This window comes from Pyxicephalus adspersus, chromosome 6 (genome assembly GCF_032062135.1).
Source record: "Pyxicephalus adspersus chromosome 6, UCB_Pads_2.0, whole genome shotgun sequence".
Lineage (NCBI taxonomy): Eukaryota > Metazoa > Chordata > Amphibia > Anura > Pyxicephalidae > Pyxicephalus > Pyxicephalus adspersus.
This window is the reverse complement of record NC_092863.1, coordinates 77,662,137-77,734,225: the sequence shown is the minus strand read 5'-3', so window position 1 is coordinate 77,734,225 and position 72,089 is coordinate 77,662,137. Positions and strand designations below refer to the sequence as shown.

Genomic DNA, 72,089 nt, shown 5'->3' with positions numbered 1-72,089 from the left:
ATCTCACAGAAATCGACTAGTGGAAGTGGTTGATCCAAAAAAATGGTCAATGTGTGACAATTGTTGGTGCGGGTGATGGGTGTAGTCCAATTTAGATGGGTGAATTTCCATCCATAGGTCTGCCAACATTTCAGAGCGGAAGGTAGCCAGCAGTTTGCGAAAAGCTGTTGTTTTCTTTAAATTGTATGAAGAGATCAGAGACCTGTCTTTTATCCAACCACGGCATCAGGGTAGCATTAGTGTCACCACACATAATCAAACCTCCCTGCCTGTGTTTCTGAATTATTTGCAAACGTTGTACAAAGAAACCGTTTTGACGGTCATTTGGAGCGTAGTAAGTGACTAAGGTGAGGTAACATCGTTAAAATTACCCACTAAGATAAGGAAGCGGCCCCCAGGGTTTGCTATTTGTTTATCTAAGTTAAAATTTATGAACTTGCGGAATCCTATGAGGACTCATCTCAGCTTTGTGGAAGCAGTAGCTTGATACACCACTGGGTAGGAGCCATGAATGTACTTAGGACAGGAGGAGGAATAATGTGTCTCCTGCAGGCACAGTACATTTATTTTCTTAGAGTGAAAGTAGCAAAATGCTTGGGACGGTTTCATGGGTGAGTTCATACATTGGACATTAAGGGAAAGAACTAATACCGCCATCAATGTGCAGGGTAGGAACACAATATCTGGGCATAATTACAGATATGAGGTACTGTGGGAGCTTGGATGACCGCGGGATGGGTGGAGGGGATGGTGACAGGAAAGAAGAGACACGAGAGGAGAGCCTGAAAAAAGAAGGAAAGAGGGCACTAGCGGCCCTAGAGAAAACATTACTAAAAAGAGCAAACAATAAATGTGCATACAAGTAACTTGCAGTTTTTTAAGCATTAAACTTTGAGATAGTACAAGGATCAACCCTACTAACCCCAAAGGTCCAGGTGTTAGCCCCCGAAAAATTAGGGGCAGGGGGCAACATCTAGAGAGAGGTGGAGTGCACAGTGACTACCGAATGAGGAAGTAATTTTTACTATAGAGAAATGGATCTGGCTGCTGTAACCAGAGGGCAGAGTGCTTATATGCTTTCAGGGAGCATGTTATATGTTGCAATAAGAAAAAGAGCTGGGTCATCAAGGCTGTATGACCATTTGTACATTTGTAAGGCTGCATGAAGACAAGCACTTGAAGAAGCACTTGTTTGAAATGGCTGGCCTTATACTGAATGTGTTTTTTTTTCAACAGAAAAATATATCCATTCTGCAAGAAACAGAAAGCAAACAAAAATTGCTACTGGCAGCCAAACTTCACTCCCCTGAAGATGCAGGTATAGGTTTTGGCTTGTTTTTGTGCCGTGATCTATGACATATGATCTAACCAATTTCTGCTGAAGTTTCTGACTATACATGCACCTTATGTTAGTTATTCTTACATTTAGCATGTATTCTCAGATAAATAGTTTAAATATATTTTTGGTGACCTAATTCTGATTCTGACTATAAAGCCTAACAATATCATATGCCTAACAATTGGCTATCAATTAGCAAGGCAACATACAAGTGAGATTTTTTACTGAAACTACCTTTCTATATCATCAGAAGCCTTTTACACAGTCGCATATTGAAATCTGTCAAAGAACAGTCATGATTTGTGGTATCGTTGGTTATCAATGAGATTTCAGCACACAAAGATTGTTCAGTAAAAATGTTTACTTCAAAATACTACAGTTTAGATGTTTTGAGATCAAATATGATGTGCATTTTTGTGAAGGCAGAAAGTTAATTAAAGTTTGTGTCTATGTAGATAAATATGTTGAAGAAATGCGCCACATTCAAGAGGTGCTGAATGACATAGCCAAGCAACAGAATTATGAAAGAGATCAACTTGCAAAAAAGTACAGGTAAGTTATAGGAAATGTATGAATCAACAACCTTTAATTATCATACATACACACTTAGCAAGACTAGTATTCAAAATAAATGTAGTCTTCATCTGCAAGTGTCTGTAGTTTATATGTGTAGACATTAAAGTGGAACTAAAGTTAACTAAAGTTAAAAAATAAAAAAAATTTCCATACAGGCAGGTCCTTTATTGCAGTAGGAACAGGCGATGTGCAATAAAATAGACTTACTGGCTTGTTTTTGCAATTTATTTAACTACACTTGCATCTCCTAGCATTGACACCTGCATCTTCATCCAATACTTTTCTGGGATCAGGATCTTAAGCCACCTTGATTGGCCAGAGGGTAATGATGTAACTGCCACGCATGTGCATAGGAGTAAGGATAAGTCATGGCTGCCAGGATTTCACACAAAAGATTGCTTGATCAGTACTTGTGAAACCAAATTTTTCACTAACTGTAACCGTTTGAATCCCTAGGAATTTCGCTCACCATATCCCAGAGTCCCAGACTCATTTTACCAATGAGTATTATGCATTATTTTTGGGGGGGGTGGGAAGGGCAGATAGGGCATTCATTAATAACATATTTGAATATATATTTTTATCTCTTTGTTTTTTTTTGGAATAAATAGTAAAGAAAAATAATTGAAGAAATGCATTTTCCTGTAATTTCATCAACACAACATTTATGTAATTTGCACAACTTTATATATTTTTTGCAAAATAATAGCTGTCAAAGTCAGCAGAATAAAATGACATTACGGAAGTGGGATTTCTGAGCAATGAATCATAAAGTGAACATATGCTACCTACTTTGGGAGGACTTTGGACATGATTAGAAAGCAGTTTCCTAGCATCTCATGCTATTTCAGCATTGCACAATAGACCTCTTATTTTCATTAAATTAAACTAATAAACGAAAGCATTTGAAAATTATTGAAGCAAGCGATTATGTGCTTTTGTGATAGTGCAGAAACACAATCTGTTGCTTGTTATGATCAGGGTGCTTGTGAATCGCTTTAATAGACATTTATGGGAACATATCTTAATTGCCTGCTAATCATTTTGTAAGCAATTTTTAAGTAGTTGAAAATTTGTTTGTTTTTTAGTTTTTAGATGATTTGAAGTTCATGGTTATCAACTTTTCAAGTTAATTGTAAATCCCCATAAACATAGTGTTCTAACTAAAAAAAGCAGGAGTTAGTTGGTCAGCAGGATATGTGGGAACGTGTCCCCTCCCAAAAAAATAAGCATGTGGTATTTTATAAAGTTAGGTTTATGTCAGATAAACTTTGGTTCACTGGTGCCTGTCATTTTCTTTTCTCCACTAGGGGGTGGTGTGTTTGTTTCAATTTACATGGTACTGCATACCCTCATAAATGTATGGTAACAAAGAATGAAGAAAAGTAGGGTATTTTAAATGCAGCACTGTATTAAACATTAAATAAAGACAAAAACATATACATCACAATTGGTATATATGTTTCCTAAATTCAATAGTACCCTCTTTAGCAACCTGCTAGGGATTTTTTTTTTTGGGGGGGGGGAGCTAGACATAGACTACTAATTGAATGAGGTGGGCGCAAAGAAGTAAATGATGAAGTAGATGTCGTGTACTGACGCCTAAAGTGGCTTCTTCAGAGGCCTAATAGAATACTATTAGCCCTCTGAAGAAACCAATTTAGGTGAAACAATGTATATGTTTTTGTCTTTTTTTGATGTTTAATACACTGCTGCATTTAAAACACCTTACTTTCCTTCATTCTTTATTTGTTCCTATATAAACTTTGTCATATACTTGAATTTATTTATTAAGGAGATTAGGATTTTCAATTAGCTAAAATAAATTGATACAGGTCTATTATCACACTGCAAGGGACAGTTCAGTCACTTAGTGAATGAGATGAAGCTCTGCTGCCATAAATTTTTATTTATTGCAAGGTGAACTTTAAAATATTTACTATTTGATAAGTCAACATCCCAAACTTTAGTAAGTCAGCCCCACTGTGTTAAAATATTTTATGTCTAATTATTGTAAGCTCTTCGGGGCAGGGTCCTCTCCTCCTGTATCACTGTCTGTATTAGTCTGTCATTTGCAATCCCTATTTAATGTACAGCGCTGCGTAATATGTTGGCGCTATATAAATCCTGTTTATTAATAATAATAAAAATAATAATATTATTAATAATTGCATTTTACAGCTAATATATCTAAATTTAAATTACAAACAGTGCAGCAGGGACTGAAATGTTAAAAGACATGGTGTGCAGACATGAAAATTATAGTGGGAAAATGTTAAGGGATTGTTCAGATGAAATAACAGTTGTCTGTATAAGGACCCTTGTCATTCTAAGTAAAGCTTGCTTATTATACGTTTATAGAAATTCTGTGATCTTTTTTTTTAACCCTAATTTTTATTCTACTGCATATGTATTCCAATCAGGGCATCGGCAGATTCATTCAAACAAGGAATATTAAGAGACAGCATAGCTCAGATAGCACGCAGGCAGAAGACATTGATGCAATTAGTCCTTAATCAGAAAAAAGTTGTTTTGAAAATTACAACATATCAACAGAAGAAAAAATCAGATTCTAATGGCCAGAACTCATCTTCACAACACTGTGCTAAGTCTCCTGGAAGGAATCCAATATCTGGGTTACTTACAGATAATGAGGGGCATAATGCCAGCCCTGCTAATGGAAGCGCCATGGCAACAAAGATGCCAGCAGTGTGTGAAGTGCCAGACTCTAAATGCAACCAATTCCAAAGAATGTTTATAAAATACATTTCAAGTTCGGAGATAAGTGCAACCAGAGATGTTTCTGTCGGTGTTTTGGCAAGTGAAAGGGCAGGACCGTACTACTCCAGTATGACATTGGAAGACGATTCACTGGTAGCTGAAAATGGTTTATTAGACCCATATTTCAGGCTCACTGTCACAGATACAGTGGATGATCATTTAGAAACTGCAAGACCAAGAAACAGGTCTCCTTCTTCAAATAATGTGAATAGCACAAAAACTATTACAGACAAAAGCAAAGTAAATGTGGATTTGTTTACCTACCAGGAAACTGATAAGCAGCATCAGAATTATGATACAAGTCAGCCTTTAGAAAGCCAATACTTGGAGAAGCCCAATCAACAAGCAGATAGGCCTGTTACTGAAGGTGATGTATCCGAAAATGTCAGACCCCAGTGGAATGTCTTAGGGCACACAAGCACGAGCCAGGAGCACCGCCTCAACAATCATACTGATAAAATCCAAACAGATACAAAACTGCAGATATATGTGGACTCTGAGAGGAAGATAAGAAGGGTTCCAATGAGAAAATTAATCAGCATGGGGAAATTAAAACCAGGAAAAGATACTCTTTCATTCCAGTTACAGGTATTTGGGTCTAGAAAACAGAGTTTGCCATGCCTAATTTTATATTTAGGGCCTCAATTAAGGTCACTTCTACCCACATTTTCTGTGTTCGACAGGTACCAGAAAAGAAAATTTTCTTCAGAGGACATTCTGCTGCATTCTAAATAGAGTGTCTGCATGTTTGGAAACTGTTCTACAGGGTTGGTGGGGAAACTACTCATTTGCTAGCGACTGCTTAGTTACCCAGGTGGTCCTAGTGCAGAGGGCAGGACATTCCTTCATCAAGGAATGATGAAGCACAGTCATGTGCAATGCTATTCCTGCTCTGTGTGAAGGATGTAGCATTCCCTGGAGGTTTCCAAACTTACAGAATTTGCTGTTCCTGCAAACATGTTTGTGTGCAGGCCTCTCTATTTTCTCCTTGGGATCCTTTTTAGTGTATGTAAGCAACTCTGGCTAACTTTTACTGCTTTCACTCCACTATAGAAATATTTGATTCATGAACTGAATATGGGGTAACTCAGATATCCCCCAGAAAGCACTACACCTTACCCCAAAGCTTTAATGAAAATCAGATATTGTGGTAGCTGCATCTTAAGAGCTTGATTCTGAGCTATGCAATAGTCTCACTGATTGCACAGCAGTGGTGAGTTCCACATGTGGGTCTCCCTACCTAATAGGTTTCACTGGTTTACCTTGAGGTGGCAGATCATTTGGTTCAGAACCTCAGTTATCTTTGCATTGCTCATGGGAAGTGGCTCCCCACATATAATCTGTTGTCGCAATATTGTCCTCCTTATAACTTGAGGTTAGTGATGGTTGGCCTTAACCACTCTTGAGGGTTTCAGCCTTAGGCTACGTACACATGTGTGTACACGTACACATAATTATTGTTGGAAACCAACGACTATCGAACTATCGCCCCATAATCGTTAATGAAAAGTGAACAACGAGAGGCAACGACGATGATGAACAAGGAATGTTGCTATTGTTACTAGCCCAGCACATCTCCAGCAAATGTATTTCTGGCAACCTGCACCAAACGTCCCCCTTTTTGTTTGCATCTATTATCCTGCTCCTGCAGGTAGCATTATGGTGATGACCAGAATCTAAAGATCTCCTCTGTGTCCTACAATAAAAGCAGATAAAACAGTTTTACAGTAAGTACAAAAAATTCTATTTAAAGTACTTTTTCTAAAAGTTTTAGCAATGAAATATGCTCCAGTTATGCACTTTATAATCTAGTATTTTACTCTATGCTTATATTTACTGATACTATATTGTCTCACAACCCCTCTCCATGCCCTGTAACAGATGGCTCTGAATGGAGGTTGATTTTCTGTAAACATTTGATTGAAACGCCAGTATTAATTACTGTGATGATTAATTTTTCATTCACATTGTCCAGTTTAGCTTCCCTTTGAGACACATGTTGTAACAAAGATGAGTGAACTATTTTGCACAACAGATTATGTGTATTGCTTTGCAGACAAAGTGCTTTTAAATGGCAGTTTGAGAGTTTTCTGAGACAATCAGGGGTGCACATGCCAACATCTAATTTAGGGTTAAATAAATTAATAGTAGAATACTTCTTTTAATTTGGAATTCAGAACTCTGTATATTTCATTTATTCATTCATTTTAGATACTCATATGAGCTGAGTTCATAAGATTAACGTAAATATTCATATCAAGGCACAGCTTTGTTTTGACAGCTTTTTTTGATAGTGGGTAATAAAATTGGAGTATGTACATAACGCAACTGTAATTATATCTTGTGATGGGGTATGGAAGCAAGCACAGGATCAGTGCTTTTGTTACAAATGACCTGAGCCAGGTTTTTTTAAAGGCTCTTTAAAGAGTATGACTATTTCAGGACATTTTTTTTTTTTTTTTTTTTAGTAGACCGGAAATGTTATTTTCCCTTAGGTTTCCTTTTTCCTCTCCATTTTGTTGGTTATAATGGTTAATCTGCCTTTCACATGTTGATAAAGGATATTCATATGCCGCTGTACTATGCAATGAAAGGAACTGTATAAGTGTTTTTTTCTTTGTATGTGTTTTTTTGTATGTGTATTGTTGAAATTTTGTCAAAAATCTATAAAATTCCATTGAAATAAAGTAAAATCAACAGAAATCCTAGTCCAGCTGTAACTATACAAAGATTAGATTTACCATGTGCAGCCCCAACAGCCAACACATCATTAACAAATAAACGTACAGCTTGTATTAGGTAATGACAGTGTGGCTCCTGAATGACTGCAGATTCTGTCTAATTCCTAGGTGTGGAGCTCCTTGGTGGGGACACACCCTTTGTAGAAAAATCAGTGGCAGATTAGTTCCAAGACATGGATTCTAACAAAGTTGAGGAAAGTATGTCATCAACTATGTTGAAAGGATTCCTGTCATAATAGGCAAACTATGCATTTGCTTAACATTACTACATAGTGGCTGTACTTTCCTAAAATGATTATTTGTATCATCAAAAGCAGCCCTTAAAGTCTTAGGTAAATTGCTCTGGTTATAATTCTACAAGCCAAAAATTGCACACCAAGATTTGTATAACTCTAAGCCAATGTCTCAAGCCAGATAGTACAGTAGATGTCTCGGGTGAACAAAGATGGTGCCAAACCTTCTGGGCGAATGGTAGATAAAGATAGTATGGATGCAACCCAAGGTTTCTTTGAGGAGTAATTTAAATTTTGCAAGCATGCATATTTTTAAAAGGTATCTTGTATTTGTGTGTTCTTCTTTAAAGAAAGATTAGCTGCATACCCAAATTTTTGTCTCTGTGAAGTCCCATTCCTCAGACATTTCTGCCTCCTACATTTAGATTTGATGTCAGTCTACAGACAGGAAGTGAGTAAATCCTAAGAATAAGACATTACAGAGACAAAAAAGGGTATTTTTATGTTTTCTTCTGAATTGATGATTAGCGTCAAATCTTTTTTTGTCTCTGTGAAGTCCCATTTTTGAAATATTCCCAGTTTCTGCCTGTGGAATAACATGAATATTCTGCTATTTTGATTTTGTTTTTGTCTTTCGTTGTAGGACTACAGCCATAAAGCCACTCTTTTGCCTGATGGGCGTATTAGAGATCATTCTGGAGAAGTCCACAGAGATGTGGTTTTTTGGGTAAAGGCTGTTCTAGGAAATAACATTTCAGTGAGTTGGAAATACGTTGCAAATAAGGTATGTGTGTAGGTACATCCTAGACCGTAACCTAGAATAAATACATTTACATTGCATTTAGAATTGTCTTCCAGTAATGGTTTTCAGGTTTAAATGTGAGCATGTTGTTTTATACTGTGGAAGTTTCAGACGTGCCTCCTGTTTCCTTCTTTCTCTAAGAAGCACTGATTTGATAACTCCTTGGCTGCCAGGTTAGCATGGGTTCCAGCTTTTTGAAGAAGTAAAGAACTAGCAAGCAATACAAAACAATAAATGTTAGTGTTTTATTTAAGTTGATTCTTCAAAAGATAACATCATGTTTCTTTTTGCACAACACAAAAAGTTTCAGCACAACAGCTCCAAATGTTTGTTGGTTCTAGAACGCTGCCAGCTGGTGAACACTCCCACTTCAAAAAGCACTACAGCCTTTGTGGAACATAATAATATCCAAGGCCAGACCCTGTGTCATCCGAGTTATTGAAATAATAAGGGGTCTGTTTATGACTGTTTTCACTCAACATTTACCTTTTATATTAACTGCAAATAAATACATTTTTCACATTAGATTTATTTGTTTAAGTCCAATGCAAAAAATGTGTTTGTTTTGGATACAAAGTTTGGTGAATCTTGGGTAAAACATTTATTAATAAATAGACAGCTAAATAGACATTTTTTCAGTTAAAAGTATCCATATAACATTGTACCTTGAGACCCATTGTACCTTGTACCTTGTATATAACATTAAACCTTGAGACCTTTGCATGCAGGGCTATCAAATGCAATACATCACTTTACATATTTTGTCACATCAATGAATAGTCTACTCAGAAATTTTTATCTGTCAAGGTACAAACATTTCACAAAATATTTTTACGGTTTGGTTTTGCAGGTCACATACTGTGGAAAAAATCTGTCAAGTTTTATGACTCAGGAGGACATTGCACCAATAAATCCCCCACTTCTAGAACATAAAAAAACATGTAAGTAGTAAATAGAGGCATCTGTTACATAAATGTAATATTTTTGGAACAGGTGTAATTTGGAACATTGAAAAAAGTTTTGTTTTTTTGGGGTATTTTTATTACTGTCTATACTAATCAGTGATACTTCCTTTAACTTGCTATCCAGTAAATTCATCAGGAAGGGTGAGACTATTTTTCCAATGTGAAGTATTTCTTATATTCTTGGCATATTGTGGTGGCATTTACTATCACTTTTGTGCCAGGTGACATTGGTAATTAAATGAAATGGGGTGAATCTCCCAAACTGGGAGACAGAAATAAAATCCTGACAGTGATTCTAACCCCCACCACTCTAAATCTAAATCGGGGGGGATATTCTTGCTGGGGTTCCTAAATGTTATAGGAAAACATCTGAACTATCAGCCATAGGACCTGATTTTTTAAGGCTCTCCAACACTGGAGAAGGAACACTTGCATTGGTGAACCTGGGATATCCGGCAAACCTGGATTGGATTTGGTCCATGATAAAAAGTGCAAAGGGGTACCACTCACTTGTACTCTCTCCATGGGACAGAACAGCTCTGTGTGTACATTGTTCATTTGTTCTCCTGTCACTAAAAATGATCATGAATGGTTGTTTCCACCAGAAATGTGACCTCTGTACAAAGCTTTAGCAACAATAGTCATTTCTATTTTTGTTTTGAAAATAAAAAAATATTTTAAATTTGCAGTGTTTTCAAGTTTGCGCAGTCCAGCACACACCGTACTTCAAGTAAAAGACATCTTACTATTTGATAACAGCGATTTTTTGCCAGGGCACATCGTGGATCAGATCTGGGAAGAATTTCATAACAGTGATCTTTGAGGAAAAATCCTTAGTAAAACAATGTAAATCATCTGATCTTGTGTATCTTTTATTTCTTATGAATATTTGTTGGGTATCCTTTTTGTTAGGAGTCAAGGGGACATATTGCAGCCTCCATTGGATTCGTTTACATGGTTCATATTATGGCGTCACTGCAAAATATGACTCTGATCTTGTTACTTGTTATCTTGCTTAAAAAATGTTCAGTTTAGAACATGATGGTAAAAGTCCATTTACAGTATTTAATTTTATGTATTAAATAAATATATTTGACCTTGCCAAAATTTGCAGTTTGTTTGTGTTGAGCATTGAAACACAGAATAAATAGTGTTTCATTGAGTTTTACTTTGTGAAAAGTAAAGTTCAATTTAATTTCAAGGCTTTCCAAGTTCAGTAAAAAGCCAAGGCAACTCTGTTCTTTGTGCAGTAAGCAGGAAAATGTTGTTTAGTAAAAAATAGAAGAAACTTAAAGGATAAATGCACTTTCAAAGTTTGAAAGCCCAGTGGCACTTAGGAGACTGCCATATGGAATTGGCGCCACATAAATGGTTGGGGTGGTATATGGTCAGGAACCATAACATTACATTTCACTTAGTTTTTTTTGAAGTATATAAAGAGGAAAGGGAGAATAGGAACATCAAATAGGAAATTGCAGACAAAAGTTTGTGGCAAACCAAACATAAAAACCATGTTCCAGCATGGTAAACAGCATCAACCAAGGAAGTCATATGAGGCCATAAAAGAAAAAAAATGAATAAAGCATGACAAAAAGGATGAAAAAATAAGGTTGTAAATCCTTGTTGAGAATCTATGGACCTGGGGGTAACCATAACATTTAAATAATACTCAGCTGGTATCAAAAGGCCTTGAACTTTTGACTTTTGTGAATGGATCCAAGGATTCAAGTTGTGTAAGCAAGTAGTGTAAGTTGTGAGCGTTCTATTAGTATGTAGCAGCAGAAACTGAAATCCTCCTCCTCTGTAGCAGAATTATCTTCTGTTTAGTGAAGACAGGACTGGAACATGACATGATCTTCTGGTGCTCTGGCTTGTGGTCTTCCATATGCTTTTCTTTTAGAGATGCTGTCCACTACACTACTGTTAAGAGCAGTTTTATTATAAAAAATCATGTGAATGTCAAAAAATCTGCCCATTCATTTACTTCACATATACATGTGCAGATTCACAGGCACTTAACAGAACTAAAAAAAAAAACATTTGAGGAAAGAGCCTTGAGTTTGAACTTACAATAAAATAGCTTAAAGAACATTTACATAAAATGTACAAAAACATACCGAGGAAGGCTACAAAAATGTAGCCACACTGCACACCCAGTGTCATCACTCTGGTTTTTCTAGTTCAGCGATACTGCTTTTTATGTCACTTCCTGCTCATTGAAACAAGGTGATTATGCCAACTCGCTGTCAAATGAACTGTCCTAAGAAAGCACAGAGCTGCAAAACTAAAAAAAGAAGACTAGGAAACTGATCAGAATTGCATCTTACTCAGTAAAACAGTAAATACATATATTTTACCTGTGTTTAGTTGTTTTATTAGAATTCTAGGTCACTACACCGTTTACAGTAACTTGATTGATGTTTCAGCCTTTCCTACCTACAATTAGTCAAGTTTAGATCCAGCAGGCCCGAAGCGGAGAGTGGGCGTAGGGCCTCATGACAGGGGGAGTAGGGAAGACAGAGATGCAGGAGTTAAAAAAAAAAATGCGGGGAAAAAAGTGCGGGAGAATTTGAGTTGGCGATTGGTGGGAGGCTGGCTAAGGGAGGGGAAAAAAGCAGGATTTAAAAAGGGGGACTGTGGGGTGGGGGGCAGCATTTCGAATTTTCCTGGGAACTGTGCATTCCCACCCTCCCTCCCTAATACTAAGTGGGTTTGAGGGGCTATTGTCATGGCAGCTGGGGAGGCGTGTTCTTTTGAGTCCATGAAAGTTAGATTTGGGGTAATGGTGAATATAGGGGAGATGGGACCCTACCCAACCAAAGGTTTGGGTTTTGGATGGTAAGGTTTGCCTTGCATGACACTTGGTTGTTGTGGAGGCTACGTTTTGAGAGGAGGGAGATCCGCTAACTGGCTGTGGATCGGAGACAACTGGATAAGGGAGGAGGATTCGGTAACTTTCATGGACTTATATGAAGTGTTTTTTCCTGTTATACTTGAAATGGTTTGTGATGTTAAAAGGGGGCTGGTTTTATTATTAAGAAAATATATATATGATGTTAAAAAAGATAGTGTTAATAAAAGGGCTGCTGTGGCCAATTTTTTCCAACTCAGGTGTATTTGTTTTTATTTGTGTAACGTCAGCTTGGGGGTGGAGGAAATAATTGGTGATTCCAGCAGCGATGGCTTCTTATACTGTACCCTGATCATGAGTTTTAGTCTTTTTTTACTGTATGCACTTATTTGATTTTTTATGTATAGTACAAACAGTTTAACTTGAATCTCGTAAGTGCATTTTAATTTCCAGGATATAAGATAACATCACAATACTAGAGAATTTTATAACTACATAAGTATCCACATGTCTTAGAATAAACTACTTAAGTGTGTCTGTCTAAAAAAACATTTAATTGTGTGTTTCATTATCGTTTTAACATGTGTTATGTGGTTTACTCCAGTAGCAGGAAGTAAAATGTTTTTTTCATGGTATATGCATGTCCCGAGGAGTGTTTTGACATATTTAGCGTATGAGGGTGAAGGTATATTCTGCAGATTAGAACATTCATTTCCTTGAATCATGGAGTTCTTAGCCATCAATCATATGCCACAATTAGAGAGGGCAAAGAGGAGTTAAAGATGAAGACATAGCACAGGGAACAATAGCACTCTGTTCAGTAATGGAAATGTTGGACTTTTCTTGTTGTCATTCTAAATGACAAGCAGAAAAGTGTCATGCATCATATATCATCAGAGCTCCCCTGGGGTATCTTCTGACTCCTCTTCCAGTCCTTCCATCAATACAGAGAAAATAATTATCCTTTTGTCCACTACAGGGTGTACACTGTATGTACACCCTGATAATGAACTTCTCTCCTTTGCTTCCATTTTAATGTATAAAGGTATATTTATTTTGCTTCTAACATCTGCTGGGGAAGCATTTAAAAAAAAAAAAAGTAGAGCAATTTAGCTTCTTCTGTGGATCTAAACAGATAATCACACACTAATCTGCCCCATTGATTCAAAAAAAATTTAATTTTTTCAACCTCCTACTATGGCAGTGAAAGACTCATTTTATTTGCTTGGTCAAATGCCCAAAGTTTTAGTAATTTAAAGCTCTCCAGTATCATAAATTTGAAAGTACAATAATGCGGCATGTTGCAGTTAAAACAGGTAAAATAGCCAATTGAAAGTTAATGATTGAAGCTCTTTCCTGTTGTCCAAATGCAACTGAAGCTATGATGTTAACTGCCCCCTCAAAAAGACCTCATATTCTATTCCCAACCCTCTCTTACTCTCTTTTTATTTGGGATAGGAAATGGAAAACAGACACAGACAACAGACCCATACTTGGCCTGGGAGTTGGAGGAGTGTAGTTTAAGGCAGGCTAATACTGATACCCTCTTTAGAATTTTGGACAATGCCTCCTTATTTGAAGCTTAACTGAAAACTATTTTTAGATCGTATAGTTTATAGTAGTATGATGGTCCTCTCCTCTTCCTGTGTCACTGTTTGTATCTTTCTGTCATTTACAACCCCTATTTAACATACAGCGCTGCATAATATGTTGGCTCCATATAAATCCTGTTTATTATTAATAATGGTGTCAGACAGGATAGCTAATCTGAATTCCTCGGTTTTCTCATTTTGTTTTAGAGGTTTCAATCAGAAAGGGACAATGGTCCATAATTTGTGGACCTACCCGAAGGTTTTTAACCTTATATTACCTGCCACTCTTACAAACATTTCCAAATACCCTGAAAGTGCTCTGTTCAATAAGGTTGACTTGCCTGTCTCCAATCGGTGTAACATTACCACAGAATCATGATGTAATGATTTGTATATTTGGCAAAAAATGTAAGCTTGCTCTCCACACCAAGGGCTTAAAGTCTGGCAAGACCTGCACTAGCAAAACTGGTAAACACACAAACCTATAACAGCCTATATACTTATAGGCATATATATAGGCATACATATACATATGGCTAAGAACTCCATGATTCAAGGAAATGAATGTTCTAATCTGCAGAATATACCTTCACCTTCACATAGGCACTTATAGGCATACATATACAAATTAAGTGAAAAGAGTGTAAAGGTGCGTACACACTTCCAATTTTTATCGTTCCAATCGAACGATCGATTGGGCAAAAAAACGTTCGTAAAAAAGTAACCAACGACGCCGACGAACGAGGAAACTCGTTGGAAACGAACGACCGGACCGGCGGATCGGATTGGACGACGATCGTTGAACATCGTTCGTGTGTACGGTCGTTCGTTGATCGTCCATGGTCAGAGCATGCGTGATGAACGAACGTCCGTTCACTTTCCTGTCGTGCACATAGTTCCTCTATCGCTTAAACGATCGTATCTATTGTGTGTACAATATCTACGAACGATCGTGTCGTTATCTCTATGTGCAGGATCGGTGCTATACGATCGTTGGTATATATCGTGCAGGATCGTTCGTCGTTCGTTTTCCAACGATAATAATTGGAAGTGTGTACGTAGCTTAAATGTATTAACACTCCAATTCAAAACCCACAAAATGCACTTCAGCTTGTTGTTCTTTTCTTTTGTTTTATTGTTTAGATATTTTATGCTCACACCACTTCAATTGGCCTCTTGAATGCAAACAGGAGTGAGCACTTCAACACAACACTTGGGTGGCGAGAGATGCTTTGTTATCAAGTGACTTTGGAAGAAAGCCACAATTTTAATAAAGTAAGAACTGCTGCTTCTTTTCAGTAGTGTCTTCAAGGACAAATGCCAGACTATAGAGGACCTGCATTGGGGGACTAAGGACTAATCTGTATTTTCTATGGTATCTGATCGGCAGCTGATCTTTTCCCTAAAACAGACCTAGCATGCCTTCTCCTTACTTTGTTGGGGCTGCCATTTTGGTAAAAGCAAGCCCCTACCCCCTGATAACTGGTTATCTAATGACTGGTGAGGGAGCAAGGATGGAGCAGCTGGAGAATTAGCAGGGAATCATAAGATGAATGAAACATGGAGAAGCTTTCTCTGCATTTCCCCAGGTACAGCTTTTAATTTAACCAAGAAAAAAAGCAGAAAGTCAATTGAAATCTCTGAATCTCTTCCATCAAAAATAACATTTTAGAGTTCTGCTCAACTAAATTTAGGCTTTCTCAATTTTATCTAATAAGGTTCCAAATCTTTATTCTCTGTGTCAAACTCCACTTTATGGCAAAATTACTGAAAGTCAGCAAGAGAACACCATAAGGGACATAAAAATACTGCAGAACTATTAATGATCATTGAGAAGCATTGTAAACTCTTTCCCCATACATGCTTCCTGATTTAAAGTAATTATTTTACAATGGTACCAGAAAATTCTGCTATGAATGACCTTGTTCAGACTCTTACTGGTATGGTGTGACACTTTGTCTCCTAATGGCTCTGGTATGTTTTCTCCCTCACATGCTCTCACCCTCAGGAAAACTCACTCTAAACTAATATTATGCTCTCGCTGGAGCAGTTGCATGTAACTGTAAACAAACTGCAAGTGATTACCAGAATTGAGATGCAACAAGGTTAAAAGGATGGAAAAAAGTAAAAACAAATGTTTATGATACACAAATGTGATCCAAGTAGGGTTTACATCTGCTTCAAGTCTTTCCTTTAAAAAAAAAAAAACAGTTTCTTCTGGAATTTTATTTGTGTATGTTATGTCTCAGTTTATCTGTATATATTGCTTCTTCATCAGTCACTAATGTTTATTCTGAGTCATTGGGTCTGATTTATTACAGCTCCCCAAGGCTGCAAAGTATACATTTTCATCAGTGAAGCTGGGAGATCCAGCAAACCTGGAATGGATTTCAGGCCATTCTACTAAATATGAAACAGTATAAGTTTAGCAGCCAGCTTCATTGTACATGCAATGCTGTTTCTGAGTAGTCTGGTCTAGTGACTCTGTGCAACCCCTATTATAGTATACCTAAACCAAAACTGTAATATGATGTAGTTTAACAAGTCTTTGATGTGGAGGCTGTATTTGTGGTCTTTTTTGTTTCCTTTATACACACCTAGTAATCCTGTGCAATGATGAGTTTGTTGTATGTATCTATGGGAGACTACAAAACACTTCATCCTCTCCTCACTTTCCAAACATGGAGGGGAGGTTATGTTTTAAAGACAGAAACTGGTACAAAATTAACTTATAACATTGAGGCAGATTTTAAACAATTACTAGTTCACTAGATTGATATAAGGATCAAGACATTTTTTTGTTGTGCACGTATAACATATAACAAAAATGGGCCTGTTTTATTAAAGCTCTCCAAGGCTGGAGAGCATACACTTTCATCAGTGAAGCTGGGTGATCAAGCAAACCTGGAATGTATTACTTCTATTTGCTAGCAAATGTTTTGAATCTGGGATCACATCCATTCCAGGTTTGCTGGCTTTCCAATTATAGTGAGCTGATATCACTACAATTAGGAATGGGTCAGGGAGCTTAGGAGTACCCTAAAGCAGTGGTCTCTAACCCCTGGACCGTGTACCGGTGCTGGTCTGTGGCTGGTAAATTGGGGGCTGCAAATGACAGGAGGCAGAAGCTGCTGCTGCCAGCTGACCCCCTTACATTGCTCTAAAGCCAGTGACAGTGTGACAGCAGGAGCGCAACTTTCTGGCTTTCACAACACTGATACAGTGTGAAACAACAGATAGTATAGAGCTGTATGACGTTATAAATGAGTAAGTTCCCACATGGTCAATAAATTGCCAAATACCATAATAGCCGCTCTGGATCCAAAGTGAGTCATAAAAAGAGTGGCTGGGTTGTAGAACAACATGTGACATAAACAGGTTAAGTGTTATCTCCGCATAAACACCCTTTATTCAAAGAATGTGTGCTTGGGTTTGGCTGCAGTAGGCTCAAGTAAAGGGAGGAGTACAGAAAACACTGATCACACCTTGGCTACTTGCAGGTTAATTTAAAAGATAGGGATACCGGCACATATAAGTATTTAAGGAGAGAAAGCCTAAAACAGACCTATTGACGTCAGAGGATTGTCACTGGAAACAGTCTTTTGTGATCGTTATCAGTGACAGATGAATGTAATAAGAGTCATGTATGTTTATCGCCATTGTGTTCTATAAAGCAGAGGTGGGGAGGGGGGTGAGCAAGTGGCACCCTGCTGTGCTCTCCTCCATAGAAGTCAATGGCAGTCCTTCCCGATCGGCCATTTATCAATATACTGTAGTGGATTGATGAACAACGTTGGCAACCGCACACTGTACACGTCAGATTATTCATCTCAGGAGACTTATCTCACTTGTGTACGTAACTTAATAAAGCTGAATGAAAACAACAGGATAAAAATAGGAATGTGGTCAAAACCCAGTTCAAAGGACCACTGTTTCAACCCAGGTTTCATTCCTTTTGTTTCTAATACTTATAGCTGAAACTCTAATACATTTTTTTTTAGAATTCCCAAGGGGGGAGGGGAGTCCAATAAACCTTTTATATACACTGCACAGTGCTGCCACCCCAACATATTTAAGTTGTGATAGCTGGAGGAGGAACTCAGTAAGGGTATTTGTCTGGCTGAGTGTGATTTTTGTGTGTGTACAGTGGAAGCAGTAATAATTTTGTATGTGCAGGTATGAGTTGATTTTGATAGTAACCCTGACATGTTATTAAAATCCCACTTAACTAATTTTTTAGTGGTTTATACAAAGAATATGCAATTGATAAGGTAAAATATGCATATAATATGTTGAAGCACACATTTGCTCCTCTTTCTTTTTGTTTTGTGGTTATGAAATAATAGATTTACTAAACTAAAAGCAGTGTTGGGATTTTACCTTGTGGTATAATACCCTCATCCTGGTAGGTGATGCAAGCTTTTGGTTGGATGTTCTTATTGTTTGTTATTCTCTCTGTTGCTTAATGTTATCTCTATGTTCATTGCATGATTGAGTGGAAAGGCTGGCACTGCTCCATGTTTTCCAGCTCTGACTATAAGTGGCATCATCAGTCGCGTTATCAGTTCCTGGCCTTCCCCGTGGATAAAGAAGCTATCAACACCAACTCCAGACAACTTTACAAACCCCAGCTCCAGATCTGCTCCAAAAATTATTACTCCAGCTCCAAGTGAGCTTTGAAGCAGCTTTTCTCTTCCTCAGCTAGGTTTTGAGAAATGATAACTTTATATGGTACACAGTAAATATGATCTCCCAACATTTTGTTTGGCTACTCCAAATTATGTCTGGAGAACTAGATCATATCCTTTAGATTTGTACTACATACTCATAATGCATATGGACACGTTACAATGCACACACAGTTAATTTATTATTTTGTATAGCAGTGGATTGTATGCCTTTGTGTTTAAGTGTTTGTCATTCAAGCACCATGCTTAAAAAAATATATTATTTTCAGTAATAATTGTTGGATCTTTGTAACTGCTTTTAAGAACATTGTGCACTGTAGGAACAAAACTGCAAGAATTTCATACTGGTATGGAAAGTGATTTTTAAATGAAATCATTAAGGAGAAAGCCATAGTGCATGCTGTGCTGGGTTTCACAAAGTGCATGCACAAATATGTATATTTTCAAACAAATGTTGATTTGAATATTTCTTAGCTGACTTTTTACAGACTAGAAGGCACAAAATAGTATTTATTTAGATAAATAGCGCACAAAAAACAAGAACTGTATCTAATTTTGCTACAGATGATTGTATCCATATTAGTGCACTTGCACAAAGGTAGTTTATTATTGTCTGTAGGTTTGTTCTCAAGTTGAATTTGTATGTAAGTTGAAACAGGTACATTATTTTAATAAATGCAATTAGGACAAATGTTTGTCTCAACATAATATTAGGCAGCATGGTGTCAGTTACTGTATAAAATTCTCACTGTGAGTTAACCACAAACAAAGCAAACAAAAATCCAAAAACTTTATGTAGCATAGACATTCATTAACTTCTGGAGCAAGCTGTGCTTTGATATCCAAAACAAAACAACTGCAGAGTTTGTCCTGGTCATTAAAGAGTTACAAGATGTTGCAGAAGAGCTCAGATTTAGCTGTGTTTAGCAAAAGATTTCTTCATTCAAACCACCCCTCCCCCCATCAAGCCTCCATCCTGCACACAAGGGAGCAGGGAAGCTCCATTTGTATCTAAGAGCCGTCCGTATGTCGGATGTCCTTAACTCGGGGACTACCTGTAGTTACTTTTTTATGCCATACTTATTTTTATTTTTTACTTATTTCTTTTATTTGCTCTAACAGTTCAAAACACAAATATTTAACACATTAGAAAAAAAGATCTGCAAATACAATAATTTCTTGAAAACACACAGACAGATACACAAATATACACAAACATACATTGGGTAAAAAAATAACAAAGCAGAACTATAGTCAAAATTTCTATGCCCAAAGAGTTGCAACACCATTATTACTTCTAACAACAGAATCTTAAAAAAAATTGAGTACATAAAAGGAATAAACAGATTAGTTTCACTGAGGCTGAGCTGGCCAGAAGTGTGCCAGACACAGATTCCGCCACTCTGAGGAGGATGTGTCTTTGATAAATTCAGAGCAGAAGACGAGCATTATCTTGGATCAAAGCCTTGTAGGATAAATATAGGGAATGAGCTGCTGGGAGACATGTTTTGTCTGTTATGCTAGACTGTCCTTTTGCTTTAAGCAGTGTTCAGTTATTGTTGCTCATAACTATTGTTAGTGAATGCTTCGGGTGACAGTTTTACAAGCGAGTAACGTCATGCAGCTTTAGCTACTACCTCAGTCTTTGTTGCCACCTCAAATCAGTTAAATCACAATAAAACAACACAAAGAAGCAAAAGAGGGGCTTTCAAGGTAAAATTGTAACAAGTAGAATATTTACAGTATTTGCAGGGTAAAGGGAAGATAAGTGTATAAAGATTCCTGAGGAGCATATCATGGGGCATAGTTTAGGATTTGTTATGAAGGGTCCCAAAGATCACCTTCCTCAAGGAATAATAGTCCTATTGTAGTGACAGGTAGAAAGAAGAGAAAGAATTTCTTTCCCTGTAGTTCTTAAAGGAGAGCCACTGAGTTATGCAGCCTAGATCCATCATCATTTATTACAGTGTGGCAGCATTTATACAATTATCTTCTCTTTTTGAATTAAGTTTTAAAAAGATTGACAACACCCTTCTATTAGTACTTCTATTAGTACTGGTGATGGAACATCTAGCAGTTGCCATTCACAAAAACCCCTCCTATTAATTTTACCAACATCGTCTCATCTCCAGAAATGGGCCTACTTTCTATATTTACAGATCTCACGTTCCCACCAAAGAAAATCATTTATGGCCTTTGGCTTTTAGCAACTTATTCCACTATATTGGAAACAGGCATCCCCACCTCCACTAGCGGTATGGATATCCAGAGTCAACAAAATCATGAGAATGGAGGAAATCAGGGCCTTTGATAATGATCGTATATAAAAATGTATTGGGAACACTACAGTACCTCTCCCAGGCTAAAACACAGGCTTGGTACTTCTCCCCAAATGACTAATCCTTAACCCAGGTTCACACCCTTTACACCCTGCATACACCTGTCCCTAATTTAGGAAATTGTGTTCTCTGTGAAAAATAGGAACAATGATTCCTATTGTTCTGGTTTTTTACTTTTATTGATGTACCCAATGTTGAGTTTATCCAGATGCTTGTAAGTTTTATTTTATTTACCTTTTCAATAAAAACAAACTGAACCATAAAAACATTGCTAACAATGTATAATACATACTACATGTCTCTGCCTCCCCTGGGGAAGCCAGTAACGGTGAGATGCGTCGGGAAACGAGTTGACCACATTCCAGTTTTGGACTCTCCATCACTAACAATCTCTCTTAGTGCATTAGTAATTGTATGTTTCGCTCCTTTTGGCACAACTTTATTACACTTTATCCACCTTGCAAATACTGTATATAATTAACTTTGGAAGTAAATATTGGTTTCACTTTTGTCCTAAATGCCCCCTTTTACTCTTTTGTCTTTTCTTCGTTTTACTGTAATTTACCCTGGCACATGGGGTTTTAATAAAGACTAACGTAAACTATGTTATATATGTATGGCTCACTGTTGTCACTATCACTCAAATAAATGCCATGCAGTTATTGCTGAAATTTATAAAGGGTAGATGGTGGCTACAAATAAGCTGCAGTTTACATGGTGTAACTGTCAATGATGACATATCATTTTATGGTGGGTTATATAAAATAATATATTCCAGAAAGAACATCTCTTTGACAGACTTACTTTCTAGTGGCTGTTAGCACACTTGTCATTCTGCGTTGCCAAAGTACATGTAATTAAAAAGCAGATAAGGTCATCATTCCTCCTATGCTTAATTTAAATGTCTATCCTATTCTTATCCTATCTTGTACAATTAATTATTTGTCAGCTTGGTTGGCCAGAAAATAAAAAGATTCTCTGATTGTAAGGGAAGTGGTTGTCTCAATGTACAATAGCTGACAGATACTTCAAGTCACAGTATAACTAAATGTTTTTACCTAGGATTCAGCCAACCTTTACTCAGACTTGTTTTTCATGTTAGATTCAGCTGTATTTAACTTTTACTTAAAATGTTGCTTTACCCATATTGTACCCAATATTTACACATTGTTCAAATTTGATGCACTTAGCTTCAAGTATTTTGTTTAGGCGGAATAGGTAAAGTGTTATCCTCAAAGTTCTGGGTTCAATGGTGGATTTTTTTCAAAATGTTTTTATTAAATTTTTCAAATATACAGAGACACGTAAACAAGCAAAACCAGTGGGGTAACATGACACAAAAAAGGGGGGGGAGGGAAAAACACTTATACCATTTAAAAAAAAAAAAAAAAAAAAAAAAGAAGCCAGTGGAATCCATAAATAAAACTATGGACTATGAGTCAGAAATATTAGTGATATACCAAGTAGAATATCTGAATGGTTCAAGAATTGACGTGCATTCTGAGCTGGTGAATGTGTAGAGTAAAAAACTGTACAATTGCTGCCAAAAGCGGGTAATCAGGGTGTCTCCTTGTAATTGAGCATCCAACATTCCTTTTGCGTTTTTATGCGATTTTATTAGCGTTTTAAAGCTTGCCTGTAAAACACTGGAAAATGTCTATGCCACGTTTTCCTGCATTTTTAACATGTTTATGTTTCAAGTGCTTGTAAATGCGGGAAAACGACCATTTCCCAGGTTTTGGGGAGTTTTCCAGAGCTAACTCTGTGTTTTATTTTTTAATTGTTGCAAGCATGTAGATTAGCCTATTGGAATGCATGAGAATTTCAAACATGGGCTTTTGAAACCTCAGGTTAAGCGCTGGGGAAAACGTCAGTGTAGATTTAGCCTTAGCAGTATACATCTTTAAGCCTCCAAGCTTCATCTGCAAGGTGGTGGAGATAAGGTCACCACATTGGGAGCTGCTGTCTTGTGTTCAGTGTGGCTGAACGTCAATACACTATGGTCCTGATTTTTCAATAAAATGCACGTACATATGCATGTCGAGCCTGTCGGCAAATTCTATTCCTGCCAGTCGGGGCCGAGTTCCCCTGCATAACATGATACGCACTTAGACCACATACATTAATATTATTATTATTATTATTATTATTAATAATCATAATAATAATAATAAACAGGATTTTTTATAGCGCCACTGTACATTAGATAGGTATTTCAAATGACAGACATACAGACAGTGGCACAGGAGGAGAGGACCCTGCCCTGAAGAGCTTAAAATCTAGGAGGATCTCTGACTTGTTTTAAAAAAGGCAACTTTTACTGAAATACTTACCTGAAGAGTTCATAGAAAATATTCCATTACATACTCCAGCACTGGTCCTCTTCCAGGATGAATGTTAGCCAACATTATTTACCACACATTCTGTTTGCCTTGGACATCATGGTATTGTGCCCATAATGAAGGAAGTCTACAGGGCTAATGAAAACATATCACAAGTAAAGATAAATAAATAAAGCCATTATTATGACATTACTCATCACATTTTTGTTTTGGGAAACTGCTCCATTTGCAAGAATATGTTTTTATTGGGCAATCAACTCATGAAAATCGCGTACCCTTTTCTTACTTTTTCCCAGCGCTAGGAGGTCACCAATTCTGCAGAAAATGGTGCTCAGGTTTTAATATCTAGACTCATTGTGCCATTGTTATGTCTGACTGGTCTCACAATATAGCAGAGATGGGGAACCTGAGGTGGGTGCCATTGAGCTGGGCTCTAAATAGGAACAGATTTGAAATATTAGAGATTTATCTTTTTTTCCTGTTTGTTAGTTATTTTTTCTAGGGGTGGGTTAGAGAAAAAATTCCTCTGGGATGGTTTGTATATTCTAAATTAAGTAGCTGTGGAACTGAAATCTGTTTTGTACAAACACCTATGATACAGAAAGTGTACCAGCTTTAAGTTTTCTCCTTATATTTTATTTCTGAGTTTAGGAATTACCACTATAGGGGACAATAGGTTTCAAGCCCAGGAAAGCCTAAACACGCACACAGTGGTATGTCAGGAGAAAGCTATCCTAGATAAATGGAGAAAGATATGACTATAAGAAAATCTGTGATAGAACAATATCACAAACGTTAATTATATTACATATATTACAGTGACTTAACTGATGCTTACTAACAATTTATATATAATATTACTTTTTAAATAAAAATACAAATAGGAGCTGTGGCACTGGTTTCACACACCATTATACCTTTTATTTAGCACAGATAGAAGAATAGAACACAGCAGAAACTTTGCTTACTGAATTTGTCTGATTAAAACATAAGTAACACTTTTATGTTATTTACTTTGTTAATTTCAGCTTGAGCTTTTGCACTCTGTAAATAACAGTTTTGTTTCGTCACTGTAAATATGGGTGATTACAAACATGCAAAATATAGCCTAGAGCTTTACCTTGTGGCTGATTGCAAAATGTTTATATGAAATGTCTAGAAAATAGTAGTCCTGCTCGTTATTAATACAGAAAACAAAACAAAAAAACATATTCTATTTAATAATTCCAATGTTCTACAAAACAGTTTAATCAATATAGGTCCTAAAGTTACACCGGAGATAAATAATTGCATTCTCCTTACATGGCATGCGGATATTTCTCCCCAATTTTACTTTTTTTATGCTCTTCCTTTTAGTACAACATTTTCTGAATGTAATGTGTCTGAGCACCAGTATATAGTGAAATAGTTTTAATAAAATTAAGAATTATAACTAAATATATATAACTCTACAGGGTTTAACTCTACTTGTTTTAAATATTTGTATGTATTATATGCAAACTTGGTAATATATTTTATATTACATTTATATTATACAGTGTGGTGGTATTTAATTTGGGCATAATTGGTAGAATGAACTGATAAACACGTTAGTTGACACTTTGAATGTTTCTTGCTGAATGTAATCACTGCATGCTGGAATGCAGAATTTATTGAATAGTTGGTGTTGAGGTGTATTAAATGTCTTCTCTTGGTTATATAAATTTTAGTTTGTGGTTGAATGGAGTGAGTTGAATGTACTCTTGTACTATGAATTTTGAGGCTTGGAGAGGTTGAAGGATCCTAGCTGAGAAGGTTTAGGGCAGGACAGTGCTATGGGCGAGGTGGCAGCCTTCCAATCTCAAATATTTATTTCATTAAAAAATGTGCTCCATTTTAAAAGAAAACAAAAAAACAATCCTTGCAGTGGGGCAAGTGGGAAAGTTGATGCAAATAGGGTTTTTACTTACCTTATTTCCCCAATCAACCCGCCTCCGTCCAAATGAAACCATGGTCTAGTCTGGAACATTCAGGCATGTTATCAAAATGCCAAGGAGGAAATACATCAGCAATCGTTACTGCCCATCAATCTGGAATGGTTATAAGGAAATTTTCAAACAATCTGAAACGTATCATTCTACAGTGAGAAAGATCATTCACACTTTCAAAAAAATTAGGACAGTTGTCAATCTGTCTAGGAGTGGATGTCCCAGAAAATTCATCCAAGGATCAGTCCCTCCAATGCTCAGAAAATTACAAAAAAAATCAAGCCCAATATTCTGGGAAGAAATATAAGGTAATGTCCAACAATTTGAATTTCGTCATTCTACTGCGAGAAAGATTATTAACTAGAGAAAGTGCAAAGATCAGAGGAAAACATTTGTGACAGGTGCCAATCTTCCCATGACAGGACAATCCAGCAAGTTCATTCCCTGGACATATTGTTTAACGCCCAGAAAAACTGCTAAAAAAAAAAAACATGAGGGGCCTCATTTATTAACCTTCTGGGCAGTTCATTTGTGTCCAGAACTACGAGTATAAGTCCAAAAGTGGTACATTGTCTTTCATGAAAATTTATTTTACATTGTAGACCTGTAATTCTTAGGCATAACTCACTGAAATATGCCCAATATTTGATAAATATAATAAGTATATTAATAATAAACACAAAAATCTGTTAAAACAGGAGTGTATAAATAAATAAAAAATACTGCAACCTGTAAAATAACTGTACAGTAGCATATATAATATAATATATATTTATATAATATATTGATTACTTTGTATTGAATTCAATACAAATTAATTTGAATTTCCTGCCACACTCCCACACGCACCGTCGCGGGGGGAAAGATCTAAGTAAGAGTATGCGGCCAGAGGACGGGCACGGATGGGCAGGAGACCGGAGGATTCTGCTGGGACCAGGTAAATTGTATTCCTTATTTTTTAGCTAATCCCAGTGTTTTTTTGTTTCTTTTTTTTACCCCGAGCCACACTCGGGGTTACCGCCTAGGAGGTTAAGGCTCTCCAAGAGGAGAGGATACACTTTCATCAGTGAAGCTGGGTGATCCTCTAAACCTGGAATGGATCTGGTCCAGGGTTTAAAACATTTTCCAGCAAATAGCAAATAAGTTTGAAGAAATCCATTCCAGGTTTGCTGGATCACCCAGCTTAACTGAAGAAAGTTTATCCTCTCCAGGCTTGGAGAATTTTAATAAATCCCGCCCTACATGCCAGACTCTACAGGAGTGTACTTTCTTTTTCACATGTTTCTATCAGTAAGTAAGAAAGTAAGTGCAGAATATTCTACAACATCACTAACTGACATAACAATCTTTGTTCCTCACATATTTTCCAAAATGTTCACTAAATGGTATTGGGTTCTTGTACCCTTTCATAGATTATTTTCTCTCAGGCTTTTGGAACTAGTCTTAATATCAGTTTTACTGATCTGTTCCTGCAACAAAAAAGGCTGAGCATCCTCCAAGGTTACTTATTTATAGCAAAGGTTATCAATGTCCTCATAATGTTCTGTTATCGCCAACAGCTCAAACTGTTTGCATTTGCATCGCTTATTGTTTTGTTTTTGATCGATCATACTTCTTGAAATGTGTTCTAAAAATGTATTAACAAAATGGAATAGAAAAGCAGAACTGGGAAAGGGTAAGAAAGAAAAAGAAGGTAAATAAAGGAGAGATTAAATATATAAATGTATAATAAAGATACAGTGGTACCTTGGTATTAATCCTTAATTCGTTCCAGATCCTTGGACTTATACCAAACAAATTTTTCCCATAAGAAATAAAAGGAAAATGATTAATCCGTTCCCATGAAAAAAAAATCCCATAGTTATTGGCGTAATATTCATTGATGGGGTTGTATAAAATAATATAAACTCTGCTTAATACTAAAATACATAATTACAAAAGCAATTAGATGAAATAAATTAAAATTTAACCTCCCTTTACCTTGCTGAGAATATTCGAGTGCCTACTAGTATGGTGCTGAGAAGGGAGAAGGAGGAGATGTTCTGTATTTCACAGAGAGTTATAGCCGGGGTAGTTTCCTGATTGGTAGCAACTGGCGTACTGAAGCTGGTGGGCAGTCGTGGCTTTGTCTCGAGAAAGATAAATAAGGGTAGCGCACGAGTTATGACTCATTTTGACCCATACAAGTTCTAGCACAAAGCTTGTATACCAAGCAAAATTTTTTGTGTCCAAACAGGACTTTTACTAAGATGGACTTATTCCAAAGTGGACTTATACTGAGGTACCACTGTATCAGTTTTATATGACCCAAACCATTTATAACTTCCTGTTACAATAAAACTCTTTTGTTACTTGTAGGTATATTTTAATTTTTATCATGGAATGTGCACAAATATAGTTAGTTTAATTGGATGACTAACATAGTAACAGATGTTTTCTTAATACAGCTAGTTCCTGGAAATGCTAATCACTCAGCTTACTCTTGATTTTGTATAGTAAATGTAGTCCTTAATATTATTTATTCCCATTTCTCACAGGATTTAATGAGGCCACAAGATGTGAAACTAAAACCACTGGTCTGAAAGTTTCACAAATTCTTAACAATTGACTCCCTCTACAACTATCTTCTCTACCCAAGATATAGCCACCTGCTTTCGAGATAAAAGTGTCAGAATCAACATGATGGGGCTGATTTCTTCAAGCTCCCCAAGGCTAGAGAAGATACACTTTTATCAGTAAAGCTGGGTGATCCAGCAAACTTGGAATGCATTTCTTAAAAGTCATTTTCTATTTGTTAGCAAATGTTTTCAATCCTGGACTAGATCAATTCTATGTTTGCTGGATCACTTAGCTGCACTGATGAAAGTGTATCCTCTCCAGCCTTGGGGAGCTTAAAATAAATAAGGCCCGATGTCTCTGCTCACCGTGCTACTCCAACCATATTCCACCTGTAAATCATCATCACCTGTTACTCTGGATGAAGTCCCCTTTCTTATCTTACCATCTCCATCTACTACCTGTCCGCTTGACCCAATTAGCTCTGATCTACTCTATGCCAACTCAATGCACGCAATGTGCAGCAATACACAGCCCCATTACAGATTTGCATTTATTGCAATTACATATCAGTATATAAATAACGGATGCAGTAAATACATTTCGCCCAGTAGGGGGGAATAGATTTTTACCTGGAGATATGCTTAATAGGATACAAGTCTGGGAGAAATACTTGATCCAGAAAACTGTTATGGATACATAGATGACTTATTGGGTGGGGGGAGTGATAAGACAAATGAACAGCTTAGATAGAGCAAGGGACAAATCCTTGATTAGGCCAAATAGGAGCCCCTTTATTTGACAAACTGTCCATATATTTGATTGGATATGACACATGGAAGTACTTGGGACAGGAAAGGATGGAATGTGGGTTCCTAACAAAAAGTTAGCAAATTAGGTACCCCTGAGGATTTGAAGTACACATGGGGACATTAGACCTTATATGTTGATGAATAGAAAGGGGAGGGGAAAGTGGGATGGGAAAAAGAAAAGATCAATATAAATGCAAGGAAAATCATGTGAAATGGTGGAATCCTATATTGGAGATCTTTCAGAGTTAACATTAGTGGTAAGCAGCCTCTGTAAAAAAAATTTGGGGTTTGCACTCTTCACCACTCAAGAAAACCAACAGGAATATAGTCAGATTATAGGAACGAGGTTTCTAAGGTAAGTCAGGCTCATGAAGGATATACATATATATCTCTGACAAAGGTAGAACTCCTTTCTTTTGTGTTGTCATGCTAGTTCTTGATAGCAGAAATGGAACCCTGGACTCAAGGCGGAGAGTTGGAATGCATCTATAGAGCAGGCTGGTCAAGGTGCAAGAGACAATAGGCTGTGATTTTTCAGTGGGTAAGGTAAATATGTTTTTATGAGTGTTTGCCTATTTAAAGTTACTTACCTGCACCCAACCACACACATGAGACCAAAGAACAAGGTGACTGACATACCTCTATAAAACAAATGAAACAAATGATACTAATGTGAACCAGTGACACATGGCGTGTAACCAGACATCAACAAGGTTAGAATGTTAGAATGTTACCCAGCATTTCATATTTCCAGCAGTAGAACATATACAATCAAAGAACAAGAGCAACATTTCTAGGGTGTGCAGGTCTTGAATATCCCTAAAGACGTGTACTTGCACTTGAATGTCAGGAATTACGGTGCATGCTTTTACATCGTCGATGACATATTGCTATGGCTTGCTATCAATCTTTACTCCAGGGTGAAAAAAGGTTCATATCTGGATATCTGTATGCATCTGTTAAAAATTTGCTACAATTTTAAATTGGTCAGAAAGGCAGATGTGTGAAACATTAGGAAGATATCTACCTATCAACACGTTTTTTAATTTCACAGGTTTTAACATGCAGTTTATTTCAATTTAGCAAAGAAGGTTTTAGTATTGATGTATGCAACAATAAATCTGTAATAGTAAATAAATGGAACCCTGGACTCAAGGCGGAGAGTTGGAATGCATCTATAGAGCAGGCTGGTCAAGGTGCAAGAGACAATAGGCTGTGATTTTTCAGTGGGTAAGGTAAATATGTTTTTATGAGTGTTTGCCTATTTAAAGTTACTTACCTGCACCCAACCACACACATGAGACCAAAGAACAAGGTGACTGACATACCTCTATAAAACAAATGAAACAAATGATACTAATGTGAACCAGTGACACATGGCGTGTAACCAGACATCAACAAGGTTAGAATGTTAGAATGTTACCCAGCATTTCATATTTCCAGCAGTAGAACATATACAATCAAAGAACAAGAGCAACATTTCCAGGGTGTGCAGGTCTTGAATATCCCTAAAGACGTGTACTTGCACTTGAATGTCAGGAATTACGGTGCATGCTTTTACATCGTCGATGACATATTGCTATGGCTTGCTATCAATCTTTACTCCAGGGTGAAAAAAGGTTCATATCTGGATATCTGTATGCATCTGTTAAAAATTTGCTACAATTTTAAATTGGTCAGAAAGGCAGATGTGTGAAACATTAGGAAGATATCTACCTATCAACACGTTTTTTAATTTCACAGGTTTTAACATGCAGTTTATTTCAATTTAGCAAAGAAGGTTTTAGTATTGATGTATGCAACAATAAATCTGTAATAGTAAATATACAAACCTTATCTGGCTACACAGGTCTAAGCTTCTTCAAATACTGGCACCATCTGAAAGTATTTCCTAAAGAGTGCCTGTCACTTATATAACCCTCTTGTTATTGTAATAAAGTTAGATTAATATAAATTCAAAAGAAAAAGTTTGCCATCACTCACGCCAGAGGGAGAGGAATAATATCAGGGTTAGGGTTAAGATTTAGGGCCCATTTAGATATACCTGTAAAAGATGTATTATTGCACATGTTAATTCAAGAATTAGGGCAGCCCAATAATAATGAATGGACTGGCAAAACAACCTAATAACTTTTTTTGGTACACTAACACAATGCACAATGTGTAACCATACATTGGAAATTGCTACAATTCAGATGCTTTGTCTTGGTGCTATAGGGGATAAACACAAGAGGAAAATAGTGAACTGACTAGTTAATGACAGAAAATTCAAATCCTTTATCATGAAGTCATGTCTTGGCAGTGGTGTGAAGTGCATACAGGTGCAGGTTTTCCCTAAAATTAGTTCACACAAGAAGATCAGCTGCCAGCTTTTACCTGTGAGTATGATATTCTGCCTTTCCTATCATTTTTTCTGATATAAAGTGATTAATATACAAAATTAATTTGATAGATTGTGCACCCAAAATAACTTTATGATGTTCATTTAAAATTTACTTACACATATTGGAACCAAAAATTTGTTCAGCTGCAGATTTCCCTTCAGATCTCTTTTATTGGATCAGAAGTGAAAAGAATTAAAGTGTATCTATATAAAAAAGATTGGTTATCTTCTGTCCAACATATGCAAAAGGAATTTTCCTAAAGTAGTGTTGTGGCAGTTGTCGCCATTAGAAAAATCTCCCTTACCTCGTGCTTTGGTGAAACCTCTCCAATGTTGAATTTCCTATGACTCTTTGGCTTAATAACAATGGCCACCAAATCAAACAGAGGGGTGAACTTCCCCTAACGAGACATGGGCAGCAACCAAAACTTTGCGAGACCCCAACCCTTCCCATTTGTATTGCAGGTGCCCTATATTTTTATGGCTATCCTTTATGCATAGGGACCTGGGGCACAAAGAGAAATCAGCTATCAAGGGGCACCAGAAAAACGTACCTTCCTTGCTAAGATGTTCACTAAATGGCTACTTCTGCACATATCCTTGATTATCACTAGGAATAGCTGGATGAACATTGGCAGGTAATGGGAAGAGTGGTTTAGCATTATTGTTAAAAAATTTCCAGAGAGATCTGGACAGCCATGGACAGACAGACGATTAAGTGGTGCAATATTAGTGGCAAATAAGTTTGAATTCAAAAGTTACGACCCTTTACCCCAATTGTTTCTAGTATCCAAACTAAAATGCATTTCATATAAGATGTAGCTACCTATATTTAAAATGTTTTTTTTTTTTTTTTGCTAAAAGAAATTGTATAGCAGGGTGGTTGGGTCCCTGGTGAGAGGCAACATAGTCCAATTTTTAATAAGGTGTTGCTAACACTAATGCCCTTCTATCAAATCAGTATCTCTAATCTAAAATATCTTTTCAAACTGACCAAAATATTTCCCTTTTAAAAACAGTTAAAAGTTTTTACTTGTGAAAATATTAATAATACAGACAGGATTCACATATAAAAAATAAAAGAGCTAGCGTTGCAAGATCAACTAATTATGCAGCTTTCCATATATTAATGTCTCGTTTGTAAATTTATATAAGCAGAGCCTTTTACCTCCCTTGCTACAGTGTATTTTGTTATTCCTGTATGTTTCGCTTCTCATTGCATAAACTACAATTATTTTTACTTGCCCTTACTTGTACATTGTATAATGTGCATTGTATAATGTACACTGTCATGGAAGTTGCATGTATTTTTGTCACAGGATTTCAAAATAATAAATGGCCATGGTGGGGTTGCTATATTCCAGGTCATGCAAGGAAAGTGGCTTCCCAAACGGTTTTAAAAAGCAGGAACAGTCAATGAAGCAGACTTAAGGTCCTAGGCAATGTACCGTACATGACAAAAATTAGCATCTGACGCTGACTGTGCCTAGGGGGGCCAAACAAACCATTAAAACAAAAACAAACCATCCTTTTTCGGCAATTTTCTGTATTCCTCTATGTTCTCCCAAAAATAGGAGAATAAAATACTTTCCTCCAGCATTTCCACACAGTACTGCTTACCCTGCTGTGTAAGAAAGTGATGCTCATATAATTGCTGTCAGTGCACCAATGGTGGAGATTGCACCCGATAAACCAGGACTGGTGAATAACTAGAGAATCCAAGGCTATGTACACACGTCAGATGATTCTCATCTGATAATCACCTTGGGGCTAGTATGGGATGGGATCCTGGAGTGTGTTCAGTGCTTGTCCTTCATGGATCCCTCCTGGCGGATCCATGAACAACGAACGATCAAAATGGAATTGAAGGGGAGAGAGAGCGCAGCAGGGTGCCGCTCCGTAGTTCTTCCCCCTTCCATCTCCATAGAGTAGAATGGTGCTGTATGTACAGAACTCACTCAGTCTTTTTTCATTGGAAAGGATCGTGAAAGATCCTTAGATCCTTTCCAAGGACAAATATTGAACATGTGTATGTAGTCTAAGATGCCAGATGATTGTTGCAATCATCTTTTTTTGTCTTTTTTCATTGGAAAGGATCGTGAAAGATCCTTAGATCCTTTCCAAGGACAAATATTGAACGTGTGTACGTAGTCTAAGATGCCAGATGATTGTTGCAAAAATCTAGAGTAAAGCTCTCCTCTGATACTGTTCACCAATCCATCCTGGCAGGTCAATTACCCACCAAGCAGAGATGGCCACTTTTATATCCTAAAGCGGTGAGCACAATGGGGTGGTCGCTTGTCCTTTCCCTTCTCTTTAGGTCAGAATAGTTCTTCTGTCATTGGAAAGGATCACAAAAGATTGTTTCCAGCAACAGAGCTCCAACATATGTTCATATGTAACGTGAAGCTAAACTAAAGCTGTACGAGTCACCTGGCCGCGTTCCATCACAAGGCAACGCCATCTGCCTTCCTTCTTCTTCCTAGAGTCAATCTTTGGCCAATCTTGAATTGCCATGTCAGGATGATATTTCTCCGGAACCCTGTGTCCATCCCTGGCGCATGCAAGGAAAGCTGGGATTGCCAGGTTTTCCTGGAAACTAAAGCTAAAGCTGCATCTCAGCATTTTCTCATTTCATCTGCGTGATCAGACAGGTAAGACGGTAAAAATGGCCTGTATCTTTCTGTGATACCCACCCTCCTGATTCTTTATTTCGTTTCTTTATACATTTAAAACCACAATAAAACAAGTTAAATCCCATCTCTTCTAATTACTACTAGTCAGCATGTAGTAAAAGCGATTGGGTTATGTTCTTGTATGTGTTTCACCTAAATCAAGCTTTGCTTACTTTGGAAAGCACACATCAAAGATGGAATTTCCAAGCACTCCTACTAATAAATTAACCCAAAAGAAACTTTTTATATTTCATTTTATATATTTATTTTTTTTGCGGATTGGAAAAGTCAATAGTATGTGCTAATACTTTTTCCCATGGCCGCCTCCCTGTTAGGCTGCTTGGTATGAAAAAAAAAAATATATATACTGTTTACATACCAAAGATGCTTGTTTTTCTCTTAAGGTCAAGGTCAACCCTGAAAATGTTGTGATACTTGTATTAGGACTCTGGGTAAAGTATAAATAGACATTTTGCCCATAACTGTCCGCTAAAGGTTTGTTTTTGTTGCATATCACATTAGACCAATAATAGAATTAATCAGCCGTTATAAGGATTCTTGCAATGCATGGTGGGGTAGATGGATGGCTGCTGCTATGGGCTTAGTTTAATGAAAGAGGCTTAACAGCAAAAAACAGAGGAACGTTAGGCCCTAAATAAAAAAGCGAAACAAAAAAAAGATAAAAAAACAAAGTATCGGCCAGGTATTCTGCGTAGCTTCTGGTGGTGAGGATAATAATGGATTGCAGCCACTCTATACATTCCCACACAGGGCTCACAAAGGTGGTCTGACATATGTAGTTTAAGACATAGAAGGGGTCAGCAAGGGGTCTGAAAAAAACAGAAAAGAGGTTGTCCAGCAAGAAGGGCAAAAGGAAGAAGGACCCTCTTGGGGACTACCCTAGACACTCCAATATGCATTAGCATCCGCAAACACATAATATAGTGGGCCTGGATGGTGCCTGGATGGTGATCCAGCAAACCTGGAATGGATTTCTTCAAAGTCATTTGCTTTTTGCTAGCAAATGTTTTGAATCCTGGACCACATCCATTCCATGTTTGTTGGATCACCCAGCTTCACTGATGAAAGTGTATGCTCTCCAGCCTTGGAGAGCTTTAATAAATCCCTCTCTAGGTGTGGTACAGCCTTGGGGGTGTCTCAGGCAGCAAGTCTACAAAACAAGTTACCTGACACATGAATGATTTTTGGAATCTGTATGCTCACAATGAAGCATTGTTGGAAACCTAGCTCAGGACAAGAGTGCTGTGGAATCCAAGGAAGAAAACATTATCAAAATAATAAATGGAAAAATAATTGGGAGGAGTAGAACCCTATTACACTGGTCTCTCATCCAGACATGAGTAAATTTCTGCAGGGTTATATATACAGAAACTGCAGAATGCACACTGTGCTCTGCTTTCTATAAATGCCACGTAAAATGCTACATAAATGTGGTATAAACACATTAGAAAGTACACATACTCCAGAATTTAGTAGAAAAGGCTGTCACTCCAGAAACTGCTTTAATAGGAACTGTAGAGATATATACTGTAGACATATATATATATATATATATATATACATACATGATCTCTGAGACTTAAAGCAGAACTAAACTTGTTGGTGGGTGATGAGCTTCTGCCATAACAGCATACTTGTCAATTGTGGCACATACTTACCTTGTACAGTTGCCTTGCAGCAATGACAGTCAAAAAGTGACATGTTGGATGTGAAAGATTATTTGTACATTTATTACATTTATTACATTTATTAAATGTACATATTTGTACATTTATTAAAGCTCTTCAAGATTGGAAAAATAGACTATCCTGGGAGAACCTGGGTGATTCAGCAAACCTGGACTGGATCTAGTCCAGAATTGAAAACATTTGCCAAATATTAGCAAATGCTTTGTAAGAAAGTCAACCCAGGTTAACCCAGGTTTGCCCTTGATGGCCTATCTTCTTCAATTTAATCAGGAATATTGACTCCCCAACACATCTGATCACTTTACAACTGATCATGGAGAAGAACTTGGTTGGTAATGATCAGTTGGAAGTACCTTTCACTTAAGTTCTGATCACTTTCTTAGATGAGAAGTGAAATATCTATCCATGTATAGCAGCCATCTGTTTGTGGACTGTTGTTGTGTGTGATAGTCAACATTAATATATAGCCAGGCAGATTCTCCATTGTCAGGGAAAGTGAGTCATGTGTGTGGGCCGGTAATATTGGGAGTCAATGCTTAGCCCAGGAGTTCCCAACAGATGAACACATAAGTGCTGGGCAGCATCACAAGAAATAAAAAGTGTATGTAGACTTTAAAAACGAAAAAGACCTTGGTGGTTGTTTATAACTGATTTCTGTTTAATAGCAAGATTTAATTTTATTATATAACCTTGTTATTCTTTTCCTGTGTTTTTCCTGAGCTTCAGCATTAACCCTTTACTACAGAAAATGAAACAAAAAGATGCCAGTGTTTATTATCGCGTTGCCTTACTTCATCACACTAGAAGACTGAATTGGGCATTAAAGTGAAAGTTGCATTAAAAAAACCCCAATAAACATCCTTTTTTTTGTTGAAAGACTATGATATGCTGTATTTACCTTTGGGCTGTCCTGGCCCCCGTCTTTTTTCTGGGATCTCTTGCTCTGTCCCATGCCTAGCTTCTTCATGTTGGTTTTCCAATCCCGCATTGTGCAGGTACGAGATCGAGTGACATGTCTTCGTCTAAATGTATAAAAATGAGCGCTGATCTCACCTTGCGCATGCATGAGATTATGTCCTTGGTGTTTTACATTTGAGGAAAGCCCCTGATGTTGCATTTTCCAATCTCCGACCTGCGCAGGAGGAGCAGCCCGCAGCCTCCTGGGGTAAGTAATGAAAGTATCTCAGGAGGCTGCGAGAAATTAAAAAAAAGTTTTAAAAAAAGTAATAAAAAAAAACATGGTTTCCATTATGTAAAAAGAAAAGCGACACTTTTACATAATATTGACATTGGTCAGTCTGCTTTAAAGATATGCCTTGTTTATCTGTAAGTGCAGCCCAGACCTTTGCTATACAAATGTAACTAAATACCAAACACTAAAAATAAAATCTATGCCAGGAAAACTCACGTTGACATGTTGGTATTGCAGTACCAGGATCCCTTTCACCTGTATGTAGTTTATTTGTTCTCCCCATGCTTGTATGGCTTTCCTCACACATTCTAAAAACATGCAGGTAGGGTAATTGGCCTTAGATTGACATATGACTATGGCAGGGACACAGGGTCAAGGCTGCAGACCCTGTACTGCGCTGCAGAAGATGTCGGCGCTATTTAAACACATACATTTGTCAGTATAATTAGATTTAAATACAGCAAAATGTTTTAAAGCTATGTACAGATATCAGATCACTGTCACTGTGACAGATGAGAACTGTACTCTATAGAGAGGGGAGGGGGAAGGACAAGCAAGCAGCACACCGATGTGCTCTCCTCCATTGAATAGCACAGTGGTCATTTCCGGTTAGTCATTTATCAATCTGAAAGGGTGGATTGATGTGTGAAACTGGGGGACTGTTGTACACATCTTAGGCTGCATACACACATGCAATTATTGTGGTTTCAGAATCCTTTCCAACACCAAAAGACTGCACGATGCATGGACGAGCGCTGTACATGCATCGCCGTTCTGCTGTATAGAGAGGGGAGGGGGGAGAATGACGGAGCAGCACCCCACTGTGCTCTCTTCCCTTCACTTTCATTGGGATCGTTCCTGGTTTGTTGTTCGTAGAAAACGAGTGCTGTAGACACGACAGATTCTGATCTGGTATCAGCCCTGAGACGATTATCGTATGAGAATCATCTGACATGTGTAAGTAGCAGTGGTCGCTAACCTTTTTGGACCTACGGACCGCTAAACTTACGGGCTCCGGACCGCGCATGCATGGGGAGCCCTGCATCATTCAAAGCGGAAGAAACTTTAGTGGCGTCATGATGCCAGAACCTAGACAAGCCCTGAGCCTGCGATCTATACGGGAGACATGGTACACAGCTTAGTTCAAGGTCAAAGTTAGAAAAACTACGTACACTCATTAAATGATTGTCACCTGAGAACAATGGCCGTGTTTTAATCCGATGGTCACCCACCGGTGGTCCAGTCCGTGAGAAAATTTTGGTGGTTCGTAGCTCAGGCCGGTGCGCCCCCTTCTCCTGACCCTGCTGGAGCTGCGAACCACCAAAATTTTCTCACGGACTCGACTATCGGTTAGTGAGCGCTGCAATACAACACTGCCATTGGTCTCTGGTGACAATCATTTATTATGTGTACATATTTTTTCTAATTTTGAACGTGAACTCAAAACTTGAGAAATCCTCTACCAGCCCCATGCATGGGATCCTGGACAGGTTATGACGCAAGCAGCAGTGCTTATGACGTCAGAAGCAAACTTTCCTCCTAGCAGGCAGCATTGTGAGCTGCGATGGTCTGGGAAGGGAGAGAAGACAGGGGCAGTCTGTGTGTATGAAGCTCGCAGGAGAAGCTGGGGAGTTTAGGACTTCCTTGTGTATGGAGGCAGAGCAACCCTCCCACTACTAAACGTCAGCCAGCCCCTTCTCCCCGACACATGGGAGACTTTTTCCTGCCCTGTCACACTCTCAGCAGCTCCGCAATACATCTCAGCAGGCTGCCACACAGACTGCATGCCAGGCACATCTCCAGCACCACACAAGCTTCCATTACACTCTGTGCTCCCTGGCAGGCTTTGGTGAGTAACTATTTCCGTGCTGGTTTGCATGCCATGGCAGGAGGAGGATGGCCAGTGTCTGAATATAGTGAAAATCACAGAGAGATGCTGTGTGATGGCACCGGGCAGCACTTTATCTGTGCCCTACAATGCCAGTGTGGGCCTCCTATTAAGAATGCAGCACTTGTTTGGCAGCTCTGGCTAGAAACATTTCTTTATTTAGCTTTTAGAACATTGGCTCCTGTGAGGCTCTGATGGGACACTGGGGCTGATGTATGATCTGTATAGACTTGTACTATCATATGTCATCCCAGACCATGTGAGGATGATAGTCAGGATCTAAGTACATTTCTGTAGGTGTGTAAAGTATGAGATTTCTTATAAATTCATCTGTAGATCTATGTGCAGCCGGAAAAGCTTGCCTTTACTATGGGCTACACGTTACTGTTGTGTTTGTGCTATTTAAATAGTTTTTTTCTTCCTGTTTGTTACATCTGAGACAAGTTTGACTTAGGTTGTCTTCTGCACACATGCTCATTTCATTCTATATAAAAGTATTGTACCATTGTATGAAATATATAAATACTGTATTAATAATACTTTTATCTATGTATATCTGTATAATTTATCTACCTATCTCTCTCTCTCTCTCTCTCTCTCTATATATATATATATATATATATATCTCTATCTCTCTCTCTATATATATATCTATCTCTATCTCTCTCTCTCTCTCTATATATATATATATTCATAAATATATATATATAAATTATATTATATATATTATAACATGTCTTCCGCCATCCTGGCATGTGGCTCATGTATATACAATCCTGTACAGACATGTGATCGTTATCCAATATCTGACTTCTTGATGAACTGTTGGATATACAGTAATCTCTCTTCCTAAAAAAATATCACTGTAACAATTTGCTCCAACAATTCTCAACAATCAGGTAAAGGGACAGCTTCAGGATTTACAAAAAAAAATGTGATGGACCCGCCAAGTCCCTTCATTGAAACAAATGATAATTGTCTTATTATATACTATTATATACTATAATATATACTATATATATATATATATATATATATATATATATATATATATTTTTTTTTTTTTATCTAGGGTGCTGTTAAATAGCAGTTTTACTTTTCTCATCCCTCCATCTTCTAGTAGTTGGTACTCTTTTCCCCACTCTGACACTCTGTGTGTGGGCCCTGTGTGGGCCCAGCGTTCTCACAATGCAGGAGTGCTGGTTCTGCATACATTGTGATGACTTTAGAATGCCTGCAACCAATAGAAGCAGCCTTAGAGGACTTGTTGGAAGACTGGTCACATGGGGAGAACACTTGCAGGAGCAAGGTACAACTTTTTCATTGCTACCCCGAATAAAAAAAAGTGCAGGGGGGATAGGGATATCACTGCCGGGATAGGATTGCATTTGAATATTACTTTATATGCAGTTACAGTAGCAGTTTATCCCCAAGCAGTGTTGCATGGTTTGACCTGATCACTGTAACTCACTTTTTCTTGGCCTGGATATTGATAAGGAAGAAATTTAAATGCAGACATTTGTAATAAGAAAGAAATGTATCTACTGTAACATATAGTTACCGGTGTTACTAACATACAGTTGCTAGTATACAGTGTTTTTTGCTATAGTACACAAAGGTGTCAAAGCACCCCAAGCTAGTATCTTACTTTGGTTAGGTGTTGTGAGCTGACCACTTCCTGCATCTTCTAGAAATGGAATCTCTGCAACTGAATTATCGTGAACCACCCATTGCCACACAGCAATTTGTCTGCTGTTTTTTATTTTATAGATCATACAGCATGAAGAGCTGTGAGATGCATTACAGCAGTGGTGGCCACAATTTTTTGGCTGGCGAGCTACTTTTAAATTGACCAAATCAAAATGATCTACCAACAATAAAAACTTGGATTTAATAACTCCGGTGCGTGGTAGAGTTTATTTTGAAAGGCAGGGCTCCGCCATCCACTCGCATTGCCTTTGCGATCCACGTTTTGGGCACCCCTGCATTACGGGGATGTCCGTAGATAAAATAGGGAGCCATGCAGCCCAGTAGTCCCTACCCATGCATGAAATTGCAGTTATTATGAACTGGACCTTTTTTTTACATAAGTTAAGTCTTTAGGTGTGAAGGGTTTGAAGGACCTGGCAAATAAAATGCCAAATGCTTCATATGAATTGGGGGTTGTTGAGAAGAGTTTTTCTTCCTAATTACAGTTGACTATCTGTTGACAAGCACATTGAGGACAGCAAATCCCATCTCTTCTTAACCTAAAATAACTAATTGCAGGGAACAAAAATAGTTCTCCATAGGAAATGCAAATTTAATCAATAGTATCTTATTTGCTGTGCAGTTTTGAGATGTAGATGTTGAAGATCACATCACTGTGTCATGTCAGACGTCATTGCATTGTTTCTTCCTATCACTGAATAAAGGCCTTCCTTCTGGTTAAGAACATAGATGAGTGTTGCAGAAAACGTAATGCCTTGAGTCAACTCATTTTTTATTTTGTTGTTTTTCTTTTAACCTTTTTGTAGAGATCTTTGTTTCTAGCATGTTTAAATTCACTTACTGTTGACTCACTCCTCACCTCTGCTCAGCATCAAATGCCCTTAGTAAAATAGTCATTTTTCAGATTAGTTTTGAACTTTCGTTCTGTTGTTGAGCTTCATATTAAAATACTGCTCTCCTGAACCTTAATCACACCAATAGTGTATTTAAAGGTTCCAATCATGCTTCCTCTTTCCCATCTTTCCTCAAAGCTGTACATATGAATGCTGATCCCCAGTCAGTTTATTATTGCATTGTAAATGCTCCTCTCTTGTACTAAAATTTCTTACTGCGTACTGTAAGCTTCCTGCAGTGTACCTGAGAAGCTGCAGCAAGTCAGGTAAAGCCATGTCATTTCCTGGCTAAAGGGCATTCACTTCATCTAGCCTTTACCTCCCCAGCCTAGCCCAACTCATTGGATTCCAGTTCTTTATTCTTTAATGTGGGCATTACCTAGGGTGGTTCCCATGCAAATATATTCTTCCTATGGAACACTCACTTAGACTATCTATCCATAATGACATGTTTGCATATATTATTCCCAGAGCCAGCCCACGTCTTGCATTAGGGCTGGAGATGCCTGGAGGCAGGGTGCTGTGATCGTTTCGGTAAGCTATGTACAGAATCCTGACAGTCTCTCCGTGAGCTACGCTCTGCTGCTAAGTCTAACATAAGGTATGGGATTTCTTTCTTTTTTTTTATTTAATTAGCGTGTTGATGGGGGGACAGGTACCAGGAAAGGCTAAATATAAGTTTGTTAAACTTTACCTTAAAGTTCTTTTATTCACTCCTGATATGTTTTATCCTAAGACCCTTTCACCGTTTCTTATCTCTGGCTTATTCTATCCTTTCTATATCTTTTTGTAAGAGCAATGAACAGAACTGGACATGGTGTTCTAACTGAAAATCTGTTTTGGGGATCAGGACTTTCTCCCCCATACTGGAGATTCCTTTAGTAATGCATTCCTATATGATATTCTCTTTTACATGTGCATGTTTCTCCCTGTAAAAGGCACCCCTAATTCTTTTCTTCTGTAGTTCTTGTCAATTTGGAACACATATCGTTGCGCTCCATCAGACAATTATTTTTACTTAATTTGTTTTTTTTCGTTCTTTTGATCCTGATCACAGGCACCTCCAGGAATATCAACTCTTTTGCACACATTTGTGTCTTCAGCAAAAATACATTGCCTTGCCTACCAAACCTTCAACTTGTCACTTGAGTATATTTGATATACAGGGTCATAAAGTACTCCACTCTGCTCTGAATGATGCCCAGTTACACCCTACTCTGATTTGGATCTTTGGATCTTTTCAGGCCAAAATGCTTGAATCACCCAAGGGTTTGGTCCTGACCTGTCCAACTTTTTAATGAGATAATTAGGTTTGGTATCATGCATCCCAGAAAAATTATTCCTAATTATGTTTAGTTTTACCCCCACAGCATGTAATAATTAGATTTTCAGCCGTAAACAAAACAGTATTTTACATATGGTGCTATTAGGTTGAAGGGTAGTAAATGGCACCACCTAAACTTTTTCAGTCAGATATTTCTGAAGCCAAAACCTTCTTTAGTTTTGTATAGAGTAGGTGATGCTTAGAAATGTTTCTTTTTCCGTGATCCGTTGGACAATTTTCCTTCCCTTTATTTCCTGAAAACAAGATTCCCTACATTGTTAAATTGACAACTGTAGCATTTTGGAATTCCCCTCTGAATTTTTTGCTGACTTTTTTCTTTCAGTTAAATTTTCCTTTGAATTTGCCATTGTTTCCTGTCCTGTTGATGAGCATCACAAGGACAAAAAAGAGTGTAAACTTTCTAAGTAGGTCACACAGCAAAAAATCCAAGCAAAAGTTCATTACCATTACCAAGTCTATCCAAAGCTTATAAAAGGTTTGTCTTTCAGTACAACTTTTTGTTGACTAGCACTAGTTACATTTACCCAATTATGTAGATGAATGTGATGAATGGGAAGACTATACATTGTCTAAACTACATGCTGCTATCTCTTCTTCAACAGTTGGTTGATTGGTAGACTGTATGGTTCAGTGACAGCTCTGTACACGGAGGGCACAGCCTTTGCCTCTTGCTGTGCATTCTGTTCATTTAAAAATGCTTATCGGACAATTTTTAAATAATAATATTATTTTTAATAAACAGTATTTATATAGTGCCAACATATTTTGTACATCATATAGGGAGTATGTGGTTTATTGGTTTGTTACTAGAGTAATGGATGAACCTGTAGCACTGTTTTCCAGTATACTGTAGCACCGGGGAGTTCCCGGTGACATCGGTGCACGTGTACGTTGCCGGCGGGGCGGGAAATTCAAAATCCATTTGTATCGCATTCAATACAAAATAACTGTATTGAATGCAATACATTGGATTTATATGTGTAAAAGCAGTACATTGTTTTCAAGAACATTTATTTTATAGTTTATATAATAGTATGAGTATAATATGTATTTTTGTGAAAAAATTTAAAAAAACTAATTTTTTTTTTAAATATATAGATTTTTCAATTTATTCAATTTATTGTTTTTACATGAAGAAATGAACCGCTAGGGAGGTTAATGCCTGTTTCTGCAGCAAGTCTAAACTTGGCCTTATTGTTCTGGTAGAAACTGCCATGTTACCTGAGTGTCTCAGTGTATGTGATTACTTATTCATCATGTCTTACAAGCAATGTATTTGCTGAACAATACTTGTGATAGTTCCAGTGCCTGCAAGAACCTGGTCCAGTGATAGGAAAACAAAACTTTAAGCAAAATTCAGATCGATTTCAGATGGCCTATCTTTATTTTCTTTATTTATTTTTTTACAAAAAGAGATAAACTAAAGTATGCAAAATACAACCTAAAATACCTAATACTAATTTTTTACTGTCTTTGGGGGCGGTTCGGAATGATATGCTTTAAAAAAGTGTTATTGTATGTATGGTGCAATGTGGTAATGTGTTACTGCAACTCGTTGCAAATATTAGGTGTTAAATGTCCCTGAAAAATCTCAGTGTCTGTTAAATTTCACCAGCAGTGACATTTTTAATACTATAGCAAAATGCATTCTATTCAAAAATTTAAGTCTAGTGAAGATATATTCTTCACTATCTATAAAAAAAAAAAAAAAGCACTTTGTGTGCACTAGACCCCTTGGCAGACCCCGTTAATATGTTGCAAAAATAGTGATGACATTATACAGTGTTCCCCTCGGACCCTTTTAGCCAGGCGCACCACCCAGCACTTTTCAGTAACCACCCGGCTGTTACTAAAGAGTTGCACCACAATACAGGGGACACCACCCACCTACAATTTCTTCCCACCCAGTAAAAAAAATTTCTGGGTTAAACACTGAATTATCTATTGCTCTGTCTTGTTAGCCTTCAGTTCTAGTGAAGTGACAAATTGTTTCAAATCTTTTCTTGTTACTGCCTAGACAAAGTTTCATTTCTGTCCGCCATTGCTTGTTAAAACTTTTATTTCTGTATGTTTATGTTATGTTTATGTTGTTTGGTATAGAAAAAAGATTGTTTTTTATTCAAAGTGATTTTGAGACAAATCACATGCAGCGCTACTTACTGTGAAACTGAGATTGCAGACTGTCTTGCTATGTAAATACCATTAATTGGTCCTTCAGTTGCTTTTTCTTTCTGCCCTTTGGCCTGCAAACCTGTTAAAGATGTATAATATAAATTGATCTGCTTGAGATTCTCTGTGTCATGTATAAACATTGCCTGCTTGTTAAATAATAGCCTAATGTGATAAATACAGACCAACAACTTATTCGTCTACCTTAGGCAAATGAATCTTTCTGAATAATGTGACATTACCATCATTCTTTCCTATTCATATTTTATCTATAAATGTGCAGCTATTTTAGCTTTAGGCTAAGTAAACGTACTATTTTACTTTGTTAATGTGTAACTTCTTCTTGAGCACTGGGATCTGCAGAATTATTCAAACAGGCATCATCATTGTAAGCTCTTCGGGGCAGGGTCCTCTCCTCCTGTATCACTGTTAGTATCTGTCTGTAATTTGCAACCCCTATTTAATGTACAGCGCTGTGTACTATGTTGGCACTATATAAATCCTGTTTAATAATAATAATAATAATAATATTAATCATTGGTGCCACTAGGGTGGTGCAAAAAGCATGGGGTGATACTGTCAAAGGCGTGACATTAAAATTTTATTGATGGTGTTAAGCTGCTAGTGTATTTTTGTATTCGTGAACACTTTTTGAAAATAAAAAAAGTTTTTAAAAAAAGGTTTGTCCCCTTCTGGTGGTTTTCATATTAGGATGAGGTAAGGTAATATACTCACTCTCTTCCGCGGTGGCACCGAGACTACATAGTGTTCATGCTGCACATTCTCATCCTGTTAAGCTTTTATCAAGAAGGACTGCACCCAAAACAATGTGTTTGATGTATATGAGCAAAAACATACAAAGTCATACAAACATGGTTAAATAATAAGTAAGTGAAAAGGTCACTGGATAAAACACATACAACATATATACAAGGTGATCATATGATGGAAAATACACAGAAAACAAAAAGCCTGGGGAATCAAGAGAAGACGTAAAGAGAACTGCCAATACCGACCCTTACCAATAAAAATGCTTGTTTCTTGGTTTTTATCTTAATGCTTTTCCTTAATACCTTAAATCATGGACCCAAAACATGTATACATCTAAAGAGTTTGGACTTTCTCTTGAATTTCTTGTTTCAATACTTGGCTGACGTAAGTGATTTGAGAAGGAATAAAGCCAACTAGTAACTAGTGCTAGAGACAACCAAGATATTTGTATTTTTCTGTAATGGCATCCTCCCTATCGCTCCAATGCAGGTTTTTTTTTACCCTATTTTAGTTTTTCGCAGATTAAATAGTTTACTATAGGTTTTTGCCTTGTGAGACTGTAGACACTGGGTGGACTGAGGGCTGGCGAGGATGGAGATTGCTAATATCACAATAGCTTGACCATAAAACAAGGAAGTCTGAGCTGTCTTTACAGTTTGGCATTCTTACTGCTTTCGGTAGTGTGATCACACTAGTACATATAACAAGGGAAACATAATACCGTTATAATTTATATTTTCCATGCAATATCTGCTTTAAAAGTTAAGCTCTTTCATATTAAAATTAGTAATTCCTGTGTGCAGCAAGGTTTGCATTCTTTAACGCTACAGCAACCATTTGAGTTGTTGGCCATGTGTTTGGATCAGTCACAGAGAATGATATCTGTCCTGGGACAAGTGCCAGGCTGGGCCAGTCTTCTGGTCTGCATCTGAGATCTGCATTTAGAGTACATTGATGGGAAGGGATAGAAATATGGGATTTTTCAATGAAAAGCACAGATACATTCTTATGTCAGTAAACCCGCAGATCTGATACACACATAATATTAACAAATTAAAAAAAAAACTACTAAATCACTTTGGATTATCTAAGTCACCAGTATGAAAATGTATCAATAGTCATTTGGCCTGGATGGACGACTTATGATCCAAGCCCTGCTATAATAGCCCTCTATGACATTTTATGCTGGATTTAGCATGATAATTTGGAAAGACTAGTGCCTATGGTCAGCAGACACATTTATGCTTTTCCCCACAAAGTCACTGATTGTTCTCCAGCCATAGGTTAGAAATGATGGAATGTACATGTCATATCCATCCCATATGTACATATAAAACAAAGGTTTAAAATACCTTGGGCTTAATAAAACAAGAAGATGACTGAGCACCTTTCCCCTGGATTTATTTTAATTCATTGCACAGCACATTGCTGTGCTTTTGAAATGTGATGTTATTTTTAATGTTTGGCCACAATACAGCGCCAGTGCTTTAGTGATATATACTGTTAAAAAGGGAGAGTGATTAGCAGAGTAAATTACCCTGTGAGTCTGGTCATTAGCATTACATGCATGCAGACTGTTTCCATTTAGGAAATTATCTCAGCGGTGCTGACAGCTGTGTACCCCCGCTTCCACCAACTATGTACAGTACATTAGATTCTTTATCTGCCATTTATAATGTACCAGTGGAAACCAAAATGACTGCAAATATTCAAAGGATTAGTTGTCCCTAGAAAAGAAAAAAAGTATTTTTATTTATGAGCTAAACGCTGCAGAGTTTTAGAATAGCAGGGAATTAGTTGCTGGCAGGAAGCCTGTTTGGTAGCTAAAGCCAATAGAATAAAACGCAGACCTTTAATTGGTCAGAGGTAGCAGCCATCTCATCACAGCGCCAAATACGGCCAATAGACAACCACAACGTACTTTGTCACCACTGCACGGATCGCCTTTATAGCTCCCCATAGTTTCTAGATTACAGTCAATCGGAATTTAGCACCTGCTATTTGTGTAACTTGTGTCCTTCTTCTCTTATGTATGTGTTTATGGTTGCCTAGAAAAGCAATAGAGGTTTATAACATGTTTCATCCTGATGGATGTTGTAAGTAAAGTCTTTATTTACTAATGGTTATAAACTGTGTTCCTTCAAATGCCCATTAACAGCACTAAGTCCAGCCAACCCAGCCATTCAATAAAAGACATTTTCATCTGATTATAGGTTTGTGACTATTAAGAGATGCTTGTGTTTCGGATAACATTTTTAGAGTTTTGGTAATAAAAGCTTGTAACCTTTGTGATTTTTTTGCAGAACATCAGTCACTTTATCTGTTTTTAAAACAGTGACATTGGGGAAATTCCCTGACTGTAGTAACATAAAGACTGTAGTAACAGTTCCCACTTCTAAAGCCTTGTAAATAGTTGGGGAACCATTATTTAGGGAAAATCTCATCTGCAGAAGTGCTAGGTTTTAACCCTGTATAAGTTACTGGTCGGTGTCCTATCTAACCCAATGTTAAAGTTCGTTCTTCAGTTGGCTTCCTCCATTCAAGCACCTAATCCTTCATGGAAGGTAAACAAGTCACAGGTTCTATGGCATGGCTATGAGCATTATCATAACCCAGACTTTGTCAATCAGCAACTGCTCGCACCTAGTTATGTCCACTGCTTCTGGATTGACAGCAATTCCTCTGTCGTTGAAACCAACCCACAGGGGGTCCTGGGCATTCCATATAACTGTATTTTTATAACCTCATACCATACTTTCACTCTATAGGAATGCCATCATTATGGAAAAAAGTGCTCCATTGCAAGAATACCCCCAATCATGCTAATCCTTTGGCTTCAATTGTTTTGAAGTAACTGACCTAGACCAACAGCATTGCAGATCAGTTAACATCATTTCCAAAAATGTATTTAATACATATATATATTTTTGTTAAGGGAGTTGTACTATAAAAACATCTATAGCAGGAAAGAAGAAGTCATTATTTATGCCAGGGGTCTTCCTGCAGCTTATATTTCTCCATTCCTGGCTTGCCATATCATATTCTGCTGTCTTTGGAGTTGACCATCTTGGTAGAGGAAGGGCTTTTCTTCCCTAAGTGAGCCTACAGCAAGCAGAACAGTCATAAGTCAACAGTACTTAATAGGAGTCAGTCTGGTTTGTTTTTAATTGTGTCATTGTTTTATATAAAAACACATTTTTGTTATTGTGTTTATATGATTTGAGTCTGTATTCTATTTGAGTCATATTATTGTTTTCTTTTTGATGAGCCAATAAATTATGACGTGCTTATGAATATAAATGTGATTAGCCCTTTTCAAATACAGGGTATTTTTGAAGAATTATACCACTTGAAGTCACCTAATGTTATGTGAACTATAGAACACTCAGGTCTTTGAAAAAAAAAAAGCAGCCTTTATGAATCTCAATAATTCCTATTTTGAAGTTTCCATCAATGGCTATCATGGTGCAGAGTTTTACTTGCTTTGTATAATCTTTTGTTGATGTGTTGTATTAAACGGTGATAGTGATTATATCTCCGCATATTACAGGGGGCTGCAATGCATTAACCTGGACTTTCCTGCCAGCGATTTTTACTGAGGAACTGAGTAAGTAGACTGCAAAATCAGTAAAGTAGTGAACAAACTATTTTTCTCTACTTTTTTTAACCACTCTAGAATTTGAAACATAGGGGATACATCTCAATAACTTTAACAAGGATGTGTCTCCTAAGTTCTGCTTCTCTCCCCCTGACTCTGGTTCCCCTAATTTCTAATAAATTGCTATATGTTGTGTGAGTTGTCAAATAATCTCTTCTATGGAAAATGACACTTGCATGTAGTCTGTGTCACTGAGTAATACAGAAAACGGTATTTATGGACATCTGTTAATATTTAATTCATTTGTAATTTTAAACTTTTATATGCATAAAAAACTCAGAAAAAAAATTATACTAATTATATAATTACTAATGTATCAAAATAAACTTGTCACATTAAAAGCACAGTAGAGAGTACTTTAAGAGTTGTTGTTGCTGCTTTACACCCAGAAGCAGCAAACAGCATGGCAGGCTTAATCATTTGTGCATGTCCCTGGCATTTGTATATTATCATTGTGTAGCACTGCAAAACAGAAAACAGAGCCTGTGTATCAGAAAATATTACTTCCCCTATTTATGTTTATAATTACTAATTACTGTTTTCATTTAAACAACGAATTAAACATTAACAAAGAATATAATGATTTAGTACAAGTCATTATCTTTCATAAAAATACACAGATTGGTAAAAACTTTAAATCCACCTGCCTATATTAAGGAAACCAGGGACCATTATGTCTGCTCAAGATGGGTTCCACTATACCAGGCATGGGCAAACTACGACCCATTGGGCTTTTTAATCCTGTCTACTTACACGTAACTTATATCAGTTCATACAAACACTTTCCATCTAATACTGGTCCAGCCTGTTTATCTAATTTCATAACTCTTTGTGGCCCCTTGGCCAAAAAGTTTTCCCACCTCTGCACTATACCCAATGCAAATTTTTACCTTACAATTCTGGTGAGATGCTTCAGAGCTGGACTGACTCAATAGTTTGACAGGCCCGGGTATTTGGTGCCACTTTCCCCTTCACTTACCATCACTGTGACACCCATAAGGAAATCATTAATTTAATCATTTTCTAGAATGCAAACTTCTTTTACTTTTAAGTTGTCTGTTGGAAAACAGAGGTCCATGTGGAGCCTCCTCCACGATTGCATTTCACCCAGCTAGAACTTAATTCTATGTCAATGATCTGGGTGAAATGCATTAGGGGAGAAGGCTCCAGGTGGGGCCCTGCTGGTCCTGTTCCGAACAATAAAACCATTTTAAATCAATGCTGGAGTTTGGTTTCTTATATTATTTTCCATGAGCAAGTTTGGCAGTTCCATGTAAAATGGAAACGTTTGACTGTAACAATAGATAATGTTTTGCTATCTGTCCTACTATCTAAAACCATGCTGTTTAAATATGTGTCTCTGTCCGCCTATTCTTTGGCCCTGACTTATAAGATTCTCTAAGGCTGGAGAGAATACACTTTGATCAGTGAAGCTGGGTGATCCAGCAAACCTGGAATGGATCTGGTCCAGGATTTAAAACATTTGCTAGCAAATAGCAAATGATTTTAAGAAATCCATTCCAGGTTTGCTTTATCACCCTGCTTCACTGATCAAAGTGTATTCTCTTCAGCCTTGGAGAGCTTTAGTAAATCAGGCCTTTGTATACTGTTTTACTTTCTGTTAGGATACATTACTAGAGGTGCCAAAATAAAGCGTAAAGTGAATACAAATCTGTTTATGGTTTCTGCTGCATTGCACAGGATTACACAAGATTTAATGCATAGTTTCCAGAGCATTTAGAACTGGATTGTAACAACACACACAGCCCTATACCCTGTCCATTTTACCTTCATGCAGAATATCAGTGTAGCTTTGAAAGCTTAACACATAGATGTGAATAGTTTAATTTAGCTACACTGACCTTTATCCTATTTTCTGCACTACATAGCTGTGGTATGTCTAGAATATACTGTTCTCGCTTTATTCAAATATTAACACACTTTAACTACAGTGTATGTGTGACTCACCAATCCACCTGGACATATTTTAGATTTTGGTAAGTACTAAAAAATGGTCATGTCTGTCATTTGTCATCTGTAGAATGTAATGTGTAGGTGCAATGTTCATTCTATATACATTCTCAGGCTGCCAAATCTACAGGTACCATCTGATGTCTTCTGAGCAGCCTTAAAACAAGCTGGAAATAAATTCTCCTATTGTAACTAATTTCAGTGGCATCTCAAAGGAATCATTTACAACAGTTGTACTGATTGTATTACCTATAATCTCCAGGCAAATGCTTGGGGGAATAGCAATTTAAAACCTAAATTCAAATAGAGAGCTCTGTCTATATTTGCAGCTCTTCTAAATGTAGATATTTAGTCTGCTTTGCTGGAAAAAGATAGCTGTATTATGTCTGGTTTTTCAGAAGTAGAAAAGGGGAATGTGGCCAAGAGGTAAAAAAAAACATGCACAGACTGATGCGAGGCGGGCTATAATTAATCAGTGAATCTGCTCGACAATAGATAATCGAGCTAAAGCAAGTTACACATATGTGTCTTCTGTATTCCATCACCTCTTACCTATCAAACAGACAAGAAATGCCACAAATAGCAAATTGATGGTGATTTCTTGATATATTTTGCTTTCTCTTTGTATCTATTCTAGTATTTATCCTGGTCTAATATCTAATGTGTAAGAATATATATACAAAAATGGGACTTTACAGATATCATCATAAATTTTGAATCTATTATTAAGTAAATGATGTCTTTAAAGTTCTATTTTTGTATATATTATCATTCTATTTAGTTAGTAATGGATGTGAGTGGAGTTAAAGCCAAGCTCCTACTAACACCACTCTCTATTTTTCTATATATCCTTATCTGTCTGTTTGTCCCTGGTATATGTATTCAATTTATCTGCTTGTCTGTTGATTTCCTGTACATATATATATATATATATATATATTATTTTTTTCGCTGCTTCTGTTTGTCACTATGTCTGCCAGCCTATCATTAAATAAAGGTTACTGGTAATATCTAGTCTAGGCCTGATAACATGGCATTGGTGGATTGATTTAGAAAAATACATCTTAGAAAAAGCTTAAATGGTGGTGAGTGCTTTTTCATTACCGTTGTGTCAGGCAGCACAAATACTGCAGCTTTGACTTCAGCAGAACAGCCGATAAGCTAAAGAAAAGAAAATAGTCAGCGTATTGTTGGCCAGTGTGAAAGTATGTATTTATATTCAGTGCCAGAGCAGCAGGGAAGAAACTAATTACACTTCAATAATCGCTTTGTCCATCATTCTGCTGAAAGCACTGGAAACTTTGTGTAGTTATTAAATGGATTCACATATGCTGTATGGTCAATAAATGTGTTTCTGAAAAAGAATGTTAACAGTAGGAGGAAGATAGCAATGATAGATATTTATTTCATTGATTTATAAAGCACTAGCACATTTACACAGGAAACTGAACCATTCACATTAGTTTAGGCCCCTGAGGAAGCTTATCGTTTACTTTCCATACCACAGTCATTAACACAGGCAATTTATGGTTGCATAGTAGGTTATTAGTATTTTTGGGGGATTTGAGGAGGACACCAAAGCATCTAGATAAGTGGGGGTCTGCATGTTTGATATATAGGACCTTCCTGAGGCCCCTGATATCATACAAGGGCCACACATAATATTCAATGAATTTATTGCTAAAGAAAGCTATCAGATCCTGCAGACGTACAAGAGATTGTCAGAAACCACTGACATAATACCAGAGATGTTTATAGACTACAGACATGCTATAGGAACTAGTAAATGAGACCAGCATGATTTAGGAATTGTTGGAGACCGGCATATACTTCAGGGCACAATCATAGACGGTCATAGTCAAAGGACAAAAGGTAAAGCCCGCTTACAAATCAAGACTTTTGCACTGATTTCTCTGCAGTTCTCCTAAAAATGATTTGTGTTACATTTAACATGCTCTGAGCAAGATTGTTATTATTAATAATAAACTGTATTTATATAGCCCCAACATATTATGCAGCGCAGTACAATAAATAGGGGTTGCAAATGACAGACAGTGACAGGGGAGGAGGAGAGGACCCTGACCCAAAGAGCTTACAATCTAGGCGTACTAAGAGGTGTGGGAAGCAGAACACAATTATTAAAGATCATAAATTAAATAAACAGAGATAGGCAACATGGAAGAAAACTAGATAGTTTGAAAATAAACAATTTATTTACTAGAAGGCAGTCTAAAATTATTTTTTCCTTTACACAAAAACACAGATGACTGTTTGATCCCTTGGGGCACAAGTGCCCAGGGGTCACAGGTTTGGCAAAAGTGATCTAGATGAAATATAGACATACGTTGTGGTGACAAATTAAAGCCAAGATGGCAGTGCTATAATAGATATATATAGGCAAAAAAACATATTTTCCAGTTTGGTAATCATAGTCCAGTTGGATCCATGCCCTTACTTCCCTTTAGGGTAATGTTCTTTTTGTCCCATATTTCCCAAATTGCTAAGACAAAGTTACAGGGGAAATATTTTTTTTTAAAGTTGTTTTTTTTTCTGGATTTAAGATACTATTTGCATAGGTTTGAAATGAAAAGTTTCAGGAGGTTATCATGGAACATAATATTCTGCTGTGCTCACCTCACCCTTCTTATATTAGCTGGGTTTTTGTCAATCACAAAATTGTCTGAAGTGGTGGACACTAACCTAAGAAAATACATATTTTAGGATATAAGGTGCCTATTATTACAAAATTTTTGATATATGTACTTAATATTTTATGAATTTATATTTTGCAGAATGAAGAGGTGCAGGTGCTATAATACATTTCTGCGACAGAAGGTGATCCTCCTTATCTGCATCGTGTCTGTACTGGGTATCTTGAAACTTATGAATGTTGAACTAGTATTTCCTGGGTCTAAAAGTTATTTTGTGGAACCCCAGCTATATTTTTCTGATCTTACAAAAAATGTCCCACCACATGATCCATCCAGCAGTATTAACTGTACAGCCATATATGAGCTGGAACCCTCAGAGATTGGGAAAAGTTTACAAGTTCGGAAAAGGACCATCTACGACCTTAGTGATGAAAAAGTTGCAACGGTGACAAAGGATTGTGAAACGTATAGGAATCTAAGACAGTACCATCATAAAATTTTCTCAAGAGAAGAAATGGACTTTCCAATTGCCTATTCTATGGTTGTACATAAGGATGCTATCAGTGTTGAACGTCTTTTGCATACAATATATAGTCCAGTTAACGTGTACTGTATTCATTATGACCTTAAATCACCTGCTGAATTCCAAAGAGCCATGATCAATTTAGCAGGCTGTTTCCCTAACGTTTTTATTGCTTCAAAACTTGAAAGTGTGATTTATGCACATTTTTCCAGGCTGCAAGCAGATGTTAATTGTTTGTCTGATTTGCTGGCACATCCTATACAGTGGAAGTATGTCATAAATTTGTGTGGGCAGGACATGCCGCTCAAAGCAAACTATGAACTTGTTTCTAAGTTAAAAAAGCTTAATGGAAAGAACATGCTTGAGTCTTCAAAGCCATCAGATATAAAGAAACAACGCTTTACCTTCAAACACCAAGTATCATTGGTAAAAGGCCAAGATTACATGAAAATGCCCATGAAAACATTTGTTGAGAAGAGTCCACCACCTTCTGGTATTGAAATGTACACTGGAAGTGCTTACTTTATTTTAAGTCTTGCTTTTATTCAGTACATTTTTGAAAGTCCATTGGTTGCTGAATTTTTAGAGTGGAACAAGGATACCTTTTCCCCAGATGAACATTTTTGGGCAACCCTGGTCCGTATACCTGGTGTTCCAGGTGAGATTCCAAGGACTCAAGGCAATGTAACAGACCTTGATAGTAAAACTCGTCTAGTGAAGTGGAGTTATTTCGAGGAAAGCCTTTATCCTCCATGCACTGGCACACATGTTCGCGGTGTTTGCATTTATGGTGCTGCAGAATTAAGATGGCTTCTTACTTCAGGACATTGGTTTGGAAATAAGTTTGATCCAAAAGTAGACCCAATTTTATTGAAGTGTTTAATTGAAAAGCTTGACGAGCAGCAGAAAAAATTAACTTCTTTATCATCAAGATGACACATTAACCTTACTTCTGTTTCCGGAGGGCCCGTGCTTGGGAGCATAACTGACCAAAGCCTATAATTTATTTTCAGCGTTGTTTGAAAGTAACTACTGTAAGGTTTGATTTTTTGCATAATGAACTTTGTGAGAAAGGGTTAAAATGCAAACCGGGGATGTATTGTCTGTAGTAGGCTTGAGTAATCCACGGGACTGTAGATGCTAAGGAACTACATGTCATAACAATTCCTGTTTTATAGTGATGGCTTGTAATACTGGGACATGAAGACAGTTTGCAAGTCAAAGCCCTCCTATGTCCTATGGTATGTCTTTTTTACTATTTTACTTTCAAATACAACTGTGCACTCCTTTGTGCTTGAAAAGGCTTCTGGTAATAATTATTTTCAGAATGCTCAGCAAGCAAAGCAGAGATTTACCACCAAAACCCCACTGAAAGAATAAGTGACTGCTAGTTTTGGTACTGTCCTTCCCCACATAATGCACCTGCTGCTCAGGTGGTAGCCATTGGTATTGTAGTTTCTTATCAAATTAGGTACCGAGTGTGGTTGTAAATTAATAGATTGGAAATATTTGAAAAATAACTTAGTGGGGGAACTCTACCTTCTTATCAACAGCAACATTAAAAAATCAACAGTAACTTTTGTGTACGTGCTGTCAAGGAAGCACAGTTAAGTGCACACCTCCCATTTTAAAACCTCAGATTTGGATAAGTTTAAGCAATAATGTATTTAATCCATACTACACCCAGCCAATCTACTGTATTAACGTTAAACGGCGCTCAACCCCCACCCTTTTTGAGAATTCAAGAATCGCTACTGTAAATCCAGGGATGTTTGCTAGGAGTGGTTGAAAGGTATGTACAACAACAGAACAATAAGAAAATACCGTGACTAGCTTTTATGTGCCTGTGATTTGATTCAGTAACTTTTCTTTACTAAAAAAATGTTAAGAATAAAAGTAACTGTTAGTTAGCTTTTATCATCTATTGAAAGTTAGAAAATGAAAGCATTCTATTGGCTGCTAGATGTAACATATCTGTTTTCTTTATTTAATTTTGTGTATTTGCATTGTGTGCCTTAAGGATGGGGTTGATTATCACTCAATACAATATACTGACTTGCCTTTAAATTTGTGCCAAATATTCATTCCAATATTTTTAAAATATTTTGTGCTTTTAAAATGATGTTGTACTACTGAGAGAGAAGTTACAGAGTTTACTGCATTAAGGGTACTACATTTATGCGTATTTAGTTTACAGTCTGCTTTCATAGAAACATTTCTAGGACCCTAAAGGGCTTGTTGTTCCTTGTCCAAATAGAATAGAGACTGCCCAGTTACAAATTCATAGGGCATGTTTTATTAAAGCTCTCCAAGGCTGGAAAGGATACACTTTTATCAGTGAAGCTGGGTGATAATAGAAACCTGGAATGGATCAGGTCCAGGTTTCCAAACATTTGCTAGCAAGTAGCAAATTATTTTAAGAAATCCATTCCAGGTTTGCTAGATCACCCAGCTTCACTGATGAAAGTGTATCCTCTCCAGTCTTGGAGAGCTTTAATAAATCAGGCCCAAAGATCTGTAACTCAGGCTTGCCATCAATACATCCCAAGGCTGGACCTAAAGAGTATGAGGGCAGCTCTTAAATGATCAATTAGCATTTATGTAAAGAAGCTGCTAATACTACATTTAAATGCCTTTTAAAACATCCAATCTTCGTCATATATTTCGCCTGTATGAGACTCTGTTACCTTTCTATCCAGTGTAAAGTGACAGGGTCTCTTTAATGTCCATCCCCTTTCACAGCTCGTCATGCCACTGCTTTCTTCACCGCAGCCCCTGAAAAATACCAGGCGTTGTCTAGGGTCAGAGCTTACAAAGAGCAATCATTTTACCATCTCCATTGGGTAACAGTGCTTATGTCTAGGGACTTACCTCTTGACTCGAACCTTGCATGATGGGGGCAAACACCCAGGTATTTTGCAGTGGCTGCAACACCTAAAGGAGCAGCAGGGGAAAGCTTTGAAGGAAGGATTTAAAGGCACCCCATGGCGTTGCCCTAACTGAGCAAGGTGGTAGGATCTTGATTGCAGTTTAGGTACTGTGGTAGTTTTTTTTGTAATCATATGTTCAACCCTTATTCAACTCCTAATTATTTAGCAGACCATAAACAAAAAGCAACTTTTTTTATGTTTAAAATGAGTTTATTAATTATGTGTTTTGTAATTATTTTTGCTTGAAGGGTACTTTTGGCTTTGTTTACTTATGTAATGTCTTTTGCTATTTAAAGCTTTATACTGCCTTATTCATTGTGTTGGCCTACACCATTTTTGGCTTTGATTACCCGACTACTGTGATGTATAGTAACAGTTTTTTTTGTTGTTGTTTTGCAAGCTATGTGTCCATATGGCATTACTGCTACTTAGCATTACTGACCCATATGTAGACATTATTATTTATTCTTGTATGACTGGGCTTCTTGTATGACAGGGGGATAGGATCTTTGCACACAAGTTACAAGAGTTGCCATGACCATTGCAAGTGGGCCTTATGTTTAAAATTATAAATGAATTTATAAATTATAAATATTATTTAATAAAGATAAAAATCTTTATAGTAAAACCATTGACTTAATGTACATAAACAGGTAAAAGTAAAAAAGAATTGCAGGGTTAAATACTAGGCATACTCCCCCACCGAGCATTGCAGAAGGAAGTCAAGCCAAATTTTGTAGTTTTGCCACTGTTAGCGCAAGTATATACAGTAAAGGGCAATTTACTCCTACACCATTTGCACGCTACTTTCTTATGGTGCCATTCCTTTTCAATAGTACTAAAGAAACACAACTGTGTTCTAGTACAACACACAAAAATGATGCCCTGCACTGCATTACAAAAGTGGCGCATGTCAACCATTCTCACTGTTGCAGTGAATTACTCATTGACTTAAAACCATTTTTGTGTTATGATTGACATTTTAACTAGATATACTGGGTAAAACCTAAATTTGTAATACTGTTAAAATACAGAAAACAAGTGGTTGGTATAATGAATGCATGTAGTCAGTCACGTGTCAATTGTTAAATTGGTAATATTACAATCATAATCACCAAATGAAAAAAAAGAGAAAATGTTGTATGCCTAGCGTAACTCCCAAAGATTTTAAAGCACAGTTTGCACACATATGTACAAAGTATATTTTGGGATTTTAGTTTAGGAGATTTTTTTCCCTTGTTTATTGGCCGTCCTGCCAAGTTTAGAAACTGAGACAAAACTGTTGATATTACATATTTAGAGATCCAAACATCTCTACTATTAGAAGCTGCAAAAAAGTTTTTGTTAAGACTTCCTTCATTTCTTCTCCAGGGAAATAGATTGTCATTAGGCTTTTGGTTATTGGCTTTGGATTTGCCATGCTGTGTGGTACAAAATTAAAATAAAAAAAATTAAAAAAATATTAGGCCATTGCGTGAGTTCAAGTCACTAAAACAATAAAACATTAACATTACCCTACAGCTAAAATCTGAGCCTAAAAAATATTGTCTAAATGCCAAGTAATCATGTATATGATTACTTGGACCTTGGTAGTACTTTTACCAGACCTAGGTGTAATCCAGGTTATCTAGCATAAAACCTCTCTTACATTTTTCCTTTGTGCAGGAGTTTCCTATAATAAAGACTGGTCCCAGCTGCTGTTTCTCCTTGTGAAGAGCGATTGGTCTTGTATCCACCACTTAGTGAGGCCTATAGTGGGTGGGCATGTTTGTGCAGGGCAATTCCATTCATTCCTAATGACACTCCATTTGTACTTTTTCAGTGCACTTTTGGTGCAACATGAGACAAAGCATTTTAGTGCATTACCATGCTGTGTGCTGCCAGAAATAGTGCATGCATTTGTTGTAGAGGCAGCTCATTCAAGTAAATAGCCTCAACATACAGGAATGCACATTCTTACAGCCCTTAAAGTAACTTTACCTGTTTATCATTATTTGTAAAGGGCTTAAATTAAAAGTGTGTGTTTCCAAATGTATAATTACCATGTAAAAAAACAACATTTTTAGAATATTTTATAAAGAGTCCTATATGTTGCTTTCCATTTCTTTCATTTTAAAGAGCAGCTCAACTTTTTGTTTCAAATAGAGGGTTTGGGACCTAGAAGAGGAAACCTTTTCAGTCTGTGGTTGGAAAATACTTAAAAGACTTTAAAGCCACTTTCTGACTTCTGACTGCGGCTGAAAACTCATCATAGCTGTCCGTCTTCAGTACTGTGCAGTTTAGCCTGTGCTTGTTGTGCCAACTGCAGCTCAAATGCAACTGCACCTAACCTCTGTGTCATTAGGCTGTGTGAGGTTAAGTGTGGTTTGTTTGCTATGGTGAAAAGATGATTAGTAAAAGGAGGAATTTGCAACCTCATTCCAACCACAATGCATAGTGGTTGAACACAGTTGTATTCTGGTCAATGGAAGTAGCTGGCTTTTCATGGGTGGCAAAAAACTGCATGCTGCATTCATCAACTATAGCTGCAATCCACCACAACCGCACCGCAACCACAGCTGTCTGCAACCTCATGCACAAAGTGGTTCCCAACCCCTTCCCGTTCAGTTGAATAGGAACAGTTGGGCCTGAAGCAAACCTTTGAGATCAACTACAAGTCTGAAATTACCTATAGTGGAACACACAGGTGCTAAATGTCCAAAACAGTCCAAAAAGGAAACTTACAAAACAGCAATAGAAGCTGCAAGAGAAATATGAAAAATTAGACCAAACGAAAAAAATATGGGCTGCTATTGCCAAACTCCTTCTGAAAATACTAGCTACCTGGCTATCTCTAGCTTTGAGGAACAATCATTGAAATCAGAGTGAAGGCAAGAAGTTTTGTAAACTCATGGAAGCCAGGCACCTATCATTTTTAGAGTTTTGGATCACCAATGGCAGCCAGCTTTTTTGACCTGTACAGATTTCCAGTGAATACTCCAGCTTTCTCTTTATCATCTATTTGTAATAAAAATAGGGTTACCATTTATAAATGTTTCTAACCTGTTACAGTTTACTATGCAGCGTTTTGACATGACTCAGGAATTCCTGCAATATAAAGAGTTTGCTTTTAATGTTATAAATTATATATTTGTTTGTTGACTTTTGTTTCATACTAAACTTGATTTCCACTTAGAAGCTGACACTCTGTATTCTGCACTCTGTATTTTTACACACTCTGCTCAAGCAGTGCCCATTTTACAGAATCCCACAATTCCAAGGCAAATGTATTGTACAAAATGTGTTATACTCTGTGAGATGATCTGTGTGTGCTGGTACACATGACTATATTTTTTTTTTGAGAAATATGGTGTAATATGGGGTGATATCATATTATATAAAATAACAGTGGCATATGTCATACCAAACAAATTATTTTATTTGTAATAAATGTTTTGTGATTACAAAAAAAATGTTCTTTCTTTTCACTGTTTCATATTTTACATTTTTGTATATTTTGTTACTATGACTGTTTTGTAGCAAAAGGTTTTGTTATTTGTGGTTACCAAAGGTCCCTTGCAACCTTCCATGGTATATTATGTTTTATCCTCATATTGGATGTCAGTAATCTTACATGAACATCTTACATCTTATTTGTTTGTTGTTTTTTGACACCAAGGGGCCTGATTTATTAATTAGACCTTGACTGGAGTATATACACTTTCATCAGTGAAGTGGATTTCTTAAAAGTCAATTGCCATTTGTTAGTTTTCAACCCTGGACCAGATCCATTCCAGATTTGCTGGATCACCCAGGTTTCCTCATGAAAGTGTATTCTCTCCATTCTTGGAGAGCTTTAATAAATCAGGCCCTATGGGTCCATTTATAGCAGTGACATCTAACTTCCATAAAACATTATCTGGTCTAGACATTTGTGTTTTCAGGGTAGTAATTGATTCTACACCAGAGAATGTATGGTGATTGTCAGCCTTGTTAGACCAGTAGGTATAAGTACACTTATTTCATCACACCCCATAAAGAAAAAGATTAATTCTCATTTTAGGGCAGTAGGGGAGCCATGAAAATCATTCCTTTTTACCTTACAGCCAGATGTACATCCAGAACTGCTGGAGTATTGTGGAATTATAGTCTAATATTATAGTGCCATGTCTTCCAAAAAGCATACGGCAGTTTCAGACTTCATCATCAGTGCAGTTCATAGAACTAATAAACTATTCCACATAGTCTCTACTAAACTATCCCTGATCTTTTCTTTATTACAGTCTGAAAGGAAAACCTCTTCTATCAATGCTGCTCCAACACTCACCATTGACCCAATCCTAAAACGCAAAATGCAGCTGTGTCCAGACTAGTGACATTGAGATATATATAAGGTCTTACTGACCTTTGTACTTGGCTTCCATACCACACACATTTCTGAGATGAAACAAAAGGACACCTTTTAGCACAAAGTATGTAGGCAAAGAACACAGCTCTGCCATGCAACCAACCAAGAGAGTTGATACACAAAAAATGATTGAGAAAACATCTTCCTTTTTTTACCGGTATTTCAAAATAATGCATCCAATATTTAGAGGTTCATTAGCTAAATAGTACTTTATATGTACAGTGTATCTATATATTAGACCAAAAACAGGTATCATGGAGAAAAATAAGATTGTAAGAGGGACATCTAAGAGCTGTTCTGCATATATTGTGAAGAAATTCATCCTCAAGGGTCACTACAGAAACCTTAAACTCGGGCTTCAATCAGTTTCTTACAGTTTGCAGTGTCTGGTGTTTCTTTTTATCACAAGGCATCTGTCTCTTATTAAGAAGGTTACCCTTCACATTTCTGTCCTGTAGACTTACCGTAACAGACGAGCGAGAATATTTTTCAAATGTGAGAGTAATCCTATCTTAGGCAGTTGTCAAGTAAACAGGTTTCCCCTTGAGGGATTTTTTCTCTTTTCCCAGAATTTAGAATTTTAAGTAAGCTTCACTTGCATGCTTGGGGACACTGGTAAACAGGACAATTAAAGGTAAATCTTTCTCACAGGGACAAAAGTAGCAATAAAAACTTGACAGTGACTAACCAGGGGGTCCTCAATGGCTAGGGTCTGCACACATTTTAGTGTTTCTGTAACAGACAGCAGTTGTAGATTGGTTTAGAAAGAATTAATATACTGTATTTAACCCTCCAGAACTGGAGCTGAGGACTCCTGTTCCAACCACTTATGACTATTGAAATCTAAAAATGGTTCTGCATATTTAATAGGTAATAGGAAGCCTACAGTTAGTTTTGTAAGTGGAAGTATTGCAAAAAGTAATAATGTATTATTAAGGGCTGAACAAGGTGAGACTGGACAAGGAGGCTGATAAACTCATCTGGTGCACTTTATACCTACCAGGATCCCATAAAGAAGAAGATTTATTAGAAGCCAGAAGATTTTTTACAAGTTGGTGCTAAGTACAACTTTACATTGCTGGTAGGAAAAAATTATATTTATATATAGTATATTTACTATTGACATGTGTGATATCATCATGCCAAGATCTGAAGGTGACTTTAGTTCCTGCATGGAAGCTCATGATTTTTTCATGGAATAGTTGCAGAAATTCCACTGATTTAATGATAGAGATTGGTGGTCAGTTTTGCTAATGTGGGCAATACTAGCTTCTAAGGCCAACAATATTTTTAGTTCTTCCACAGTACATCATTCCATTCATTTATATTTTTTGTTAAATAAATGACGGAAAAGCCACATTTTAACTTTAACCTGTAGGCATGGTTTAAATGAAGATCTAAAATTTGCATGTTCAAATTTGTAGAAGTCAAGTCAAAGTGTGGGGTATACTTATTTTTCACATGATTGTAGGCATGATTATTATCCAAACTTCCTGTTTAAAAAACAACTAAGATCTGGAAGGATGCCTAGAAGGTTAAACTCTTTTGTGGGTTTGCTGATGTTTAAGTAATGTTGTTTGTGGTCCAAAGACTGCATACTATCTTTTTAGAATATTTAATAAAGAAAGAATAAGTCTAAAAGTAATTATCTACATCAGATTGTGCTGTGGGACATTTCTCATTTCAACCAAAACATTTTAAGCATTAAACAGTTTGCATTGTGACTATCACACATCAAAAGTCAAAATTGAGATAGTAATTTGTAAAAATTTTAATTAAACTTAAAACACTTTACATGTAAGTAATGTGTTTCTCCTGAAAAGCGTGCATAGTTTAAAAAAACTGCATTGACACCAAGTATTAAACAACGGAGGATGATGACATGTATTATGTTAATACAAGTCTAATATACTGTCAGAAAAAACATATGTTTTCAGTTGTATTTGGTAACATTAAAAGTGACAGTTTTCATTTTTTGTCACACATCATTTAGATGCTTCAGGTGTCAGAACAATATTTGCCTTCTCCTGCAGGTGTAACACAAATTCTTTACATTCTTCCAGTAAAAGACTATTCATTTATTATTTTCCTTCTTATATTTTATTTGTAAAACATTAACATATTATGCAGTTCTGTACAATAAATATTGCCAGCAAGTGATAAGCCTGCATTCATAACAATTACAAAGTATAACAGACACTCAATTACATTTTGTTAGTTGTGGAAGTACGGTGTACAGTAGGTAGGGGGAATGGAACTGTGGCTATCTATTGACGGCCTACAATACATGAAGACCAATGGAATAAATGTAGTTCATCTGTCAACATTAAAGGAGAATTAACATATGAAACTGAGAAAGAGAAAACTGTTCACTATGGTCTTACACTTCCATGGTGTAAAATGTATCTGAAGTGAACCCAAAAGGAATTCAACAGCTGACAAATTTTAAGTTTTGGTATCTGATCAGTTGTGGATAGTACAGATGTAGTAGATCGAAAAGTACACAAGTTGTATCGTGTACGAATGATCAAGTACAATGCCATCAGAATCCCAATCACTTTCTACAGTCCTATAGAACACAGAGCAGACAAAGCTAGCAAAAATATAACTTTGCAATGAACTGGGGGGAGGGTAATTATAAATGTTTTACACAAGATTCTGTCAACTTTTATACATTTTAACTTTGAAGTCAATTAGAACATTTGTGCATCCATTTTTTTTATATTTTTATGCCATTTTAACTGCATGTATTTTACCTATCCAAGGTATGGGAAATGTTTGCCATTTCAGTGCAGGAAAGTTCCTTAAATAAAGAAGGATAATTCATCTGATACAGGGAAGATAGTCTTAAGGGAATATTAACTCCTAAATAGGGGATGACATACACCTATTGAAAAGCAAAATTGAGTCTCAGTAATGAAACAACCTAATCCGGCAAAAATATGTTGAGGGCTTTTGATTTGGTGTCATTACCTGTAAGCCCAGAAATGGGGCAAACGCTGCCAATATGGAGCATAAATTAGGAGATGTCACTGACAAAAATACATCATCTGCAAATAACATGATTTTATGTTCCATATTGTGCGTCTGAACCCCTCCTATGTCTGGATTAACCTGGACAGCAGCTACTAGCGGTTCCATAGCTAACAAAAAGGGGGGAGGGGGCAAAGAGGACACCCTTGCCTAGTACCCCTGAGTATGGGGAATAAAGAAGATTCAAACCCCATGTATTTCACTGTAGCAGAGGGGGATGCATATTTACCCAATTAATAATTAGCCGACACCCAATTAATAAACTTGGGACATAAACCCCATTTCATAGGTACAACAAATAAATAAGGCCAGGACACCGAATCAAAAGCATTCCTGATATCTAGTGATAATGTGAAAAAACAGCTTCTTGAGCCAGAACGTGAAATAAAAAACTTCAATGTGATCACCACCAGGTCGTAATCCGACCAGGGTACTGCCAGGATGTGAGCCCTGAGGAGCTGCGGAAGCAAGGAATGTGTGGCCCAAACATGGTCGATACGAGAATAGGTGTCATGAGGTGTAGAATAAAAAGTATAATCGTGAACAAGAAGATGAAGTTCCCTTCACAGATCCACAAGGCCCACATCCCTAAAGATCTCCAGAATTGCTAAGTGAACTGGTAAACCCGAGCTAGAAGACCTGGAAGTTCCATCCAGTTTAGTATTGGGGGCAAAATGTGGAGTCACCACAGCAAATCAACCTGCCTTTAATATATGGACTAAGCATTCTACGAAAGAAGGATGCCTGTGGAGATTTAGGTGCAAAATACGATAATAATGTAATCCTGTAAGGTGTCTTGCAAAAGCAAAAACCCTCAGGATCTTCAAACTGGATATTGCAAACAAATGGGGTACGTTTGTGGAAAGCTATCACCACACCCCCATGTTTGGTGGGAGGTGAAAAATACAAAACCTGCGGGTATTTAGCATGTAAACGTTTAGGATATGTTGTAGATGAAAAATGGGTTTCTTGTGTACAAGCGATATCTATGATATCTATGATAGCAGATAATTAAATACCTTATTTCTTTTCATAGGGGAATTAATGCCTTGTACATTCAGTGAAAGCAGTTTCAAAGCCATAATTCCTGTGAAAGGCACTTGGCGTGTATATCAGCCACAATACCATGGACCTTCTGGACATTGGAAACACACACATTAAAAACAAATACACATAGAAAAAAAGAAAAAAAAACAGAATGAGAAACTCCCAGACCATGGGAGGTCTTAAAAAAACCACGGAAATTTTTCGGAATTTGAGAAAATGTAGCGCCACCCTTGCATCACCAGTTAGGAGGCGACATTTTTGTGGGCGTACAATGGGTCACCCTGGCACTGTCTAAAGAACCGTCAAAAAAATGCCAACAAAAAACTCTGGATGGGCCAAAACTTATGGCAAGTCCAAGATTGTCAAACACAGCAGAGAAAATAATGTAAAAAAGATACATGGAGCCGGAAAGGACCCAGAACTAAAATTGAGCCAGCCCAGGGAGGAAGATTAAAAAACTTGGGAGCCCAGTTTCACCAAAAGTTGAGCGCAATGGGGAGTCGAAGGAGAGACAGAAGAATTCCGGTCAATGGCATCTGAAGGAGGGCCACGTGGGGATCCCTGAGATGAAGAAGCCGTACCCTGGGATGGCAAGGGTATATCTAATGCCACAAAGCATTTGGGCCTAAAGTTCTATGGACTCTGTCCATTGTCCATCTCCAAACCTTCTATAGGCACTTCAGGAACCAGTTCCTGGAAAAAGGCTGTAACATATCCTTGTAGATCGACTATGGCCTCTTTTATACCCTGAATCCGAACGTTGCATCTACGGGCCCTATTCTCCTGGTCCTCCAGCTGCTCTTTAACCTCCTGAGCGGTAACCCTGAGTGTGGCTCGCGGGTAAAAAATATCTGCTGAAGCAATAACCCTGAGCCACACTCGGGTAGCTAAAAACATAAAAAATCTTCCTCTTCCTCTAATCTGTCCTCCGGCGAGTGCGCTGATGTTCCCCGGGAGTTCCCGGACACGTCGGTGCTTGTGTCAGTGCTTGCAGGAACGTGGCGGAAATGTAAAATTTTTTTTGTATATAAAAATATATGTATATATTTTAGTGCACCAGTCATCTTTGTACAGCGCTGTGCTATATGTCAGAGCTAAATTTGGATTTATGTATGTATGTATATGTGTATGTCATCACTAAGTAACGCATCTACACATTTCAACCAAACTTGCTAAACATATGACTCAGACTCATGTGAGTGCATCGCTGGTCTTTGTACAGCACTATGTTATATGTCAGAGCTATATTTGGTGATCACTAGGAAACACATGGAGACATTTCAACCAAACTTGCTAGACATATGACACCGCTGATCTTTGTACAGCGCTGTGGTATATATCAGAGGTATATAAATGTATAATAATAGTGTGTGACTGTGGGGGGACATTAGAGTGTCAGCTCCTCTGTACTGAGACTGATGGGCCTAGTTCAGTGTTTCATTTTACAGCACTATGGTATATGTTAGAGCTATAAAAAATTGGATGTGTGTGTATTTATGTATGTGTGTATGTTCCACCATCACCATCATGCGTTGAAAACGCATGGAGACATTACAACCAAACTTGCTATACATATGACTGAGATTTATGTGAGTGCACCAGTCATCTTTGTACAGCGCTGTGCTATATGTCGGAGCTATAATTAGATGATGTATGTATGTCATCACTAGGAAACGCATGGAGACTTTTCAACCAAACTTGCTATGTTCCACCATTGCTCGGAAACGCATCGAGACAATTAAACCAAAATTGCTGGACATATGACATACTTTTACATACTTTTTTTTTGGACTCTTTTACAAATTTCTGGCCTGTAATAATCCCTTCGAGAAAACGTAAGGCAATTGGCCGAGTGCAATCAAAGGCAAAAAAATGAAACAACACCGTAGACAAGAAAATGACTATAGATTTATTTGATTCCTTTTCCTGTATAATATAAGATTGCAATAAATAAATACCCGGGTAATCAGCTAGTATGTATATATATATATATATTACATATGCTACTAAACAGTTATTTTACAGGTTTCAGTAGATTTTATTTATTTATACTTCCTTGTTTTAACATTTATTAAATATTGGACAAATTTCGGTGAGTTATGCCTAAGAATTACAGGCCTACAATGTAAAACAAATTTTCATGAAAAACAATGTACTGCTTTTATAAATATAAATCCGGACAGAAATGAACCGCCCAGGAGGTTAAGGAAAGCAATTTCTTTGCGTTCTTCTTCCAAATCATGATCCAAACTCTCAAAGACGGTGATAGCATATTTTGTTGCATACAATAAATGCTTCTAGGTGTCACATATTGTCTCCATTTTTTTTTTTTTTTTTTTCATTTTATTTTCATTCTTGCCACAGTCCTGTCTATTTCATTTAAACTGAACTTTGTCTGATCACCAGGGCTTGTTTCCACAATCTTGAACAGCAAAAGCCTTTATTTGGCCATGGTGCCATGGCATGAATTATCAAAAGGCCTATATAGTAATTGTCTCTCCAAATGTTTATCATTCCTTCTTTTATATCCATAGTTTCAGGTATTTGCTTAATCACTACAAACTGAGAAGGTTTACAGCAGCGCTTTTTGAGCGCTCCTCTGAGCCATTGGTAGATGGGGAATACTCTTACTATATTGGGGTATTTTGGGATAACCAGTATCCAGCATGCCTCAGTTTTGTAACAAGTAGTATAAAGAGCATGATCATAAACAGCTTATATCTCTATTTTCAATAGACTCCCAAGAGAAAGATTTTAGGGTAAGTTTTTTTTTTTTCTTTGTGGTGTAGGTTGGCAAAATGGTTCTTGAGACAGAAGATCCTGGTGATGCGGTGAAGCTTATGGAGACTTAACAGGTCAGTTTGCTATCTCTGGGCCAGATGGTGCAAAGAGTCCCATCCTGGACTCCAAAGAAGCTGTACGGTGACCAATTTCACTCAGGTCATGGTGTAGCTCTTTGGTAATGGAAGCGGAGGCTGTAGTAAGATTTTGAGCTTTTGGTACGCATTTGTTGAAGGAGCAGAGTCAGCATCTCTTGTCGCTGGGTTGCGGCTGGCCAGAATCCAAACTGTCCTCTGATTCCTGCAAGGGAGGAGAAGCTGGAAATCCCAGCGCGTGAGGAGCAGGCTCCTTCTTGGATAAAGAGGGAGAACAAGGAGCCCGGATACGCGGAATGATGCTTGTTTTTCTGCGAGGGACCCATCAAGTCGGTGCTCTGGACAATCCTCGACCCGAGGAGTTGTTAATGAACGGTGAAGCTGTGGAAAGGGCATTTAAATAGCGCCAGGAACCTGATGATGTGCGGAGCTAGCTCAGACTGCAGCCATCTTGCTAGGCTGCGCGCATGCGCCCCCATTTTTTTAGTATTTAAAAAAATTCCTTAGCAGCAAAAGGGCTGATGTGAGTTTCAATCATTTACATAATTAGCATATTGAAAAAATCATGTGGATGGGACCACAGCCATACTTATTACAACAAGATACAGTAGTGAAGTAGGGGTAGGTGGAAACCACATTATTGTCCTGTACTTATATAGTACACAGCACTTTACAAAGTCAATAGTCACTAACTTTCCTACAGAGGGGTACAAAAGTGCCTCCAATACAATCATATGTCAATAACACAACCTAAGGATATTTATTTTTAGGGGGATGGGGAAGGAAGCCAACCTAACTGCATGTTTTTGAGATGCAGATAGGGTCCTGATGAGAGTCGGACATGGGATCCCAAAGCTGCAGAGGCCAGATTGCTAGCCACTTGAGCTACCATGCCACATATAATAAGCAGACGTCTCTTGAGGTATGCATGAAGTCTAAGTAGTACAATAAAATAAAATAGAGAGATGGGTTAAAATGTTTTTGGTGCATAAATATATGATACTGGTAGACTTGTAGTAGATGGAGCACATGTATAAAATGTCTGGTCTCATGCCTCCCACTATCAATAGATTCAGCTCAGTTTGAAAATTAGAACATGACAGCTTGTACAGATGTGTCTAGGTGTGCTTCTATGCATAGCTCCTTTGCAACATCAAAAGGCCTGTGGTAACAGAGCTTCAAATTCAGCACACATGACACGTGTCATTTCAAAACGATTCACTTCCCTTTTTCAGAAAAAAAAACTCTTATTTCTTGTTACCGCAATGCTGGTGGAAAAACAAATTTCTATTCTGTATATTTTTGTTCAACTGAACTTTGAACCAAAATTTGTTTTTCTCTTTTCACAGGCCATTACAATTGAAATTACAAATTTCACACAGAACAAATTCCATTATGTAACCCAAAGAGTAGGAGGTCTTGACGCGGACACTATAGACCTGGTTTACTAAAGCAAACGAACTATAGCTAAGATAAATCATTATAGTATGCTTGCATTGCAGACCTGAATGTCTGCATACCCCTGAAAACTAGCTTGCATGCTGTACACCAAATCTTCAATGTGAAAAGTATGGTTCTAGTTTGCTCTGCATGTTAAACGTCCATGGAAAAATCCAATAATGTAGGTACTTTTATTCCTAGAAGGTGCACTACAAAATTGCTTCTATTGCTAGTAGGTGGACTATGGAATGCACACCTTCCTTAAAAATGTCAGCCATTGCTTATGCAATGAAATGCACGTACTGAATGATAAATGGCATGTAAGAAAAAGCTTTATTCCAATAGCTAGCACATGGAATTCTATATGCTAACAAATGTTTGCACTGTGTACACAGAAACCTTCATGTTCAGTACAATATACCGCCTCCTATGATTTATTGAGACTTATTAATGTAAATAAATCCAGAAGAAAAAAGTGTATCTAAGCTGAAGTACAAAAATGTTGTATAGTGTAGCCTACCAGTCCTTGCAGCGACGATTGCTGCACACAATATTACAATATTCAAAAGTATAGATTTTTCATATATATAAATAAATATATATATATATATATATATATATATATAATGTCAAAAACTAAACACACAACAGATTGCTGTGTACTGCAACATTACAGTTGCCTTTGATCATTAGACATATTAAAAGGATGTATTTAGGTTACAATTTATTCTCCAGGTCTTAAAACCTTCTAAATTTCATGTTTCTACTACATGTGAATACATCTTTCAAGGACATCTAATCCCAGTCAAGAGATGCAATGCTCCTACAGTGTGAAATACCAGGAAGAAGTCAGCTGCACAGAAATACCTGGGTATATGCTGGATAAGGAACGGGCAGAGACAAGCTGGGTTCTGTAATATAGGCTATGTCCTGCTTACACACAGACAGAACACAATGCTGCCACAAATTAGTGCAAATGAAGTTTATTATGTTTAAAAACTCCTTGGCAAGATTCACATGTTGTAGTTTTTCCCAGAACAAGCTGAGATAGCTGAGTCTTTCTTTCTTTCTTTCTGTGTGGAGTGTACTTTCACCTCTGGGTATATCAGCCCTTTGCATATTGTAAGTGTGGTCAAAAGAAGCCACTTTTTCTTCTCAAATGCCAGTAACTTAGTTATCGGTAATGTGAATAGGTAAGATACAATAGTTCTTGGAGCACAGTATATTTTGTTTGGCAAAAGATTCTGTACCAAGTTATAATGTTCATAGCACATTTATACTACTAAATGATATAATGTTGTCATATTCATAGTAATATAGTAAGTTAAAATGAATGAGGTGTATCCTGCTCCTATCATAATATACCAGAAGTGATGTGGGGAAACATTGTCTCTTCTTTATACATTCACATTCAATATATAGGTTGAAGAAAACAAAATGTCTTTTCCATTCTTTCCTTCCACTTATTACCTCATTAAAATGCTCATTAAAAAGGCAGTCTACATGAATTTCTGAGGACCCTCCAACTTTGCAGTAGATAGAACACCTAGGACCTGACCTATGGGGAATTATTTTTAAACCCAGTAATTGTTTAGATAGTAATGGGAAGCAGTCCGAGAGACTGCTGCTTGTTGTGTCTGGGTGGATGTAAATTTGGTTAGGTTTTAAACCTCAAGCATTATGCAAGGCTGTTTGTTTGTGCAGTCTGACATTGACACTATAGGTCTTTATTTTTTCGACTGATTTCACAACTTGTGTTGGTGACTTAATTATGTTGGTGCCTAAAATTATTTTTTAACATATTGTTGGGACATAGCTTGGTGACATAATATAGATGACAGCTCAACACCATTGTCTAAGTTTTGAGCATCTATGCTTTTTAGCGGCTAAGAAATGTTTTGTGCAAAACTGGATTTTGTGATACACAAACGTATATTACTTGATAAGATTGAGGCTAGTATGCATCCTCCTCATTTCTTTCTTATATGGATACTATTTTTAAAGTTTACATTGACCCCTGCACAGCTACAAGAAGAGTTTGAGGCATTTCATAATACTCCTTGGTATTACACCCAGACATTGGTAGATACTGCAGTTTGGTAACTCACATATGTAGGGGATGGGATCATCGGCTATTAATACCTGGTCAGTCTTTTCAGGGTTTCTGCAGAAAAGTACTACACATTTTCTAGAATGATGGCTTTCTTCCCCTTTCTTCCCTTTCCATTTATTTGCTTATTTTCTGTTTCTTTCA

The 72,089-nt window shown here is 37.2% G+C and overlaps 2 protein-coding genes across 2 annotated transcripts in view; both read left to right on the top strand.

Annotated features, from left to right (window-relative positions):
- The window catches only part of ANKRD31 (ankyrin repeat domain 31), a 27,279-nt gene extending 16,242 nt beyond the window's left edge, over positions 1-11,037 (top strand). Inside the window, exons 8-13 of the mRNA XM_072413797.1 lie at positions 1,237-1,318; positions 1,795-1,891; positions 4,339-5,284; positions 8,314-8,454; positions 9,323-9,413; positions 10,127-11,037. Of these exons, the coding sequence (XP_072269898.1) occupies positions 1,237-1,318; positions 1,795-1,891; positions 4,339-5,284; positions 8,314-8,454; positions 9,323-9,413; positions 10,127-10,260 (1,491 nt within the window). The 3' untranslated portion in view covers positions 10,261-11,037. The remainder of the gene's footprint in view (positions 1-1,236; positions 1,319-1,794; positions 1,892-4,338; positions 5,285-8,313; positions 8,455-9,322; positions 9,414-10,126) is intronic.
- Positions 11,038-38,189: 27,152 nt separating this feature from the next.
- GCNT4 (glucosaminyl (N-acetyl) transferase 4) lies at positions 38,190-60,504 on the top strand. Its single transcript, XM_072416270.1, has 3 exons — positions 38,190-38,392; positions 48,870-48,926; positions 53,741-60,504. The coding sequence occupies exon 3, from the start codon at positions 53,742-53,744 to the stop codon at positions 55,056-55,058; it is 1,317 nt and encodes a 438-aa protein (XP_072272371.1). The 5' UTR covers positions 38,190-38,392; positions 48,870-48,926; position 53,741; the 3' UTR covers positions 55,059-60,504.
- Positions 60,505-72,089: the final 11,585 nt, after the last annotated feature.

Excerpts from the sequence above, each read along its gene's own strand:
- GCNT4 (XM_072416270.1), top strand. The coding sequence starts at position 53,742 with ATGAAGAGGTGCAGGTGCTATAATACATTTCTGCGACAGAAGGTGATC.